The sequence below is a fragment of the Ricinus communis genome, chromosome 1, assembly GCF_019578655.1.
Source record: "Ricinus communis isolate WT05 ecotype wild-type chromosome 1, ASM1957865v1, whole genome shotgun sequence".
NCBI lineage: Eukaryota > Viridiplantae > Streptophyta > Magnoliopsida > Malpighiales > Euphorbiaceae > Ricinus > Ricinus communis.
The window spans coordinates 25,402,284-25,474,372 of NC_063256.1; the positions used below are offsets into that span (position 1 = coordinate 25,402,284).

Consider the following 72,089-nt stretch of genomic DNA (forward strand, 5'->3'; position numbering starts at 1 on the left):
ACGTGTATTTTGGTCTTGGTTACATGATTCTTGATATTTCGGAGTACATGAAATAACAATCCGCTCTTGGTGGCTTTTAAAGAAAAGAAGGTAGCTTAATACGAAGAAGAAAATAAAAGAAGGACATGATCAAGGACACGTTCCATAAAAGGAAGAAAAAAAGACACGCTAAAGCAACTTAGAAGAATAGCAAATGCATAATATAAAGAGGCTCATCTCAGAAAAAAGAAGAATACATCTCTCACAAAAAAACTTTTTAAAAATACTCTATTTTTCTCCTTGTTTAGAATAATTTCTAGTGAAATTTTCTTTGTATCAATAAGTAGTGGATCATAAGTTCTATAAGTATATCTTAAGTAAATAAAATGTGCTAAGTTTTTTATAGGTTCATATTATGTATATATATTTAGGATATTTTAGTGCTTTATTGTTGTATTTTATATGCATAATATGTAGAAATATATGCTTACTACCTCTTTTTAGTTTTATTGTCGAGTTTCAGGTATTAATAGCTAAAGAGGAAAAATGTGAGCTAAATATTCATAAATGGGCTTAAATAGAGTTGTTGCTACCAAGACCTAGAACTGAAGACGCATACACTACTAAGTTTATAGGCCTATAGAATATGTCAAGACCCAAGGAGGAATTAATTAAGTGTTTTATATAATATAGATCATTATTAGTTATTTATTTAAGTTAGAATAGTTAAAAGTTGTAGGGATAACTCTTAGATGTTTTGTGCTTGGAGGAGGACTCTACAAAAAGAATCTTTATAAGTAGTAGATACTAGTTATACAAGAGTGGATATACATTGAGTCCGCATCTGTCTATTATTCCTCTATCTAATTCTCTATAGTTCATCTTCCACAAACACCTTAGTTTTAGTTTTTATTATTTTTTTAAGATTTAATGAGCTTTTCAAAAAGTGGAGAGTGAGGACCAAACATCTTCCTACTTGAAGGATTCTTGATTTCAAAGGAGCTTTTACTTTTTGTCTTGTTTTTTTATATCTTTCTGTTTAATTACAATGACCATTGGATTAAATATGTTAGGATAGTTCCTTAAATATTTACTTTAGTCTTTTTACTATGTATGAACTTTGTTAATTATATATTTGATGAATGATTTTTTTACCTTCATATCTTTATTAGTTTCAATTATTATTGTTAATGGACCATCATATCAATTTAATAATAATATTTGTTACGAAAATCTTTTGGTTGAATGTATTAAAGACACCATCTTTACTTCAATCTATGTAGGTATAAAGAAATCTAGTTGCATCATTAGTTTGAGTGGCTAAAGGAAAAGGCACATCACCATCTCATTCATTAGATCTAAACTTAAAGTAACACAAGGAGATTACTTAGTAAGAGTTTAGGCTAAATACTAGTTTTATCATATAGTTTTCATAGATCATAATCAGTGCATATTTATTTTATAGTTCATCATATTTGTTTAAAATTTCACTTCTCTAGAATTTTGATTTAGAATATTTAGACTTATTTGTAGTGTTTTCTTTATATGATAGTAAGTCTTTATAATAACTGCTGTACAGTTCCTTGTGAAATCGACCTCGTGGTGAATTTACCCTTACTATAGAAACGATTCGTACACTTGCAAGTACATATTGATAGACATCAAGTTTTTGGCGCCGTTACCGGAGAACTATATCAATATTATATTGATTAATAATCAAGTTTTATTTTTGGTATTTTTTATGTTGTTTATTTATGTGTCTTTATTTTATTTCTAAATTTTATTTTTAACTTCTTAAATCTAAATTTTTTCTTTTAATTTGTATGCCTAGCAGGAAAACAATATCAAATGATTCATCAACTCAAAACCCCTACAACTTTAGATTAGTTGTTAAAAAGGCAGAAGATGACCAAGAAGTAGAGAGTGAGTTTGTACCTCCAAGGCTAGAAGAAGAATAAAAATTTGAAGAAAAGTTAGAAGAAGGATTTGAAAAAGAGGTTGAAATAATAGCTAACGAACAAACACGAACAGTAGCTGAAAGGCAAATGGCTATAAAAGATTATGCTCGGCCTATAATTAGTAACACTACTTCATGCATAGTACTAGGTGATGCATCTAGGAATTATGAACTTAAGAACATTTATTTTAATATGCTTCTTTCATTCTATGCTATACTTAGTGAAGATGCATTAACATTTATTAGGAAGTTCTATGCTATAGTTCATACATTTCAATTATTTGGGCTAAATGAGGACCAATTAAGGATGAAATATTTTCCTTACTCATTAAAGGAAAAAGCGAATGCTTTATTAGTGACCTTCCCTCCTAATTCTTTGAGAACTTTGGATGATGTTTACCAATAATTTATGAGTAAATTTTACTCACATTAAAATGCCAAAGAGTTAAGGGCTGAAATTTCTAACTTTTATTAAAAGGATATAGAATCCTTTAATGAAGCATGGGATCGTTTCAAATCACTTTTATTGCAATGCCCACACCATGGATACTCATTTCATGTAACTAAACAATCATTCTATGATGGTTTAACATAATAATATCAATGTATGGTTGATAATGTAGCTAAAGGTGCAATGTTAGAAAAAACTGCCGATGAGATTTATGATATCTTTGAGATGTTAGAAGCCAACTCACAACAAAAGAGTGAGAACAAAAAGAGTAGGAGTGAATGAAGTTGTATCTAATAATGAGATGACTATACAAATAGTTGAATTAACTAAATAAGTTAAAATACTTGCTTCAACTAAGAATGTACCAAGCAATGAGGTTTGTGGTATATGTGGTGTTTATGGTCATGGTGCTAATGTTTGTTTATCATATGAGAATTATCTAGGAAATGATTATGAATATGTTAATTTGATGGAATCTTATCAGCCTAGTCAATCTAGGAATAACCTATATTCCAACAACTATAATGTGGGTTGGAGAAACCATCCAGATTTTTCTTGGACAAATAATGACCAAAACCCATCATAATTATTGAGGAACCAAAATTAGCCCCAATATCAAAACTAAGAGTCTCAATACCTAAGAAATCCAAACTCTCCATTTTAAAATCAAGGACAAACCCCTCAAAGAAAAACAAGTTTGGAGGAAACACTCCAATCTTTTATGACAGCTACCCATGATAGGATGGAGAGGAATAAAAAGAAAACTAATTCCATTGAAACTTTAATGAAGCAATTGGAAACTCAAATTGGGCAAGTTGTTGAAGCTGTATAAGAAAACAAGAAAATGAAATTTCCAAGTCAACTTGAGCAAGCCAAAGCCATCACAATTCTAAAACACTTATTTAATAATAATATTGAAACTTTAATTGAGAAAGATTCTTCTTATGCAGGTACACCAAAAGAAGATGAATTAATTGATATGGGAATAATTGAAAAATGTGAAAAAAAGAAGAAAGAGTAGTGCCCAATCTTGGGCAAAAGAAGAAAGAGAATGAGGCATTTTCAAGACTTGAATTCTATAAGGCAGCTGAGCCTCATAAGCCTCCTATTCCATTCCCTAATAGATTGAAAGAAAGCAAACGGGATAAGCAATTTTCTAAAATTTTAATATGCTTTCTGATGTTAATATTAATATTCTTTTATTGGATATTATTAGAAGTATGTCAGCTTATGCTAAGTTCTTCAAGGAGCTTAATTCCAATAAAAGGAGGTACGTGAATAATGAAAAAGTTATAGTCTCTAAAACAACAAGTGCTATTCTACAACAATAATTACCTCATAAGATGAAAGATCTTAGGAGCTTCACCGTTGATTTTACAATAGGGGATAAAAGAGTTGCTATAGCTTTGCTAGATTTAGGAGCAAGCATCAACTTGATGCCTTACTCAATTTATGTACAACTTGATTTAAGAAAATTAAAATTAACCACAATATCTTTATAACTCGTTGATAGGTCAATCAAGTATCTAAGAGGCATAGTGGATGATTTACTAATTCAAGTAGGAAAACTAATAATCCCTACTGATTTTGTGGTTCTTAACATGGAAAATACATCAGCAAAGGATAAGGAGCAAACAATACTCCTTAGTAGACCTCTCTTTGCAACTAGCATAATAGTTATTGATCTGCACGGGAAGCTGACTATGAAGTCTTAGGAGAGACTATATAATTTAAAGTATTTGATTCTCTAACTCTAGCTCCTAGTTCTCCAATTGATGAATGTTCATATATTGATGGCTTGGATTATTTTATGTATGAAACATACTTATAGGATAGGGATGATAAGTTAGAGGTTGCACTAACATTGAAAAAATTAGAAGAGAACATAAATGAGGAAGCCTTAGACTTTCATGATAAATTAGATAAAGCTATTCTAATGTCATTAGAGGAAAGCATTAAAGAACCTTTAGATTTTTCCATTGAAAATAAACTAGAAGTTACTAATGGACCACCTAAATTTAAACTTAAGGAGTTGTCTACAATACTTAAATATATCTTTTTAGGAGAGGAAAACACATACCCTGTAATTGTAGCATTTGATCTTTTCCCTTCTGAAGAAGAGGCAACTATTAGAGAGTTAAAGAGACTAAAGAAAGCTATTGGGTGGAGAATTTCTGATATTAAGAGTCTTAGTCCAACTATTTGTATGCACAAAATTATCTTAGAGGACAATGCCAAAGCTATTAGAGATACCCAAAGAAGCCTTAATCCTAATAAGAAAGAGATAGTGAAAAATCAAGTTCAAAAGTTATTGGATGAGGGAATATTATGTCCAATGGTTGATAGTAATTGGTAAGCCCTGTACATATAGTGCCTAAAAAGTCAAGTATTACAGTTGTCAAGAATGAAAAAGAAGAGCTAGTTCCCATAAGAATGACTACCGGGCAGAGAATGTGTATTGATTATAGGAAGTTAAATGCTGCAACAAAGAATGATCATTTTCACATTCCTTTTATTGATCAAATTTTAGAGTATTTAGCAGGATATGAATTTTACTATTTTCTTAATGGACTTTCAAGTTATTATTAGGCACCCATTGCACTTGAAGATCAAGAAAAGATAATATTCACATGTCCCTTTGGAACTTTTGTGTTTAGAAGAATGCTATTTGGGCTTTGCAACGCACCTGCAACATTTTAGAGATGTATGCTTTCTATTTTCTCTTATATGTTAAAAGACTGCATTGAGGTGATTATGGATATTTTTCAATTTTTGGCTCATCATTTGATGCATGTCTTAGTAATTTAACTTGTGTGCTTGAAAGATGCATTGAATGTAATTTAACTTTGAATTGGTAAAAGAGCCATTTTACGGTTAAAAGAATCAGGACATATGGTTTCTAGTAAAGGTATTGAAGTTGATAAGGCAAAGATTGATTTAATTGTTAAGTTGCCTCCACCTACTTGAGTGAAGGAAATTAGAAGTTTTCTCGATCATGCAGGATTTTATAAAAGATTTTTCTAAAATTGCTCGTCCTTTAATTGAACTACTGGCTAAAGATATCAACTTTTTTTGTATGATGCATGTCTTGATGCTTTTAATACTTTGAAAGAGAAGTTTACTAGCATACCGATCATTATAGCACCTGATTGGTCTCTTCCCTTTGAAATAATGTGTGATGCATCTGATTATACTATAGAAACAGCTTTAGAATAAAGAGTTGATAAAACTTTGCATATTATTTATTATGCTAGTAAAACTATTAATCATACCCAAATGAATTATTTTAAATATTATTCTGATCAAATGATTAGAAGATGCATTCATGAGAATGAGCATCAAAGTATTCTTGCCTTTCACCATGAGATGCATTGTGGAGGTCATTTTGGTGGTAAAAAGACAGCCTTCAAAGTGCTTCAATTAGGTTTCTTTTGGACTTCGTTATTTAAGGATGCTCATTTATTTTTTGTAAAATATAATAGATGCCAAAGAAGTGGAAATATTTGAAAAAAAATGAAATGCCCCAAACTTTTAATCTCATGGTTAAATTGTTTGATGTGTGGGGCATTGATTTTATGGTACCTTTTCCACCTTCTCACAGCTATGAATATATACTTGTTACTGTAGATTATGTTTCTATATGGGTAGGAGCAATTGCTACCCGAACTAATGATAATAATATAGCATGCAAATTTGTCAAGGACAATTTCTTTAGTAGGTTTGGAACACATAGAGCAATCATTAGTGATGGGGAACCCATTTTTGTAACAAGGCATTTGGTGTTTTACTTAAGAAATATGGAGTAACTCATAAAGTTGAAACTCCCTATCACCCACAAACATTAGAACAGGTGGAAGTAAGCAATAGGCAAATCAAGTCAGTGCTTGAGAAATCAGTTCCCTCATCTACAAAAAATTGAGTTGTACACTTGAATAATACTCTTTGACATATCGCATGGCTTATAAGAAACCCATTGGAATGAGTCCTTATAGACTAGTTTTTGGCAAAGCTTGCTATTTGTCTGTTGAATTAGAGCATAAACCTTATTGGGCTATTAAAGAGCTAAATATGGACTTAACTAAGATAAAAGAAGAGCACATATTGCATTTGAATGAACTTGAAGAAATGCATAGTGAGGCATATGAAAATGTAAACTATACCCAGAAAGAATCAAAAGACAACACGATAAGAATCTGATTCGTATGTCTTTTGCCCTGGAATGAAAGTTTTATTATTTAACTCGCGTTTTAAACTTTTTTTAGAAAAAAGCTTAAATCTAGGTGGAATGGACCTTTCAATGTAATAATAATATTTTTCCGTCGTACGATGGAGTTACGCAACAATAAAATGCAAGAGCAATTCAAAGTGAATGGTCATTGTTTGAAGCCTTATTATGAAGGAATAACCCATGGAAATGATGTGGAGTGTATTGATGCACTACCAACTTGAGCTCAATTCAGAAAATGTCTTATTGTAGACAGTAAACTTAATATTTGTATATTTAAATATTTAGTGTTCTTATTATTTTTATTTTTAATTTTAATTTAAGAATGTCTTTATTTTTATTCTTAGAAATTTTCAAGTGATTCAAGCATTCTAGCTTCTAAATGGATCCTCAAGTGTAAAAAGGGGTTCTCCATGTGGTATCATTAAATTTTATTGCTTAGATATTGTGCTTAGTTGAATTTTGTATATTATATGGGTTTTTCTCTATTTTATTACATATTTAATAATAATTCATTAAACATTTAGACTTAAGATTTAAGTTTTCTTGTAGGATTAGGACAAGCAAAGAATAAAAAACTTAGGAGTTCTAATTAAGAAAGACTTGGTATAACCATATCCTAATCGTACTAGGATGGATGGAACTTTTATATATAGGCATCCATCCCCTCATCAAGAGCTATTTAATTTTTTCTCTTTTTCGCAAAGCTCTTAATCACCATGAATTCTATGGAAGAAAATGTCAAGAAGGAGGTAAGTTCTCCACCACCTTCATCATTACCAAATCACTCCATACCAAAATCCAGGCCACTAAGCTCAACAAATGCCTCTAGAGAATTTGAAAAAATTAGAAGGAGATCACCCACACCATTCCCTTCACCATCAATTCTAACTAGTTTAAGAAGAGCTCTAAGACATGTGGAAAGAACTAGAAGGAACTTGCCTATACGATTCTTTCCACCTACATTTTTCAAAAGTCGGTGCCCAAGATGAAGGCTTAGGACGGAGTATGACTTTAGGCCTGAAGAGCATACTACTTTTTAAGCCTATCATAGAGCTTACCTAAGACCAATAGAGGGCAACTCACCCTATAAAAAATTCTGAAAATTGAAAATTCTGAAAGAAAGCATCAAGAGAGGTATCTCATTGATGAAGCCTCTATAGAGGAAGAAAAAATTCAGAAGAAAATCATGAGAGTGAGTATGGAAGTGAGAGTGAGATAACTATCTATCAAAAAGGAGTAATAGGCATTCAAAGAAGTGTGAATATGTCATAGCCAAGCCAATCATGCCTAAAAGAGGTCGTGCATGTCCAAGGAAGGATGGCACGCCACCAAAAGCAAAAAAGGTAGAAGATGCCCAAAAACATATAACTAGTTTAGAACTTAGTAATTTTTCTTGATTGTTTCTCATTAGTTACGGAATTATCAAATTTTGTTCCGTTATCTTAATTAGGTTTTAGATTTTTTATTTTTATTAGCTAAATTTTTGTTTTAATTAAGTTATTAATAAAATTTAAAAATTTAGTTCAAGTTTGCCAAGTTTTGATTTTTTAATTAATTATATTTAATATTAAAAATGAATAAACACTTAATTATATTTTTTTGACTAATTAATGACCCCTAAGATATATAAAAATCAATTTTGAAACATTTAAAAATACTTTGAAAAATTAATTTTCAGACGAGCCATGTTGCGGCAATGCAAAAAATGCATGGGCTCGTAGCTTTGTCACTGCAGCAATGCACATAGGCTCGCGAGGAGCATAGGCGCTTGGGCACTCGACACGATGCAACTAGCATAGGCGCAGAGCAGCCCGCGAGCTAGCCAGACGCAGGATGACGGATGGGTGAGGTAGCGACACAGTCAGTACTAGTGTGGAATGTTCAGCGGCAAGGGTAGACGCGAGAGCTAGCTTGGCTAGAGAGCATTCCATGGGGGCGGTGAGATCGCACACATGCAGATTTTTTTTATTTTTTTATTTTTTCTTACTTTCTTAATTTTTGATAAAAAGATATTTGTGGCATATTAAAAGACTTTCATTGAATTTTACCAATAATTAATAGAAATTTGAGTTTTAATTATGACAACGTACCTTTTTACAAACCCTAAACCATCCCTCTATTTGTATATTCTTTCTTTTTTCTTTTCTCTCCCACCTTACCTCTCTTCACCATTAGCATACACTCAAACTTTATCTCTCCTTATTTTACTTTCTCTCTCTATAAAAATCTCACTTTTTTTCAATGTCTCTTAAGCTTTATCACTCCAATCTCTATTTTTAGTCTTCCAAAATAAAAACAATAGCCCCAAGATCATGAACAAGAAAAAAATGGAAAAGATGTTGCTTTAAGTTCTCAATTAAGGAATAAAATATATTGGTTATATATGGAGCACCATTCGACATCCGAAGCCACGAAGAAGGTAATAGATTTTTAAGCTTAGCTAGTAGGGAACAAATACCATGTAGGCATTTTGGATATTTCTTGCTTAATGAAATTGGATGTATCTGAAAGAACGATGGATTTGCTAGCTAAACTAGGTTGGACAGATTTTGCATTTAAGGTTCTTCCATCCTATAGTGAATTAAGTTTAGAGCTTTTTACTACATTGCAATATAGTCCATCCAATGATAAAGAAATAAACGTGAGATTATTTGGTCATGATTATACCATCACATGTGCAAACTATAGTACAAGCTTTTGGACTAAAGAAAGGAGAAATTTGTGAGCCACACCATAAGTTTGATATAGATAGATTTTGGAAGAAATTAATGGGAGAAGATTAGCATGATATTAATACTATGCCAAATGCTATCTTTATGATAATTTTTACTTGCTAATTTGAAAGTTTATGAGTGGTGGAATCTTTGGAAGAAAAGAAACTAGCAAAGTAACAAAATAAAAGCTTAATTTTCTATGGTGATTGGATAATAATAAGTCAATTTCATCGGCTTGTTTTATCATACAAAGTTTATTGAAAGTTCTTGCTAGACCAAAGAGTTGTATTGGATTAGAATATATTATGACGGGTTTAGCTATCCATTTATATAGATTTGATACAAAGAGCTCACCATCTAAGACAATTCCCTCTTTAGGAAATTTTGATATATATGCATTGATTAGATCTAATTTGGTACATAGTTGTGGTAGCCCGATTTGCTTTGTAGATCACAAAGGATCTAGTGAAGGAAGTAGTAGTGTAGCAAGAGCGGAGTCAAGTAAGGAGGAGCAAGAGGAGGAGGAATCCGATCATAAAGAAAGAAGATGACAAGAATGGGGTAATCAAGGTTGGCATCAAGTGTTAAATCAATTGCAAATTATGAATAACAACCTTAACCAAAGGCTCGACGCATTCGACACCTGCTTGGCTAATGTGGAGAAGAGCCAATACCGACAAGCATACAAGCTAGATTGCTACTTTGAGTCGGTTGATTTTGATGCTCCATCCCCACTACCATCCCCACCTCATCATTGATTCTAGTTATTTGTATTAAGAATTTTATTTTTTATGATTTTAGGACTTAGTTACCTAGTTACCTTAGGAATTCTTATTTTATTTTTAGCTACCTTGGGATTTCTATGCTTTCTGGCCATTTAGGATTTTATTTATGTGTTTATCTTGTAATCATGACTTATGACTATAATTTAATTTAAGCACCTCAGTATTTATTTTAAATAATATGTTTCTTTTAATCAATGATGATTCTTTAAGTTTTATTTGAGGTGGGATTCAAGGTGGTGATTACTTGAATAGTTATGGTAAACAAGTTGCACTTCAAAATATCAAGAAAGTATTCTATCTTTCTCTCTTTATTTGATTTTTTATATATACCTATGACATTGAGAGTAATGACAAAAATAAGTGTAAGGGAGGAGAATTAGAATCATTTTTTATTTTATTTAATATGCCATGTATTTAGTAACTTTTGATTAATTTTTGCAAAATCTTAAGTTTTCTACTTAGCTTTTTATTATCATTCCATATAAAGAATTAATGAGGAAATGCTATAATATTGATTCTTAAGCTTTTGAGTTGATTTTTAACATGTATATATGTAAACTCATGAGTTAATTGCACTTAAATCAAGTGTTCATTCTTTTCATATGGACATGAGGAGTAGTTTGACAAGTTTGAGTTGAGTATAATTAGAAATATATCATTTAGATTATTATTTTCTTATTATTAAATTGGCTTACCTAAGTTTGTGAGATATGATATGGGCAAGTTAAAGCTCTAAGTTTAATAATTCTACTCTGCTTATTTTAGTTATTTAGTAACTGGGGATCTTATGACTAATGTCAATTTTTGCATAAAAAGGCAATTAAAGTTATGAGTATGCAAAGCATCTTGATGTATGTTTTGTTGAGTAACCAGGTGCATTAATTACCCATGTTTGTATTTGCATAAAAAGACATAACATCTCAAGAAAGAAAGTATTTCCCCAAGTATCAAGATTGAATCTAAGGGTTATAAAGAAAGAAAAAATATAAGAGCTTGAAAAGCAAGTGATATAAAAATGTCTATTGATATCTTGTTTGTGAATAAAGGTTTGCCTTTTTGAATAAGGTTATGGTGATTTAGATTATTGCACTGTAGTTGTATCCTTTGATGATGAGTTAGGTTATTTGTTGTGAAACATGTGTGAATAATGGATGCTTGAACGTCTTGATTAACAATGATTGAATTCACTCTTTTTAAAGAAAAATTTTATGATTCAAGTCTTCTTGGATTAGGCATAATCTCTGCATTAGTGAGATTCTTTTGAATAATATCTTGAAGCTGAGTATGAATGTTCTTCATTGTTTTTGCAAAGGTTAATTATTAAGTTGATATTTACTTGAGGATAGGTAAAGATTTAAGTGTGCTAAGTTTTTAATAGGTTCATATTACGCATATATATTTAGGATATTTTAGTACTTTAATGGTATGTTATATACATAGTATGTAGAAATGTGTGTTTATTACTTCAATTTAGTTTTATTATCCAATTTCAGGTATTAATAGCCAAAAAGGGCTTAAATAGAGTTGTGACTGCCAAGATCCAAAATTAAAGACGTATGGACTACTAATTTTATAGGCCTAGCTGAATATGTCAAAGCCCAAGGGGAAATTAATTAAGTATTTTATATTATTATGGACCATTATCAGTTATTTATTTAAGTTAGGATAGTTCAGAGTTGTAGGGATAACTCTTAGAAGTCTTGTACTTGAAGGAGGACTCTACAAAAGAAATCTCTACAAGTAGTGGAGATTATTTATACAAAAGGGGATATACATTGAGTCTGCATTTTTTCATTATTCCTCTCTCTAATTCTTTACAGTTTTTATCTTCCACAAACACTTTAGTTTTAGCTTTTATTATTCTTTTAAGATCTAAGAAGCTTTTCAAAAAGTGGAGAGTGATGACCAATCATCTTCCTACTTGAAGGATTCTTAATTTAAAGGTAGCTTTTACTTTTTGTTTTATTTTTCATATCTTTCTATTTAATTACAATGACCATTGGATTAAATATATCAGGATAGTTCCTTAATATTTAGTTTAGTCTTTTTTACTATGTATGAACCTTATTTTATTTCTTTATTTAATAAATAATTTCTTTACTTTCATATCTTTATTAGTTTTAATTATTGTTGTTAGTTGAGTATCATATCATTTTAATAATAATATTTATTATGAAAATCTTTTAGTTGAATGTACTAGAGACACCATCTTTACTTCAATCTACGTAGGTATAAGGAGCTTTAGTTGCATCATTAGTTTGAGTGGCTAAAGAAAAAGGTACATCACCATCTCATTCATTACTAAGCTTAAAGTAAAACAAGGGGATTATTTAGTAAAAGACTAGGCTAAATACTAGTTTTGTCATATAGTTTTCATACATCATTACTCATTGTATATTTATTTTATAGTTCATCATATTTATTTTTTATTTCACTTCTCTAGAATATTGATTTAGAGTGTTTAAACTTATTTCTAGTGTTTTTTCTGTGATAATTGGTCTTCATAATAACTACTTTATAGTTTCTTGTGAGGTTGACCTCGTGGTGAATTTACTCTTACTGTAGGAACGATTCGTACATTCATAAGTATATATTGATAGACATCAGTTTTCATATCTTCCTTATTTATATCTTTTCTAATTTAGCTTCTTAAATTAATTTGATAATTTTTATTTGTTTACTTCTAGTTTTATATCTCTTTCTAATTAAGCATTTAAGTTTATCATTATGTTGCTTGTTATAAATTAATATTAGAAATTTAAAATTTAATTAAACTGTATCTATCGACTTGATTTTATAATCAAAATAATAATAACAGTCGTGCAGCGCATGGATAAACTACTATTTTGTATATAATTATATTTTATTAATTTATCAAGACCTTTATCATTGCACATTATATGATAACAATTATAATAAAATAAAATATTATATAACAAAATATAAAAATTAGATAACAAAATGTCTTATATAATTTTGATCTAGATTCTATAACTTTCATCAATTTATATATTTTTTCATTATATTATCAAAGTTTTTAGTGTTACACATTATATGGTATTAGATAATTAGTAAATAATTCTTCTTACAATTAAAATAAACATTTACATACTATAACTTTTATGTAAATATGAACTTTTAAACTTAATTAAATTATTAAATATTTTTGTTAATTGGTTAAAATTCTCATTATCAAACACTATATGCAATAAATTATTATTTGATATAATAAAAACTATATAATTAGTATAAAAGTTACATACTAAAACTTTTTATGTATATTTGATCTAGGTTTTATTAAATTCTCATTAAATAAACACAAGAAGGATTTGGAAAAATTATTTCAACTATGATGTCTTAGAATTTATGCTAAATAATTGTTTATCTACACGTTGGACGATTACTATAATTATTTTGATTATGAATAAAAACGTAAATAGAATTTATAAATATAATTTAATAAATTATTTAATATTATATAATTATTTATAAATAATATATTTAAATTATCTTTTTAAAATATTTTCAATATTTTAAGATTTTATTGGTTCCAAACAGAAAGATTTTATTAGTGTAATAATATAAAACTAATTGATTTTCACTATCATATAAATTAATATTATAAATATAATATTAATTGCTATGTTTTAGGATTAAAGATTATTGTATAATTGGAAAATTATTTTATTAATTAATAAAAATATAATTTAATATGAAATCTTTTAGAATTAGAATTATTTTCTAACTAAAAATTAATTTATTAGTTAATATAATATTAAAAATATAATTAAAATACTATTTTCTAATATTAAAGTTATTGTTTGATTAAAAATATAACTTATTAGTCAATAAATTAATAAAATATTTATGCATCAAAATACAGTTACACATATCAAAAATATTTTATATCTCAAAAGTCTTATATATATATGTGTGTTTTCATGGTTTTTATTTTGTGTAAAATAAATCAAAATAAAAATAAATATAAAGTATTTGAATAGTCGTACACTTTCTTTTTAACAGAGATAGATTTCATTACCTAAGGAAAATCAAGTACAACCTTGGCTTTGTTATGAGCGAAGAAATTAAAGGAACGATCATAGAAAGAAAACCTAAGCTGACTGAAGCAAATAAGTACGAAAAAAAATCCTCCATTATTGCTATAACCGGGGAAAACACCGCGGAGGATCTGGAAGCCATTTGGATTGTTGCTAGAGAGTCTCCTTTAAATCCCACTTTATCCCAGTTTAGACTAGCAGCCCGAGCCATATTGTCCCTTAAAGCAAGACACTCAAGTATAAGAGCATCAAAGATATCGAGGTAAATCTTAGCACTAGATCCTAGAATTTCATCCAAGCATTTCTAGCCACAAAGTCTATACTTCCTCACTTGTTACCATGTCAACAAGCCGCATCAAAATTAATTTTGATCTAATTTGAGGAGGGGAGTGAGCTAAGGGTTGCCTGACTTGGATACGGTACATGGGAAAGTCTGAACTCGACCGTTGCCTCCCTAAATTCCTTCAAGTCCAACGTAGCTTTGTCTAGGACTTCCTTTTAGATAGCCATTTCTACTAAAAAATGACTGAGTTCCAAGCTTTCCAAATGTTCCAAAGAGTGTAGCCAGGAAACTTAGAATAGCTCTCAATTGAGATCATGCAAATCTTGCATAATTTTTCCCAAGCCACATGTAGATCAGTCAAATAAAAAACTGACTAGATCAGACCTAGTGGGGATAGCTCCAAACATGTTGCGTAAAAAAAGCACACAGGAAGAAAAGATGCATTCCTGTTTCTAAACCACCACGACGGATACAAGTGCCATTTGCACCAAGTCTGTTTTGTATTAGGGAACCAATCAAGAGTGCAATAGTAACTATTTTCCAAAGAAAAACTTTAACCTTGTTGGGGATCTTCATTTTCCACAACTGTTTCCATTTATGGCTAGCAAGGCCAGATCGTGATCTATCCTTGTTCTCCTGCTCAATTGATTTAAGCCAAACAAAATAACCCGACCCCATTGTGTATTGCCTAGAGGAATGATAATGCCAGGTCATGGAGTCCTGTGAGCTCCTGATACTTAGAGGGATCTTGATGATTTTTGCAACTATTAGGAGATAAATGTTGATAAAGTATGGCGACTTTCCATAGATGTAAGTCGGGATCTACAAACTCAGATATACAAGTGTTAAGAGGAAGACTATTGGAGCTCTGTTCGATTTTAAAACTAGGATAGATGGCATCCAAGGATCTAACAATGCATTAACCATGTTGCTAGTTCCAATGTTCCAGCGCATACCTGTTTTAAGGAGTTGTTTACCAACGCATAAACTCCTCCAGCCCCATGATGATGAGGATCCTGGAGAACGCTTAAGAAAATTAGCGTTGGCAAAGTACTTTCCATCCAAAACTCTAGCTAGTAGAGAATCTGGATTGTTAAAAATCCGTCATGCTTGCTTTGCTAAAAGGGCGAGGTTGAATCCATGAATATCTTTAAAACCCGAGCCCCAAAAGATTTGCTTTTGCAAATTTGACTGCCAAGCCTTTCAATGTATTCGTTTCTCATATTGAAACTGACCCCACTAGAAATTGGCCACAATCCTGTTAATTTTCTAGCAAATCCCTTTTGGGATAAGGAAACAATTCAAAGTATATACTGGTATAACATAGGCAATCACTTTTATCAAGATTTCTTTTCCTGCTCAAGACAAATTTTTTTCTTTCCATCCCATTACTTTGGAGCGGATTTTCAAAATGAGTTCAGCAAAAGTCTTCTTGATGGCTCGCTGACACAACTAGCAATCTACAGTAAGTACACCTATTGAATGTAATCTAGCTATGACAAGTATCAATGTCATATCCCACGGGAACTGAGAAACTACTGTTACTACGCTATTTCTATTATCTAACTTATCAAAAGGTGGTGAAGGTTATTAACTAAAAATGATTAAGAATGCAATTGAAAGCTAAATTTTAACAAAGAGAATGAAAGCTGAAAAAGGATAATAAGATGAGTTAATACAATTGAAGATCACTTTAGCTAGCCGGCTTACAAATAATAAATTATGAATTCATTTATTAAGAATTTTTGCGATCTCTGGATAATTTCTTAAATGAATTGGCCTCTCTCTCGAGTTAACCAATTTCTAATCCTAAAAATCTAAAGTTGTAATCTCTTCCTAACAATCGATTTTAGAATAACATTAATCTCTAAATTATCGCTAATAAGAATATCTAGTTCTTATTCCAGTAAGCTATTACACTTATCTCTAGGATGCAAATCACCTAATCACACAAGCAGTTGTCCAAACTCAATTGAATTTCTCAATTACAAAGGAGTTCTCAAATTGATTCAACAATGAAGAAGAAACAATAAAATTTATTATACTTGAATAAACTACAATCGTAAATTAATAACCAATCATTTAAGCACAGAACAACCCTAGCATGGCTAAAGATCGCCTCCAAATGGGTTTAATAGAATTACACATGTTCATGATTAAACTAAAACAAGAATTGAATATAAAATAGACAAGAATCGAAAAGAACATGAACACCCTTTCTCAAATGGTGAGATGCTATCCCCTCTTGAATAACTTTGTATCCAAACTCTATAGCTCAATATCTCTTTCTTCTTTTCTTTGAATCTTCGATCCAATCCTCAAGAGCAGCTATCTTGATGATGTTGAAGTGGAATTCATCTCCATTTTTCTCTTCTTGATCGTCTAGAAGGTTGCTCTTAAGGTCTGTCTTGAATACCCTAAAGTTCTCTTCCTATCCTTTTCTCTGCATCCCGCTCTCTTTCTTTTTCTTTTCTTTTAACTTAGGTTTTGGGATCCAACACGGCTTGGATTTGTGCCGTGCTGATCAGCACGGTCTGGATCCATGCCGTGTTGATCTAAATGTGTACATTTTGGCCTTCTTCAGCACATCTTAGATTTGGCCCGTGCTGCTCAGCATGGGCATGCTCCTAGGTTGTGTCACTATCGGAAAACGTATTGCAAATCGCTTCTACTCGCCGTAGGTGAGGCATTTCAAGATGCCCTCTGACCCTGATCATGCTCCTCAGCACAGGCGTGTTGGTAGGGCGTGTTGAATAGTCTAACGCGCCCGATTTGACTATTTTTTCCTGATTTTGGTCCAATTTATCTCTAAATTTGATGATGTACCTAGAAAAGCACCTGAGACACAAAGGAAACTAAAACAAGGTGATTCTAATACAAAAACACATTATTTGCTCTAAAAATAACTTAAAATCAAGCATGCAAACATGTGTAATATCAAGAATATCAAATCACCCTATGCTTAAGCTTTTCCTTGTCCTGAAGTAATCAACAATTTAGATCATAAACTTGAAATCAACCCTCCTTAAACTTCATGCATTTGATTACAATTAAGCAATATTCAGTCTATCCCAATTGAAACTCAACCAAAAACTAAACTAGTAATCTAAACAAGAGTAATTATCATGTCAATGTATGAAGAAATTAAATAGTACATTCAACATCAAATATTTAAGAAACCATATGCATCACAAGGGATCACTCTATGCACTCAGTGTTTAAAAGGTAGTATTTAATCCCTCAGTGCAATTATATTCAACCTACTTCCTATAAGCTTGCTCATAAATCCGATCTCCGCTATTGCAAATAATCAAATATCACAATCAAAAGGTCTTCAGAAGGATTGTAATGGGGCTTAGGTTTAGGTATGGAGATTTGGGAGTGAGGTGTGAATAATTTTTGGACTTTTGCAATGCCTTACCTACAATTTCAGCTCATAAAGGACTAAAAGCCAAACAAAGATAATTAAATTCATTATAGTTCCTAATTCTCTAAAACAAGATGCTCAAAGAGTGAGAAATCAATGAACACTCAATAAAGGACTGTTTGTTTGTGTTCTTTTTTAAGAAGAAACAATATATTAGAATTACTTTGGATTGAAGGGAGCATCTAAACCAAGTTTTTAAAGGACTTAGTGAATTTAAAGTACAAATAAGACCAGCATTTTACCCAACAACTCAATAAACACATTACAAAAATTCGAGAAATAGGGTAGGAACTGACAAATGAAAGGCTTAATAAATAAAGCGTGATTATAAAGCAGAATGGTAAAAATGAAGAAAGTGGATAGGCTCAACTTGGCTAACTAATGGGAAATATTCACAGGTTGGCTTTTGGGTACAATGGTGAATCCTAAGTGCCCTTATCATTTCATAACATTTGATTGTGCATGTGACCTCAATAAGCATTACCGAGTAAGTTCTAGAAATAAAAAAATAATACAATGCACACTTAAAGAAAAAAAGGAGCATTTATGATGTATGCTCAATTAGGTTCAAAAACTCACAATTTAAGTGTGTACATTTGTATAAGGTGTCTAAATACCATCAATCAAATCATTATTTAATCAATTCCTACACAAAACATAACAACTAATCAAATTCAAATTAACTGACTTAAAGAATGTCAAGTAACACTGGTTTAATCGAGCCACTATGATAAACTAAAAATTGTTCAATAATATTCCAAAGTAACAAACAACAAGGAAGAAAAATCTCATGCTCAAAATCATAACTATCAATCTTTCGAAGATAAACAAAAAGCTAATAAACATCCTAAGTATAATATATACATCATCAATAATACATTATATAACAATTGGAAAATATAAGAAAAAGAAAAGCCCAAACAACGGCTTACCCGCCCCACACTTGAAGGACACACTGTCCTCAATGTGTAAAGGAGTTGGAAAGCAACATAATAAGTATAAAAAAGAAAAGAGATAAATATGAAGAGATACTGCTCTACTCATCCTGTTGGGCTGATGGTGGTGGATGAGGTGGTGGTGCCTCGACTGCTGGTGGTGAAAAATACAAAAATAATAGAAAAATAAAAATGAAAACTAAAACTAAGAAAATGTTCCAAAACCAACGCTCAAAATGTCAAAAACATAAAATAAAAGTTGGGGTACCTCCCAAAAGTGCTTTTTTTTTTTCTGAGTTACTTAGTTGAACTTGTTGACCACTCCCTTCATGTGTGGGTTTAACTTGGGCGGCGGTTGAACTGCCAGGTTATGGATGTCATCCATAAGAATCTTAGATGAGCAATAAGTGTGGCTAATCCCTAGAATATCAACATTCTTTCAAGCAAACACCTTTTGGTACTTTCTTAGAGAGGGCAATGTCATCTCTCTCACCTCGGAAGTCAAGTCTGTTATTGAAATGTCAGGCAAACTATTGTCTTTATCTAGATATGCATAGTCAATATGATTTGGGAGCTCTTTCAACTTAAGAACTGGTGGTTCTTCAATTGATGGCCTCAACTTCTACACACCAACCCTGTCAATTATAACAAACTTATTATCCTCTTCGCTTGGCTCATTTACTAACAAAAATTCAAGCTGCTCCAACACTTTCTCATTTGACAGCTCATGCTCATCTTCCATTGGTAAAGTAACTTGTAGAGGGACTTCAACCAATATTTCCTACAATTATGTCTCAACAACATCATTAAGTACATTAATAACATACACAACATTATCATGATCTAAAGGCTGTTTCATAGAATTATTCAAGTCAAAGGTGATAGTCTCATTCCCTACCCTAAGTTAAAGCTTTCCATCGAAACATCTTAATTACCCTAGATGTTACAAGGAAAGGTCTACCTAGAATCAAAGGTACACTACTCTCACCATCCATGTCTAAGATCACAAAGTCAACAGGAAATATGAACTTATCCACCTTAACAAGCACATTCCCTACAATACCCCTAGGATACTTGATTGACATATCCGCTAGTTGTATACTCATCCTAGTAGGTTTTATCTCTCCCACCCTCAACTTAGCAACAAGTTATACGATATTACATCAATGCTAGCTCCTAAATCAGCTAAAGCATCACTAATAGTTAAGTCACCTATAACAAAGGGATAGTAAAATTCCCTAGGTCATATTTCTTTGGTAACTGGTTTTGAAAAGTCACCGAACATTCCTAGTTCAGCGTCACGAATGCCAAGTCCTCAAAATTCCTTTTGTTGCTAAGGATCTTCTTTAAGAACTTCACATACCTAGGCATCTGCGAAATAGCTACAATAGAAGTTAAGTTTATATTTAGTTATTTAAATACATCAAGAAATTTATCAAACTGTTACTCAACTTGCCCCTGTTTCAACCTAATAAGGTACGGAATTTTGGGTTGGAATTCCCTCAGTGGAATCTTCTTTGCCTCTTCCTTCTCTAGTTCCTTCGCCTTGTTATCTTTAACCTTTTTGCTTGAATCTAACTGCGCATCAACATCATTATTAGAAATAGGAGAAGAACTAGGAATATACTTACTTGACCGCAAAATGATTACATTCACATGCTCTCTCAGGTTGGACTTTGTATTACTTGGCAAAGTCCCCGGCTACCTCTCAGCCAACATCTTAGAAATCTAGCCTATTTGATTCTTTAAGTTTTGAATGGAGGCTTATTGATTTCTAAGAGCTGCGTTCGTCTGCTGAAATTTAGTCTCTGAAATAGACACAAACTTCATCATTAGCTCCTATAAGTTAGGTTTTTTTCTCTTGAGTATGAGGAGACTGAGGTGGGAGAACAGATTGTTGCGGTTGCTGATATAATCACTGAAACCCTTGTGGCCCCTGGTTGTTATTGTTCCTCCATCCGAAGTTCAAATGATTTCTCCATCCCGGATTATAAGTGTTGCTATACGGGTTGTTCTGCTGCCGAGACTGACTCCCCATATAATCCACCTATTCATGGTTAGATGAAGAAGAAGCAAACATATCTCCCGACATATAGTTACTACTGAAATACGGGCCACTACAAAACTCACAACTTGCTTGAGCTGGTGGACAGGTATCTAGAGTTGATCAATTTTCTTGGATAATAACTTCACTTAAACCGCCAAGGCTGCAATGGTATCCAACTAGTGTACACTCCCTTGACGTCCCGTCCTGCTCCTAATAGTGTGCCACTAGTAATTGTTTGTGGCCATCTCCTCTATCAAGCTTTGGGCTTGCTCTAGTGTCTTGCTGCTCAAAGAACCACCTGCAGCTGCATCTACCATCTGCTTAGTAGCCAAATTCAAACCATTATAAAAATTGTGTACCTATAACCAGATCAGTAGTCTATAGTGTGGTCAGCATCACAGTAGATCCTTATACCTTTTCCAGGTGTCATACATCGACTCATCGTCAAACTGCATAAAAGAAGATATATCATTTCTAATTTTAGCAGTTTTAGAGGGAGAAAAGTACTTAAACAAAAATTTCTCCGTTAAAGAATCCCAAATAGTGATAGTGTTTGGAGGTAGTGACTGTAGCCACAGCTTTTCTCTATCCCTCAAAGAAAATGGGAACAAGCGGAGACAAATTGCATCGTCTGTTGTCCCACTAATCTTGAAGGTATCACAAATCTCTAAGAAACTCGCTATATGCGTGTTAGGATCCTCATCTGACAAGCCTCCAAACTGAATCGTTTGCTGCACTATCTGAATCACATTAGTCTTTATTTTAAAATTATTAGTGGCGACAACTGGTTTCGTAATGCATGTTCACGTCCCCTCCAGGTAGGGTTTCGCAACGTCATACATTGTCCGGTTATTTTCATTTTTGTCGTTGGCGTTTGCTGTCTCTACTGTAATGTCTTTTGTTTTGCTCTCGTGTATGGCTTTCCCAACCTGAATCTCTTCCTTCTCTACGTTCAACTACTTCCTCAACTGCCTAAGGAATCGCTCTGGTTCTAGTACAGGGTCTACTAGATCAGGATTGGAACTCCTGGCCATACACTACTTGAAACAACAAATAACCAACAACACAAATGAATAAAAGAATAAAAATCAAACAAAAACAAACAAAGAATAAAGAATAAATGGCTAAATTAATAAGAACACACAACTCACAATATTTCTCAAAATAGGTCCCCAACAACGGCGCCAAGAACTTGATGGCTCACTAACACGACTAGCAATCTACAGGAAAATACACCTATCGAATGTAATCTAGCTATGGCAAGTATCAATGTCGTATCCCACGAGAACTGAGAAACTACTACTACTATGCTATTTCTATTATTTAACCGATCAAAAGGTGGTGAAGGTTATTAACTAAAAATGATTCAGAATGCAATTGAAAGCTAAATTTTAACAAAGAGAATGAAAGTTGAACAAGGATAATAAGATGAGTTAACACAATTGGAGATCACTTTAGCTAGCCGGCTTACAAATAATAAATTATGAATGCATTTATTAAGAATTGCAATCTGTGGATAATTTCTTAAATGAATTGGCCTCTCTCTCGAGTTAACCAATTCCTAATCCTAAAGATCTAAAGTTGGAATCTGTTCCTAATAATCGATTTTAAAATAGCATTAATATCTAAATTACCGTTAATAAGAATGTCTAGTTCTTATTCCAGTAAGCTTTTACACTTATCTCTAGGATGCAAATCACCTAATCACACAAGCAGTTGTCTAAACTCAATTGAATTTCTCAATTACAAAAGAGTTCTCAAATTGATTCAACAATGAAGAAGAAACAATAAAGTTTATTATACTTGAATGAAAACTATAATCTTAAATTAATAATCCAATCATTTAAGCACAAAACAAGCCTAGCATGGCTAAAGATCGCCTCTAAATGGGTTTGATAGAATTAGTTACACATGTTCATGATTAAACTAAAACAGGAATTGAATACAAAGTAGACAAGAATCGAAAAGAATATGAACACCCTTTCTCAAATGGTGAGATGTTATCCCCTCTTGAATAACTCTGTATCCAAACTCTACAGCTCAAGATCTCTTTCTTCTTTTCTTTGAATCTTTAATCCAATCCTCAAGAGCAGCTATCTTGATGATGTTGAAGTGGAATTCATCTTCATTTTCCTCTTCTTGATCATTTGGAAGTTTGCTCTCAAGGTCTATCTTAAATATCTCAAAGTTCTCTTTATATCCTTTTCTCTGCGTCCCGCTCTCTTTCTTTTTCTTTTCTTTTAACTTAGATTTCAGGATGCAACATGGCCTGGATTTGGGCCCTGCTAACCAGCACGGCCTGGATCCATGTCGTATTGATCTAAAAGTGTACATTTTGGCCTTCTTCAACACGTCTTAGATTTGGGTCGTACTGCTCAGCACGGGTATGCTCCTAGGCCGTGTCACTCTTAGAAAATATGTTGCAAATCGCTTCTTCTCGCCATAGGTGAGGCATTTCAGCATGCCCTCTGACCCTGACCGTTCTCCTCAGCATGGGCGTGTTGGCAGGGCGTGTTGAATAATCTAACGCACCCGATTTGACCATTTCTTTTCGATTTTGGTCCGATTTCTCTCTAACTTTGATGATGTATCTAGAAAGATACCTGAAACACAAAGAAAATTAAAACAGGGTGATTCTAATATAAAAATACATAATTTGCTCTAAAAATAACTCAAAATTAAGCATGTAAACATGTGTAATATTAAGGATTCTCTTTTTTATTTGTCTACAAGAGCTAGAAGCTCGAGATACTTGTCCAAATGGCCTATCTTGGATATTTGAAAAATACCAGCAATATGGACTTGATCCGCTACTAGAGTGTGGGACTAAAGAATATGGCTGATTTTTGACGATTGCCCTGCTGTCCACTAGCTTGGCCATAAGTATGTAAGATGGAGAGTAACTTGTGAGTTATTGAAATAGAGGCCTCACTAAAAAAACATAGAATTATCTGCAAATAGAAGACGATTAACAAATGGACTGGCACGTGTTATCTTAATTCCCTCCAATTGACCTAAATCTGTGCTTGATAGTATAAATGAGAGAGGCCTTCGCACAAAGAAGGAATAAAAGTGGGGAGAGAGGATCCCCCTGGCGAATATCTCTAGAGGGAGAAATAAATCCCTCAAAAGCTTCATTTATGTTAATGGAATAAGTTACATATGTAATGCATTCTATGATCCAGTGGATCTAAAGTTGCGATAAACCAAATACTTGGAGAATATGATGTATGAGCTTCCATTACAGCTTGTCATAAGCCTTCACAATGTCCAATTTTAGTGTCATTCCTCTTGTTTTGCATTTTCTTTTAGACCTTAGGAAATAAGTGAATTCATAGTAAACCAAGATATTGTTTGATATAGATCGGCCTTTAATGAAGTAACTTTGATTAGCATCAATTAGTTTAGGCATGATTATTTGAAGGCGAGATAACAACATGATTTTATAGTAGACTATGCATAAACTTATGCATCTCCAACGAGAGAGCTGAGTTGTATTAGCATGCTTCGGAATTAATGTAATGGAAGAGTGGTTGATACTGCGTACCAATGATCTCTCTGCATGAATTTGGATACATATAGAAAAATATCATCTTTTAATATATCCCAAATATTGGTGAAAAACTTACCTATGTATCTTTAGGGCTGTAAACGAACTAAGCCTCTTGTGAGATACTCGGAGCTCGACCCGGTAAAAGTTCGTCGAGCTCGTTAATAGAGATTCGTGAGTATTAACAAATCAAGCTCAAACTTGTCAATACTGAGCTCGTTAGCTCACGAACTAGCTCATTTGTAGATTTATAAGCCTATTCATGAGCTAACTCATTAATGAATTTTGTGTTTAAGCTCGTAAAAAATGTACAATATTTTTTATTTTAATATTTTATTTTACATATATGTAAATATTTATCAATTCATATAAATTAATGTGTAAAAATATTTTTATTTTTATTATATAGTATAATTAACTTCTATTAAATATTTAATATTTAAAATTAATTCATTCAACATGATAAAATAAATTATATTATTAAATAAATTAATAAAATTAAAAAATCTAAAATTAAAAAATTTAAGCTAAAGTTAATAAATAAATTTTAATGAATTTGAGTTTGATTCGAATTTATAATTATTAAATTTAAACTTAGTTCGAGTTCGTGCAGAATTGTAACGAACTAAATTTAAATATATTAAAATCTGGCTCGGTTCGTTTAGAGGCTTTTGCATTTCAATAGTCGTCCGCTGGAAACCAAACATCATTGACAGATATGAACAGTGGCCTTTAGCTCCATTATTAATTATTTAAAGAGTGGGTCCTCTCCCAGAATTATCCACTCCGCTATTAGATTTTATGAATCTGCACCCCGTCTGGACCATCTCAATAAGCCCCCCACTCCTTATCTCTTCAAATTCCTAATACCAAAAAAGAAAAAGAAAAAACCTCGCCAAAACCTCTTCATTTTCTTTCATTTTCTTTGCATCCAAACGTTCCATAAAAGGAAAAAAGAAGAGTCCAGATGACGACTCTTTTAGGGTCCTTGCAGACAACCTTCCATAATCTTCCGCGTGTCTCGTTATCACCAAAGGCTGCTACTTCTTCTTCTTGTTCGTCAATTTGTATTCTTGGTTCCAAAAAGCTACGCTTGCCATCATTTTCGCTGTCTAGTAAAACCAGTTTCCTGAACCCATTAAAATTGGGTAGTAATGTCAAGTATTTTGAAAATAAACGGGGAAGAAGAAGCGCTGTTCGAATGTCTTGGGAGGGTCCACTCTCCTCGGTTAAACTCATTACTCAAGGCAAAAACTTGGAGGTTCTTTTTCTTATCCTTCGAACCGTTTATCTTTATTATTATTATATCTTTGGTCATATGATTAAATAAAGGGGCTTGTTTTTCTTGATTTTGATGACAATTTGGGTTCTTGCATTTCACCAATTTGTTCATGTAGAAAATGGAGCTTAGTTCAGTTCATTAATTTATTTTGTTAGTTTGCATCAATTTTTGGTTTGATTGAGAGAAGGTTAAAGAGGAAATTGTGTGGATGCAGTTGACGGATACAGTGAAAAAGCATGTAGAAGACAAGGTAGGAAAGGCAGTGCAGAAGCATAGCCATCTTGTGAGAGAAGTTGATGTCAGGCTATCTGTTAGAGGTGGAGAATTTGGGAAAGGACCCAAGATTCGAAGATGCGAGGTATGCTTTCCTGTATTCAATTCAATTATATATTTTCCTTTTGGGGCTGCCTTCAACATTCTTATGGTTTTTGATCATTGGGTCTTCTCCTTTTCAGGTCACCTTGTTTACAAAGAAGCATGGAGTGATTCGTGCAGAGGAAGATGCTGAGACAATATATGCCAGTATTGATTTGGTGTCATCAATCATACAAAGAAAGTTAAGGAAGATAAAGGAGAAGGTGTCTGACCATGGCCGCCATATGAAGGGATTCAATAGGCTGAAGGTGAGAGAGCCAGTGGCAGAACCTGTGAAGGATGACACGGACGAGGTAGATGGCGTTCTGGGAGATGAGGATGAGGACTATATTGATGAGGTCATCTCTTAAAATCTAACTTTTGCTTTGTCAAAATAATGTTGATTTCGTGTTCCCATATGCATCTTCACTTGGTATCTGCTAATGTGATTGGCTTCATATAATTAACTCCTGATGCTGTTGACAAAATTCAAGTTATATCTACAAACGAGCTTTGCTCTTTCACCGTATTGGTGATTGTGTTTTGTTCATAGTTGTGCATTCTCTCACCCCAAACATCTATTTACTGCATAATAATGAAATTGTTGTACCAAAATTATTTTCAAATGGAGTTTGTTGCTCATAGTTCAGCATAATGAAACATTCATGTGTTTCTGGGTGTTTAGATTTGAGTTAAAGAATGTGACTTTATACATGGTCATGGTTAGGTCTTCCCATATATATGTAGACATTATATTTTTATATATTCTGTATGATGGGCTCACTTTGTAAACCGATTTTCAGGTTGTTCGCACAAAATATTTTGACATGCCACCTTTGACAGTCTCTGAGGCTATTGAGCAACTAAAGAATGTTGATCATGATTTCTATGGTTTCAGGAATGAAGAGACTGGTATGAACTTAAGCTGCTCATTTAAATTTTTCTCGCACCTAAGCATTTGCAATCACTTACACGAGGGTTAAATTGTTCTGTGTTTGGTTCCAGGTGAGATAAACATTATTTATAAAAGAAAAGCAGGAGGATATGGCATTATCATACCTAAAGAAAATGGTAAAGCTGAGAAATTGGAGCCTGTGGTGATCGAACCAGCTAGAGAGCCATCCATAGCAGAGTAGACAGGCCTAGCAAAAGAATAATTTTTTGCAAATTATCTTAGACATTCTATGTTTATGGCAATGGTGTATATAAGGCCAATGCAAGCGGAGACGGCGCTGTATAGGGTTTGAGGTTGAGTGTACACAAACTAATATGATATGTAATGCCATGGGTAATACCATTAGATGCTGCTCCTGATATACCCAACTTGTAGGGACCAGGATTTGGTTAATCCATGCAAATTTAATGCAAGCTAATTACATTTGTTTCTTGTTTTGGGTCTTTGCTAAGTTTTAACTGATTTCTCTTGTCACTGGCTGCTGGCTGCTGCTTTATATTTTAGATTTATCACAGACTACTGAGACTAGCCATCCAAAACAATATACATTCTTTAAGTTCCTAAGCATAAAAGAGTTGCAGGCTAGGTGTTGATATTTAATGGACTCTTATCTCACTGAAGTATCCTACTGGATCGGTAGTTTTCATTATCTTACAAGTATGTCATTGTCATGTCTGCAAGTCATTTTGTTATGCTGCTTCTATTTACTCTAGAAATGACTTGAGGTACATCTCTGCTAAATCGATGATGTTCGCATCATGAACAATTGTTTCTTGGAAAAACTTGCGATCAAGAAGCAGCCTAGAATTTATTTTAATCAGAACCCATAACCCATCTACGATTCTGTTTATTTCTCATTGTATTTAGTGAAGTTGTGCCTTATCTTTTCATTCAGGTTCTTTTGTCTCATGTGAAGATTTTTCATCTCATTCACATAAGCTTGTAAATATGTTTTTTTTTTTCTTCTTTAAAGAAAAAAATCGTCAGGACTACTTAATTTGGTTTCGGAAGCTTGTATGATTTGATCCGGGTTCATGTATCCATTTGAGAACCTGAAGAGGCTTTTTTTTCTTCGTGAAACACCAGTAATCTAAGAACATTCCCATAAATACTATACCAAAGTATTTTATCAGGTTACTTGAACTTGATAAGCTGCCTAAGGAGTTGGGGAGAATGGAAACATTGGAGGTGCTTGCAAATAGATTTGCCATAGCAATAACTACAATCCATCAATATAGACATTCAGAAAACTCTTTTCTCCTGAACTCGTGGATGTAAACAATTGTGAGATAAATTATACAAGGTATTAGAAGGAAGAACCTATCAAAATTTGGCGATTAAATTAGCCAAAAATTGTTGCTGCGTGTCCGCAACTCAACTTGGGACTTTAAAATAGCTTGTCCTTCGGCAAAGTTCATTCGGGTTCCAACGGTACTCATATCAGGCTGTATATTCTCAGATCTTAGAAAAACATTTTCTGTATCTCGCAGATGGTTGAGGAAAGGTAGAGCAGTCTTTCAACGATAAAATGGAGCAACTAATGGAGGATTTAGGGCCATGTTAAATTTACAATTCGTTCAGTGTCTCGATCAAGAATAGGACATTTCCTTCTTCTGAGCTGGAATCTATAAGCAGACGCACTCAAGAGCTTATTAAGGGTCATGCCTTCCACATGTAACTTTCCTTTTTGTTTCATACCGTGTCTCGATCAAGAATAGGACATTTCCTTCTTCTGAGCTGGAATCTATAAGCAGACGCACTCAAGAGCTTATTAAGGGTCATGCCTTCCACATGTAACTTTCCTTTTTGTTTCATACCTATGCTTATTCCTGTCATCAAGTTTATAACCAAGAAATGCAGGAAAAGCTAGATGCAGGAAAAGCTAATAGCTCTCCAACTTCTCTACCCATTCCCTCGATCAAGTATGTCATGACCCGATTTGTGGCCCGTGACCGGCACTAGAGAATGGGTAGGCGTAAGGCCATCGAATCCCGTAGTGAGCCCGACATTCACTGACTTAAATAAATCTCATCTCAATTAATATTATTGATGCCATAATTTATCTTAACAGTTAAATTTTACATAATTAATTCGGTCTGCCAGAAAAATTAGGCGAGACCCGAAACTACAGAAATTACAATTGATACATCTACTATTACTACTGCGGAGAATCTAAGATTCTTACAACTTAACATATCAAATTAAATGCACCACCCGATGATGAAGGAATCGGGTTTACTAGATAAGAGTCGCAGGAAGACTAACAGTCACAGATCTGAAAAACAGTGAAATTGAGACTGTCAGTCTCGAGAGTGAATTAAAATCATATATCCAAAAATATTTGCATATACTTCGATCATACATTTATTTAATTTGAAATAAACATAAGTCATGTAAAAACATACGTCTCATGCCATGCTTAAATTAAATAAAATAATTTTCACACGCTACAGGACGGAGTACTCTAGTAGAACCCTAATCCCAACACAAACATCTCGATCAATCTTCATACTAACATCTCGACTAATCTTAACTTTAACATCCCGACTAATCTTATTCTAATAGGACTGGCGCCCAGAGAGCGAAGCTCGATCAATGACCTTACCTCCAGTCTGGTCATTTGTCTTAGCCTTTCGGCTCTCTTAATCCAACAGGTCTTGCGCCCAGAGAGCAAGCTCGATCAGGGACCTTACCTCCTGCAAACACACTCTACTAAGCCCAGAGAGCAATGCTCGATCAGGGAAAGTCGTAATCTTTACTTTTCAAATTTACCTATTTACCCTTTTCCATCACTCTCGAACCTATATCGGTACGCTCATCAACCTAATGTGTTTTACTGCCATCCCATCCCATGTCATCATACAATAATAAAATCAGTGATTAAAGAAGTGATATATAAATAAATAGTAATCAAAAGCATGATACAAATAAATAATAATTAAATGAATAATTTGAACTTGCAATAAAATAACCACGATAGCAAATCAAACATGTATGCATGACACACGTAAGCAGATATATGACTTTAACTCACAACTTTGGCGACCTCCTAACTCTGCTCTGGTGCCTCGATTGGAGCGAGCCGAACAGACGGATTATCTAATCACGGAAAATAATTTATCAAAACGCTGAAACAATTAACCATTAACCCTAGGTCTAGATTCCTAGGACTGACTGTCTAAAATCTCGACTCGGGTAAATTCTATCGAAAATTCAGCAGAACCTCCCCTAAAACACGGATGTTTACCCCCCGTAAAACGGGTCCAGGACTTGGCAGAAAAACACTACAAATATCCAACAATTCATACAACGGGAGTCGGGTCCCCAAGACTTCAATATTTTCCCGACTCCGCCACACAACATAAACATCACGACTACGGTAGGCAGTCCGACAAACCATTATTTTTGACTTACAAATATCATCTAATACTCAACATAAATCAATAAGCATGAATTAAATCAAAGAATTCTTAAATCAACGGCTAGAGAAAAATTACCGAGACGCTTGATCACTCAGTCGACTCGCTTCTAGCTGCCGGAGTCCGATCAACGATCTGAACTCACCATCGGATTCGAAACGACGCGCTGATAATGATTCCCGCTTCCGATTTTACGATCCGACCTCCGATCATGCGAAGAGATTTGCAGACGATCTCGGCTGTCGATTTGCAAACAAAGTCCAATCGCCACGAAACTGGTGCAATTGCAAAGCTTGAGCTGAGGAGAGTCGAGATATGTCCTCCGATCATCCATCCTCCGTCGGAGCTTGCCGGAAAAGCCGAAAAATTTGGTTGCCACCTACTTCACTGGAACTCGCTTCTCCGGCCACCAAAATCGACGCCGCCATCGCCAAAAGGAAGCTCTCTCCGAGGGGAGCCGATCGCCATCGAGATCGGTAGAAAAGGCCGGAAGCTGGAATGGCCTTGCCGCTGCCCTTTCGCGATTCCCACGCTGACGTCGCCATTCTCCGCCACGCCGCGCCACCGCCGCTTGACGGCCACCACCAACAGATGACGCCGCCTTCCTCCTTTTTCTTCTTCGGGCATCTCCCTCTCTCTCTCTCTCTCTCTCTCCCCCTATTTTCTTTTCTCTTTACTTTCTTTCAATATCGATATTTAGCCTCTGAAGTTTTCTTTCTTACTTTTTGGTCCCTCAACTTTTTTTTTTATCTTTTGGTCCCTTAACTTTTTTAAATTACTGCAATTTCGCCCTGCAGAATTTCCAATTAACTCCTAAACTTTTCTTTAGCCTTTCAATTAAGCCCCTAACTATTTAATTTGGGCCAAATTATAATTATTAAAAACATAAATTACATATATACCCTTGCTTTTAAATGTGAAATTACCAAAAATCCCTTGCCGACATATTTAATTACAAAAATACCAAACATACAAATTTTCATTAAAACCCCATAATAATAAAATTATACTTTTAATACTTATTTCAAAATAAATTTTCAATTAAATCCTAACAAAATTAATTTAATTACCCAATTTACTAAATATTTTCCAACTTAAAATTAAATACCACTAGCTAATTAAAATACCAATTTCCCCAAGAAATTTCTTTTAAAAAAACATTCGTTATAAATTCTTCCATAATTCTCCAATATATAATTTTTATTTATATATAAGTACATTTGGGGAAAATTTGGAATGACAAAAATTATAATTTATTTTTCAAATAATTTACTTAATTAGCTCCTTAAAAATTAAACTTATTTATTAATTATTATTAATATTACTATTATTAAATGCAAATTCTGGGTATTACAAAGTACTCCATCTTCTCCTGCAGGGAATCATAGCTGTATTGAAGAATCTGAGGATGCTTCTTGCTAATGGAAGAATGTCTGCAGAAGAAAATCCATAACTAAAGAATAGCCCAATCACTTTTTGCAAATTGTCGCAGCTTGTTCTTGTGATAGCCGAAGTGCAACAGCCAATCCCTTGTTCCTATACTCATATCCAATCTTCGCTAAGAGTACAATCTTATGCACAAGGTTGCATTCAAAGGACAGCCCTGGAAACAAAAGGGCTTCATCAGGAACTTGAATATCTCATCAGCATTCAACCCACATTCCTTGAGAAATTCTATTCGAGGACACGATTTCCTTTCTTTGCTAGCACTAATCACATTTGGGAACACAAGAAAAATCTTGAATATTTTAGGATCACTTAACCCAGTGAATGACAACAAGTCTACATGGCCTCTCCACACTATAACTCAATATAGCAGGAAGTTTACGCAGCAAGGTCCCAGTGGTTTCTTCATCTCCTCCACTAATCTCTTTGAGAAACTCTACTCTTGGAATCAACTGATTATCCAAGTTAAAACTCAGAATCATTGGTCGTCTAACAATATCAATCCCACCAAAGCGACTCAAGAAACTAATAGTTCAATCAATTTCTAGAACTGACTTGAGGCACATGCCTTGGGTAAATTAATATTATTGAGTCATTTCTTTGGGAACTCCATGACTAAGAAGCATGTGAACTTTTGATCAACACCCGTTAAGAATCTTGGTTTGACGCAAAAAAGAGTGAGTCTGAGATGCGCTGGCTCGATGCTTCCTTGTACATTATTAAAAACAAAATGCAGAAGCAGATGGATTTGTTCAGTTGTTAATGCATAAGCATTTGTGTTGAAAGACAGACACTTTACCAAGAAAACACAGACAAAAAAACTGGAAGAAGAGGCCTCAGGTCTGTACAGCAAAAGGCTGTACAAACATGTTATCACAGGCCCTAAAAGAGGGAAGAAGAGCAACCTTTCTTCCCTAAGGAAAAAAGGCCACTTCAATCCTTCCCAAATAGGAATTAGACATTGTATAGGATATAGGCAACCGTTAGAATAGATCAATAGGGAACCGTTGATTATGTAAATATATATAGACAATCTTTGTTATTCTGTAATCTCAGAATTCTGAAATATACAACATTTTCTTCATAGATTACTTAAATTTAACATGGTATCAGAGCAGGCTTCAAACCTGTGAAACTCAAATAAAAACCAACCCTTGAAAAATTTTCAAAATCCCATCATTGTCTTAAAGTGACAATAAGTTAACCAGCATAATTCTGAAAGGCAACCAAAATTATTTCGATGGTCGAAATCCATATATATTGATCTCAGTGGCATAAGGAAACTTGATCTCATCACAGGAACCAAACTCAAACCCAAATCAGAAAGGCCAGAGGCCCTAACAGAAGAAGAAATAGAGAAGATGAAAGAGTGGCAAACGACAGACCACATGGTCATGTCAATGCTCACCAACACAATGGAGTCCTAAATTTCCAGGCTCTGTATGCTGCTGGAATTATATAGGCCATTTGGAAAAAAAATGAAAGGCCTATACGGGCACCAACAAAATTTTACACATATTTACAATCTCAAGAAGAGTTAGCACAAATCACACAAGGCACAAAAAACAGCTCAAAAATATGCAACAGAAGTTCAAACCCAATGGAAAGAATTGCAAAATTACCTTCCTCCAACAGCTGACCTAGAAGAAACACAGAAGATGGCAGAACAGGATTTGGTGTACACTTACTTGGGAGGATTAGACTCAAGCTACAAAAGCTTGAGATTACAAATCCTCCTGTTGACAGAGCTCCCAAAGATTGATGCTATAATAGCCAATATTTAATGAGAAGAAACTCGAAGAAGCTTAATGAATGCTTCTCTCTCTTGACACTACAAAAAATCAAGCGTGCTCCACTCGACGCCTCACCACCCACGAAACAGCCCGACTGAGGGGAGGACTTAGCTACGTCGAGCGATGTGGCCATTATAAAAATAGGGTCACCATCATGACAATTACTGGCATTTGCACCCTCAGCTGAAGCCGACTCGGGGATGGGAGAAGGGGAACAGCGCTGGAGGGACGAAGAGAGGAGAAAGAAAAATTGGTTTCGGCGGGGCTGTTGGAAAAGAAGGAAGAGAAGAAAACCCTAATGAAAAGGGAGAAAATGGGTCGATATATGCTAGGTCCGAGAGTTACGTAACAACCCGACCCGGATAGATGACCCGACCTGACAACCCGATCCGACCCAGACCCGAAGGTCACATAGCGACCCGACTCGGATCCACCTCAGTTGACCCGACCCGATTTGAATCCGACCTAGCAGCAACCACCATGCACCTCACCCAATTGTTGTCCCAAATTTAAGCCTTGATTCAGCAACAATCAAATGGGTCAAGTTCGATATCAAATTCTTCACTAAAAATTGCTAATACATGTCAAAATATAAATAAATGGATTATTGATTCCGGAGCCACCAATCATATGACATGAAATCCAATGAACCAGTAAAATTTTGCTCCCATTGCAGATTTTCAACATGTGACAGTCACTAATGGAAACAAAGCCAACATTCATGACCAAAGCACTGCCAAATTATTTAACAAAAATATACAAAATGTCTTGCTTTTACCTGATTTTAAATCAAATCTACTGTTTATTGGTAAGATAACTCGTGATTTAAATTACAATGTTATATTCTCACTATCTTCAATGCAATTTCAGGACTGAATTACAAGGAAGACGATTGGTGAAGGACGATTAGAAAACGTGTTGTATTAGCTTAAGGACCCAACCAGCCAATGTCTCTTAAATGAATCCAGTCAATCAAGGCATGTTGATGCATTGGTGGTTTGGGCATCCCTCAGCTTAATTGTTTAAAAGCAATGATAATGGACCATTCTTAGGATGTTAGGACCCAGGGTTTTCATGACATTCAAGTTTAGTTTATTCTTTCGTAATTAATGACTTAATTCACACATTAGTACTTGATTGTCCCTCTTTATCTTCTGTTCTTGAAAGCAAATTTCACTGTATTAAATATGTCAATTTGGCCGGGTTAAACCGTGTTACTTGAGTTCCTTGCGAATTTACAACCTTTGAATGTGAACTTTGATAATGTTAATCTCGTAATCAATTTATGTGATGATTCAATTGATAAGTCTAGAAACCAATTGCAAATTTTAGCCACTTCAAACGTGAGTTTTTGAACTAAAAACTTGAGCATCCATAGCACATTATGCTCATGAGTTTTCTTGTTTGAGTGTACGCTGTACTTACTTTCATTTCTAGAACTTGCTCTATAATGCTTGTTGCGGTTACATGAATTTTTGAATACCATTAGATGATTTGGGCAACTTAGAATTTCACCACATTTGGCCAAAAGCCTACCCTCTGTTTCATTAGTCAGCCAGTTTGAGCCGTAACCTTTTCTTCATAATTTACACCTAATCAACACTGTTCTTTACATCTGTCTTTCCTTTCACCCTGTATACTGAGTAATTATACATTATGTTTCTTCATTTATGGGATCATAGCTAACATTGTTTTTTTTAATTCACTTAATCTTTTCAGTCATTCTTTGATGCTCCCTTCAATCCAAATTGGATATTTATTCTTATTGTTGATGTCAATAACCACAGCAGCCCTATATAAGCTGCTGTAATATATATACATAGTATATATGTATATAAAAAGAAATATATAGAGAAAAAGAAAGAAAAAAAATTATTACTTACTTCTTAGCTTTTAGCTCTTCTGAATTTAACTCTTGTTAGCATCCTTTACTTCAAATAAGGCTTAGTGAATACTTTTATTGTTTAGCACTCAATTCCTGAAGCATTCAGTTCAATTAAGTGCATAATTTTTCAGTATACTTTACACTTCTATCCAAATATTCATATCTTTACCTTAGCCTTATTATAACCTTTGAAAAGACCCTTTGATTTTGGTATTCAATTATTTGCGGTAGCGAAGATGAGATCTATGAGCAAGCTTATGCTAAACAGGTTTTATGCAGCTGCATTGAGGGAATTTTCTTATTTACCTGTAAACACTATAAGTGATTTGAGAGATTCCTGTGAGGCAATGGTTCTTAGTCTTTAATGCTGATTTGTTATGTAAGTTGTGTTTCGAGATGATATTATTATAGTTCTTTCTTAAAGGTGTATAACTTGTTAGTTACTTGAGTTTCATTCTTTATATGTTGAATAAGGTTGAGTTGTGAACTTTAGCATGGATTCTGAGGAGTGACTGTTGCTTGTGCAAGTATTGAGTTATTGATTGCTTGAGGACAAGCAAAAGCTTAAGTGTGGGGTGATTTGATAGGCATTATATTATACATATTTACATGCCCAATTGTTTACATTCTTGTGCATAATTATCTCGTTTTATGCTAGAATCACCTATCTTTTGGTTCCTTTCACGTTTCAGGTCATTATCGAAGAACATTATCAATAATCAAGGAAAATACGCATAATTATGGACCATAATTCATCAAATTGAGCAAGGACTAGCATTCCGAGGTTGAGCACGGCCTGGACTCTGGCCGTGCTGAATTTTCAAGTAGCTGCAATCCAAGAGTGCAATTTTGGCACGATTACCGTAGCCACCACGGCCCGTGGTGGCTTAGCACCGGCTAGGGCACGGCTTGGAAGAGGTCAATAGATGCTGAACGCATAGATCCAACACGGCCTGGACTCTGCCCGTGCTGATAAGCACAGGCTTGACCACGACCGTGCTGAAGGGACTATATAGGCAAAAACGATTTACTAAATTAGGGTTCAATTTTCTGACTTGATTTCCATTATACAAGCTTAAACCATTTATTTCTAGACCTTAATTCTTGACCTTGGAAGATCATTTCATCAATTGAAGAAAGGATTACACTTGTTTTAACATCGAATTAAAGATTAAGACAATATTTGGGAGCATTCAAGAGGCAAATTAGGGTTTGCTATTTTGAATTGAAAATTTAGGGTTTCTCATCCAACTTGAAGAAAAAGGGTATACATGCCTTTAATTTACTTTTATGAATCTATTCTATATTTTGTGATGCTTATTAGTATGAGTAGCTAAATTGTCAAACCCAATTGGGGTTCCTATGGTGTTGGATTGATTTTAATGTTATGAGATTTTGATTGTCAATTCTTGATTCTTCTTGCTTTCATTATTAATGAGAAGTTACTTTTTTCATGAGACGTTGTGAATTGTAGTATTTAGATTGCTTTATGTAATTGAGAAATTCGTTTAGTAATTGGAAACTTGAATAGCAAGAACTGGTTAATAATCACTTAGAGATAAGGGTAATTGACTAGCCGGATTAAGAATTAACAAAGCTTAATAGAGGCGGGTTAAACCTTAATGCTAATCGAATAATTGATCATTAGGAAGAGATTCCAACTTTAGGTTATTAGGTTTAGGAATTCGGTTATCTCGAGAGGGAGACCGAATTTAGTTAAGATTTTGTCCACGGGTAATTGCAATTGATAATCAATTTAATTTTTATCTTCACTAAAATCCAATTAACTTAGGTCCCCTAGGGTTTGCTTTTTTCCTTTGAGAGTTTTCCTAAAACCTTTCAGATTATTTGACATTTAATTAAGTGTTTATTCATATTTAATCATAGCATAACATTTCACTGATTTGTTTAGGTTAGATAATATAAGACGCTACAGTAGGTCTAGGATCACCCTTTCCCGAGAATACGACTTTGATACTTACCGTTTGTGCTAGTCTGCATCGATAGGTTCACTGCCTTAAATTGTAGCTACATAAAAAGCTTATCAAGCCGCTTCCCATACTAGGGTGGAAATAGGAAAGGATTACTATGGGTTTCGTATCGGGTTTACCTAAGACATCTGCTGGTTATGACTCCATCTGGGTAATTGTGGACCGATTGACTAAGTCAGCGCATTTTCTTTCAGTGAAGACTACCTATTCTATGGCTAAGTATGCATGAGTGTATCTGAAGAGGATTGTCAGTCTTCACGGCGTCCCAATTTCCATAGTGTCTGACAGAGGACCGCTGTTCACTTCAAGATTTTGGAAAAAGCTACAAGAAGAGCTTGGTACTAGGTTGGACTTCAGTACGGCCTTCCACCCCTAGACGGACGGACAGTTAGAGAGGAATATTCAAACTTTAGAGAACATGCTTCGGATGTCTGTGATAGATTTTGGTGGTCAATGGGATTGGTATCTACCATTGATTGAATTTGCGTATAATAACAGCTATCATGCAAGCATCGAGATGGTACCTTATGATGCTTTGTACGGCCGGAAGTGCAGATCTCTTGTGTGTTGGGAAGAAGTAGGCGAATGGAAGTTAGCAGGACCACAGTTGGTTCAGATCACTTCAGAAAATATTATGGTTATCCGCGAGCGATTGAAGACAGCTTTCAGTAGGCAGAAAAGTTATGCGGATCCGAAGCGGAAGCATGCGGTATTCAGTGTCGGGGAATATGTGCTCTTGAAGGTGTCTTCTATGCGTGGTGTATGCGGTTTGGCAAGAAGGGCAAATTGGCCCCTCGTTATGTAGGACCCTTTGAGATGTTGACAGAATTGGAGAGGTGGCATACAAGTTGGACTTGCCACCAAATTTCTCGCACGTGCATCCGGTATTCCACATATCGATGTTAAGGAAGTACATTTCGAACCCTTCGCATGTATTGGAACCTCAATATGTAGAAGTAAGCGAAGATCTGACTTACGAAGAGCAGCCAATCATGATCGTGGATACTAAAGTTCGCCAACTGCACTCAAAGATTATTCCGATGGTTAAGGTGTTGTGACAGAATCATTCGTCTGAAGAGTGTACCTAGGAGACCGAGCAGGAAATGAGGAGTCTCTACTCTCATTTATTTCAATCCTAAGGTGTGCCGTGTTTTAAAAAATTCGAGGTCGAATTTCTTTTCTAAATGAGGTAGAATGTAAAATCCAGAATTTTTATTTTTAAATAATAATAATAATAATGATAATTATATATATATAAAAAATAGAAAGAAAATTATTATTTTTTCTTCATCTTTTTCTTTCCCCTCCCCTTTCCCTCTCTTTTCTCCCTTTCCTTTCCCCCTCTCCCTCCTCTTTTCCTTCCTCCCTCTTCCTCTCTCCGTCCTCTCTTTCTTCCTTTCTCCTTTCTTCCACCGGTTGACTCACCTCCCTCGCCCGCCTACGTGCTGCTGTCGCCACCGCTAGCTCCATTTCTTTTTCGCTGCCGACTTCGACCGAAGAGTAGGGGTTGTCATCGTTGTTCGACCCTTTGCCGGCATCTTTTTGGCAAACCGACATCGGAAACAAACTCCTCACCCTAAAAACTCCGGAAATGACTCTCCTTTACCGGAAAATCCTCGCCGGCAGCCTTGGGAAGTGTCGCCGAAGCAACACCATTCTGGCCCCGATTCGCCGCCTCCCGGCCACTTTCCAGCCAAAATTCTTGTACTTCCGGACTCCCTACAACTCGGGCTTCACGTAGGCGCTTCCGGATTTGAATTCTGACACTGTTGGCAGGATCAGCTTTCGGACCTCGGTGTTTTCCGGACGCGAGAAATATTTCAATTTTGACTTAGTATAATTTTATTTAGACTCTGAAAACTATGTTGTAATATTAGAAAATTATTGTGACTATTAATTGCTTGTGATGGCTAGTTTAAAAATAAATTGAATTTAATTAATTGTGTTGTGGTGTTGCGGAGTCGAGAAAATATTAATACAGTTCTTATAGCCCGGCTCCTGTTATTTAATTCCAGCATATTTGATGTGCCTTTGGCAGGTTCTAGACCTGTTTTACGGGGGATAAATGTCTGTAATTTAGGGGAAGTTCTATCGAATTTTCGATAGATTTCTCGAGTCTAATTTAATTTCAAGCAGTCTACTCTAGGAGTCTAGATCTAGGAAAAATTTAAGAATGTATATATCAATTGAATATTTTTCGTGACTAGATAATCCAGCCTTCCCGCCTGCTCCACCGGAGGCGTAGGAGCGGACTGCGGAACGCGTTAGAATTGTGAGTTAAAGTCACATAATCTCTGCACTATTGCCTAGTCTAAATTTAATATGCTACTTTAGAAATTATGTTTAATATGATTATTAGTATCGCAATATAAATAATTTCATTTAATTATTAATTACTGAGAACTATTTTAATATTATTATTAGTAATATTATATCGTTATTTTGATAGTTAACGTTATATTAAATACACTCATTATTATTATTTCCCCACACAAATTGCATGTTTGCTTTTCCGAAATTTCTAAATCTTTATTTCGATATGTGTTGAATGATTTTGTTAGACTATGATTATTATTATATGTGTTGATTGTGATTTTGGGATGAGGCTTTAGAACATACCACCTGATGGGTTATATTAGGACCTCGCGCGCACCGGTAATGATTAAAGACAGGTAACAAGGTTATTATGGATTTTTTCCCTGGTCGAGTATAAATCTCTGGGTTGTGGAAGTTGACTGCCGAAGAAAGGTCCCTAGTCAAGCAACGCTCTCTGGACGCCGGCTTAGTTGGGAATCAAGTGTTTAGGCTGGATATGAGGACTCTGGTCGAGCTTCGCTCTCTAGGTGCCAGACCTGTTGGAATTAAGAGAGCCTAAGGGCTGCTAGTAATTTTGGGTTAGGGTTCTAGTGAGCCACTCGTCCCACAAATGTTAAAATGTATTTTAATTTTAAAGATTATGGTATGATTATAAAATAACTCGTATTTGATATACATGGTATGTTATACTTACTGTAATAATTATTATTCTCTAAGAAGACTGCAATAGTCACCAGATTATTTGATTTTAACTCACTCCCGAGACTGATACTCTCAGTTTTATTTTTCACGTGACAGTTAGAGTTCCTCGTCGTCCTGTATTTTGATAGTCTGACTTCTTCTCCTTCAAACTTTTTGTAAATAACATGTACGTCAATTTGATAGAAAAAATAAAATTTGAGGGGTAAAATGGTAATTATTATAAATTCAGGGACTAAATCATTAAAATTTTCAGAACTTTTGCTCCTTAGAGCCAATCAATTCTGTGCACAACCAAATTGGCTTTGTGTAGAGCCGATCGACTTAGCATAGAGCCAAATCAGCTCTATATAGAGCTAATTGCTGATTGTCTATTTTTTGAATTTTCACACTGTTTTATGTGTATTTTCGACCTAAAATGTCAAAAATTGGTGAAAATAAGTTTCTAAAAGGTACTTATGATAATTATTGAAATTTCTTAAATATTTGTTGATGATATTTGTTTAGAATTAAAAATAAATTCATTTTTATTTGATATTAATCTAATAAAGGGGAGGAATAATCACAACCTATTTTTTTTTAATAATTTAATAATTATCAGCATTCTCTAGGATTTTCTAACCCTACTCCTATAAATAGAACAGTATGGCCTAGGTCTAGGGTTGGTTACATGTATTCAAGCAATAGAGTTGAAAAACTAGAGCAAACAAATTACATTAATATACAGAGAGGAAACCCATAGCAAGCCATTAAAAAAGAACTCCTAAAATTAAAACGACGAAAACTTTTTCTAAGACTAGATTCTACTACTGGATTCTCATTCCCTCTTTGATTCAATAGCTTCCTTATCTCCTAAGACTCACAGAATGATAACTAACAATGACAACTGAGGGTTCCCCTATATCAAAATCATTACCATCTCTTTTCTTATTGCTTCAATTTTTTATTTTTTATTTATGGGAACATATTAGGAATATCTCTTTAATAATTATTCTACATAATTCCCATGGTTAGATTAGGATTTCTTCCTGTTGAGCATTATGATTTTATTGAATTTTGAATCTGATGATAACACCTAGAGTTTTAAATCTGATTTAATTAGGATTTTGAATTTGGTTGGTTAATAATATATATAGTTAGGTTATATTTCTATTTTCTTATTAATTATACATGTTCTAACTTTTTTTTCCTTCTGTGCATGTAAGAATTGGTTCTAGGCGCGAAAATCGAGAAAAGAAACGCAGAAAGCCACTCCAAGCCTCCTGAACCGATCGGCTGAATGGAGAGCCGATTTGGCTGTGCATTGAGCTGATCGGCTTTGTACATAATTAGGCTAATTTTCAATTTTCTTGATGTATTTTGGAAGTTTCTTGCACTGTAACATAGTTTTAAGGTTTTCTTTATATTTTTTTAATTGTAGGTGGATTGTAATAGTTAGATTTATTTCATATTATTTATTTTTATTTTTATCTATGATGGATACCAAGTATATGATGTATGATTGACTAATTAAAAATGGTCAAATAGACTAGGTCTTGAAATTGGACTTGGCATAAAAAACTGTAGTCCATTAGCTTAATTAAGATGGTAATTAGGCTTTAACTTAAAATCCATATAGACTTAATAGGCTTTGCCATGTTTAGTTAAGTTAAAGTTGGACCATATTAGATTTAGGATTATTGAATTAGGCCTCTTTATAAAAAAATAGCCAATTAGGCTTAAAGACTGAAAATTAAAAGCATACTCTGTAATTGAGCTGGACTAGGTAAGGGCCTTGTATATAATTAATTAGTAAGTTAGGCTAATAATTTTGATGTACGAATTAGACTTTAATAAAATGGGCTAGATCTAGGTGGACCTCAAATGTTGTAGTGCTTGATGTGTAGAAAATATTAATATTGCATTTATAGAAATAGCCCGTTAACCAATAAAATTGGAGACAAATATACACAAATAAGGAATTTGGCTTTCAGATCCATCTCTAGATTTGTAATGTAAGCTTCCTTATGGAATCGAGAAATGCCACTCATTAGTAAAAGTGTTCGGTTACTCGGGTGGCGACTTCCATCTCCGCACTAGTCTCTATGACTAGTTAGTGTGTTCTCGATTAGGTTGAAAAGCCTTACAGTGTCGTAGTCACTAAAGACACTTGAGTGTAATGCCCAGAACCGCCGCCCATAATGGCGACTCCATTAGGGATAAAAGAAGCTGATTCCAGTATATGTTTGTCTTTAATTTTATTATTTAACGAATGGTTCTTGCATTATTACACTTTCACACATTGTGCATATTGGTCTCTATAGCCCCGATGGCGCCGGTTAGTGGTTCTTTAGTTCCATTCAAACCCTAGAATTGTGACATTAGCTAACTATCACTCATAAGTAATAAGTGAATTTCCTTCATTGCATGGATCCTTGAGTGGGGACATGAGCCAAGGAAAAACACTTTTTGCTTATGGGAGCCTTTTATCCTTACCAAGACTCAGCTCATGGTAATGACAGTAGCAATCTCTCTTAGGAACCCTATCGCTTGCTATTTGAGATGTTTCTTTTTGTAAGTATTTTAGCCCACATATCAAAAAGCCTTGGCCTAAAAATATGTGGAACCTAACCCCGGACCCAAATTATGCAGGCTTCATACTTATACTAGAAACATTGCCTTGTTTATTTTAAATCTACTTTCAGAGTTTATGATATACACATCGGGCTTATTATCCCTTGTTGGTAGGAAGTCCAGGCCCAAAATTGTGGGGAAGAAAGACTCACCATGAACCGTGTGCGGAAGTATTAAGGATGGAAGGATGCTTTGTATATTAATGTATATGCTAACCCCTTTTATTTCCTATCTTTGTGCATAACACGTGCATCATACATCTCATGCATTACACGCATCATACTAACTCTTTTATTTTAGCCATATAGACACTCCTTTTGGTTGAAGGAGATAAGATAGTGGAAGGCTGGAGAGGATACCATTCTCACCGAGCATCCAGACCGTGTTAAAGCTCCTTAAAATGCCAAGACAACAAGCTTCCATAAGTGACACCAAAGCTACATTTGAAATGGCCAATGAAAGAGCTAATGAGCAAGATGTTGAGGTCCTCATGAATGCCATTATCAATGATCTAAGAGGTGTGATTTGGGAGAAATTCCAACAGCTTTTTGGCTAGGATGGCTGCAAACCAAGCTCCACCTGTTGCTCCAATTACACTAGCTAATCCCCCTACTATTATTGACCCAGTTGCAATCGTAATTGAGATTGCTGCTATAACTGTTGTCGCTATTGCTGCTGCCAATGCTAATGCCAAGGACCCTGTTAGGAGAGGAGTGCCCCGTAATTTCTGGGATTTTGATGAATATGTGTTGGACCAAGCCAAGAGGGAAACAACCCTTGTCACTAATGAAGTTGTAAGTGGCTTAAGTGCTAAGCTTGACAAGATGTAAGGCATGTTGGAAAATCAAAAGGTTGGAACCGACCTATGATTTTGAGGAGTTATTGTTGATTGGCGAGGACAAGCTGCTTGCAAAGTTCAGGATGTCTGAGATGAACAAGTTCAACGAGATTGGTGATCCGAAGGTTCACCTAAAGTAAAATGTATTATCATGACTACATAACTAAGTAGGACCTAAATTGTCAAGTTATTTATACTGTCACTAGAACGACATGCTATGAACTAATATCATGGTCTAGAAAAATTTATCAAAGCTGAATAGCGTGATTTGTGTAATTCATTTGTTAAATAATGTGACTATAACTCTTAGTTAGAAGTCTTAATTAGAGATCTTGAATCTAATAAACATAAGTCGAATGAGTCCTTCTCTAATTTCTTCACTAGATGGAGAAACAAGGTTGGATTGATGATGAACAAGCCTTCTAAAAAGTACTAAATTCGTATGGTGGTCCGAAATATTCTTCCTGGTTGGGTTGAAGGGTTTAGATGATGAGCGCGAAGATTTTTATGGACCTGTATGATGATAGGCTTTAGCTCGAGGAGATTAAGAATGATAAAAAGGAAGACTGTGCGAACCGATGGAAGGTAGTAGAACTCTAGATATGAATGTTGTCCAACAATCGAGAAAGTTATCCAATTTTAGGTAGCCTTTTTTATAGATTTTTGAGAGGTTAGTGCAGAATGACATGCTTTAACCAACCATCCTAAAAAACCCACCAAACCCAAATGCATATGGTTACAAACCCAACACCTACTGCAATTCCATCAAGTACCTAGCCACCACACAGACAACTGCATCCGGCTGAAACATGAAATTAAAACCTCATTGATGCCAAAAAATTGACTGACCTAAACCAGCCCAGTACTAGAAAAGACCCCCTAACAAACTACAACAACACACTGCCACCAAATTAAGTGTCCATGATCTCTCTTGACTTTAGTGAAGAGGAGATCATGAATTCTTTTGAGAACATATCCCAAGCCGAGCCAGAACCAGAAAGCAAACCAGCTAGCCCACAAAGAACCTTCACCGAGTTGGGGCACTACTATCTGTGGTGTTTCATCACCTAAAATGGAGTAAGAAACTTAAACCTAGTCACCTAAAAATAGTCTTAAACCTCATAATGGTTAGTACTGTGAGTATCACCAGGCTTTCAGTCATGTGACAAACCAATGCAACAGTTTTAAGCATGAGAACTAGGACTTGATTGATTGTGGCGAATGGCAAGTTGAGCAACTTCCTCGGTATGAACGTGAAGATTTATTGGGACAACCTTTGGAAAAATTTGATTTTAAGTTATGCTATTCAAAGCCTCCTTCGGCTGACATCTGAATTAAGAACATTGTGCTAAGTGGCTCGAGGGTCAGAAGTAGCCTGTGAGCCTTGTCTTCTAGAGGTTTGGAAGGAAGGAGAAAAGAAGTCAGTCATGGTTATAGATGTCTAGTACAGCTCTAGGGATAGATGTAAGGTCCAAGACGGCAAGGCAAAGGATATCTAGTTAGATAATGACTCTGACAAAGAAACCGAGTCAATGGGTAAAGACACGAGGGTTCAAGAATTGAAGCAAGTCGAGAAAACTTCTGAAGGGGATAATGGATTACTAGAAAAACTAAAGAAAGAAAAGAAGACAACTGGCATTTAGGAGCTGCTGATGCACTCAGCGGATCACAGAAAGGTTCTAATCTAGGTCTTGTCCAGTATAAGTATTAGCACAACAGCTACCCCCGAGAAAATGATCAAAACCGTAATTGATAAAATCACCGGGATAATCACTTTCTCGGATGGAGACCTACTACTCGAGGGAAGAGACCACAATAATGCACTTTATATAGCAGTAGAAGTCAAGGGGAAGAGGACCTCATGTGTGATGGTAGATGATCGACCAGCCATCAATGTGTTTCATATGCCCTAAGACGAGTGCCTTCCACTGTACATTAGAAGGTAAAATTCCCTCATAAAGGCGATATAATGACTATTAATGCCGAAGGTGGTAAGGTTTTCTTGGCCATTTAAGAAGCTGTGAATGAGCTAGAATCCCCTACTGGATTCTAAGTCATTGCTCTCTACAAAGGACTACATGGATCCTAAAGTAGCCAATATATTCAAGAAAATAGATTTCATGCTTGGAATGGGGCTAGGAAAGAATAAGTTGGACATTGCAGAACCACCAAACTTCAAAGGTCAGAAAACTCGGCACGGGCTGGGTTACCATGAGGATAAAGATGAGGGCAAACCGAAGGATAAGACTCTAAAAGACATATTTGTCCAAGTACAAGACTTACTTTGGAGAGCCTGAACCTGTTACAATAGTTGAGATTGAGGTGCCGGGATTTGAAATATTCAGGAATTTGATCGTCGACAAGTTAGTCGAGTTAAGCATCAAGGAAGTCCATGAGAAGATCACCACCAAGGTTGAGGAGCTGAGGCTAGAAGATTTCGCCGCTCCACCTGAGAAGCTAAATCAACAAGAGCTAATTGCCTTGCTAGAGGAGAAAAGATCATTGATATTAATGTCAACTCTAGTTCCTGAAGAACTTATATTATAAATTTTAGTTCCTGAAGAACTTGTATTATAAATTTTAGTTTCAATAGAACTAGTATTAATTTTAGTTCATGAAGAACTAATTAAATAAATAACTAATGTATATATTCCTGAAGAATTTCGACCCTTGTTCATGAAGAACTAAGTATCCTAAAATCAAGTATCACGATTTATTAAAAAATTAATAATTTATGTCCCTAAAGAACTAAATATATTAGTCTCTAAAAGAATTATTTATCATGGATATTAGATGTCAAAATCTATCTGGATATCATGGGTCTTGAAAACAAAATCAAAGATGGAAATCAAGAATATCAATAAATTGTGCCAAGGCGATGATCTTTTTATCATTATCATCTTTTTAGAAGGACTGAAAATTAAATATTTGACAGTTAAAGATCCATTAGTTCTTTGAAAAATTTGAAAGAAAGATATGACTATCATAAATCAGTTATCCTTCCAAAGGCTCGTTATGAGTGGATGCATTTACGATTACAAGCATTTAATTATAAATAAATTTAATCTTGCAATTTCCAGAATTAGTTCTAAATTGAAATTAAATGGAAAAAATATTATTGACCATAATATGTTAGAGGAGACATTAACTACTTTTCATTTTTCGAATATACTCCTGCAGTAGCAATATCGAAAAAAAAAAGAATTTCAAGAAATATTATGAATTAATTTTATGTCTTCTTGTTGCTGAACAAAATAATAAGCTTTTATTAAAAAAAATCATGAAACTCGTCCAATTGATTTTGCTCCATTCCTTAAAGTGAATGAGACAACATATAATAATATTAGATATAAATGAGAAAGAGGATGAAAAAATAATTATGGTTGAGAATGTGGCCGAGGCTATGGCCGAATTATAATAGCAACAATTATAATGTTAAAAATAATAATGCATCTTTCCACAAGAAATGAAAAATCATGAAGAGAATAATGGAGTAGAAATTTTTTTATGAAATCAAGACTATCGATATGGCATGAAAGGACATTGGTCTCGTATCTATTATACAGTAAAGCATCTTACTCTTGAAGAAGAAAAGTAAGAATATAGAAAGCAAATTTGACAAATTTGTTTACAAAAGCACTCCCTACAACAACATTTGAAAAGTTAGTGAACAAAATTAGCATGCGACTAAGAGATCTTTGTTAGAAGTCATATTTTCATGAGGAGAGATTTTGATGCATTGTACTCTTTTTCCCTTAGCTTAGGTTTTGCCCCATTGAAATTTTCTAGCAAGGTTTTTAATGAGGCAATATTATAGCGCAAGCATCTACATGAATAATGTATTCTTTTTCCTTTACTAAGATTTTTTTGTAGAAAAATATGAACCTGATAGAACAAAAACACAGCTAATAATTTGAGAAAATAAAGATAAAGAAAGACAAAATACACAATAGAACACACAGATATACGTGAAAAACCCCTAAACAAATTAGGGTAAAAACCACGGGCAAGGATAGAAGAATTTTACTATAAGAAAAAATAATAGGAGTTACAAACTCTCTATTTATAAAGGAGAAAACATTAAAATTCTCTCTTTATAATAGGAGAAAAATAATTGCTTAACTCTCTAATATTTTTCTCTTATTTTTTTGGGATACTTTAATAACAAGGTGAGGCCTCTATTATATAGGCTTGGAAAGTACCTCCACATTGTTAACTTAGCAATGTGGGAGAAAATGCTCCTCAAATATCAACAATCTCCCACTTGAAGATTTGATTGAGGATCAATCAGATCTTCACACCGTTCTTTCTTCCTTGCCTTTCCATGCTGCTTATATTTTTATCAGGCCACTAGAGGATTGACACCAAATAAATTTGTCGGTGTTAGCGCCTTCGTCAAAAAATCGCTAGGTTGTCTTTAGTATGAATTTCTGCATATCCACGTTGCCCTCTTCCACTTTTTCACGAGCAGTGATCTTGGACTCGTATGTGCTTTGACTTTGAATGAAAAGCTGGATTCCTTGCGAGATGCATGAGGAATATGCTCTTGTTCGTGCCCGAGTTCCTCCATCATCATTTTCAACCATCGCTTCCTTACTAGCTTGTGTAGTACGCTACATATTCCTTACATTGTTGATGTCGCCACATTGCGGTTTGATACCAACTCACACTCAGCGATAGTGTGAACACATACCCTGTAGTAGATTTGCTTTTATCAAGATCACTGCATAATCCGAGTCAACATATCCTCCCGATAATAAAGTCCGATCCTCCATAACATAATGCAACATCCGAGGTTCCCTTAACATATCTTAGAATCCTCTTTCTGACGATTCCAATGCTCTACCGGGATTCGCCATGTACCGACTTACTACTCCCACTGCATGTGCAATGTCCGGTCGTGTACAAATCATCGCGAACATTAAACTCCCTCTTGATGCATACGGTACCGAGACATTTCCATCCTTCCTTCTTCACCGCTAGGACTCATACTGGAGGATAATTTGAAACTAACAGGAAGTGGGGTAGAAATTGACTTACAATCTTGTATATTGAAGCGTCGCAAGACCTTCTTCAAATAATTTTCCGAGAAAGCCAAATCTTCCTATTGTTTCGCTCGGTGAATTTGCATCCCTAGAATCTTGTTTCACGGTCCCAAGTCCTTCATTTCAAATTCCCTAGCCAACTATGCCTTTAGTTCTTCAATATGATCTTTGTTGGGGCTGCTACCAACATGTCGTCTACATACAACGGTAAGATAATAAAATCACTTTTACCAAACCTCTTGGAAATATGCACAAGTGCATTAAGTCTGTTGTATCCAAGGCTCATGATGAAGGAATCAAATCTCTTATACCAACACCTCGTACGCTTTAAACCGTATAGAGATTTGTTCAACCTACAAACCAAGTTCCGCTTTCCTTTTCTTCAAAACCTTCCGGAGCATATAAATTTCTTCCTTAAGATCTCCATGGAGAAAAGTTTTCACATCTACCGCTCTAGATGTAAGTCAAATGTAGCACACATCGCCAAGACTACTCGAACAGTTGTTAATCGAACCACAGGGGAAAATATTTCGTTGAAGTCAATCCCTCCTTCCGAGCATATCCTTTCACCACCATTCTTGCACGAAACCGCTCCACTTGATCATCACTATTTCTTTTGATCTTAAAGACCCATTTGTTGCCAATGGCCTTTCTTCCCTTGTGGTAGTGGCACAAGCTCCCAAGTCTTGTTCTTATGTAGAGCTTCCATCTCTTCTTGCATTCGCCATCCAACGAGATGCATCCAATCGCTCATTGCTTCTTGGAGAGTTGATGGCTCTCCTTCCTCAGTTAGAAGACAGTATGCGACATTGCTGCCTATATCATAATCTTTATGCCAGGTTGGTGTAAATTTTATACGTTTTCCCTTTCCAAGTTCTGACTCTTCAACTTGGTACCGGCTCTTCAAACTCAATTTGGTTCTTCCTCTTCGTGCTCTGGTGCTACTTGAGAAGAATCTTCTTCTGTAGACTTTCTTTCCACCTGTATAGTTGTAGTCTCTGAATTTTCTTTTGAAGTGCTATCATCTTCTCCCTTCAATTTATCTTCTAGGAAGATTACATCCCTGCTGATTATAACCTTGTGGGCAGTGGGATCCCACAGGCGATACCCCTTCACACCATCAGCATATCCCAAGAACAAACACTTCCTGGATTTTGGATCCAGCTTTGTAGTTTCTTGGATATTATACATCACATACACAGGACTTCCAAATATATGGAGGTTTGAATAATCAATCGGCTTCCCACCCACATCTCCATCGGTGTCTTTTGATCAATTCTTTGTAGATGGAGACCGGTTAATCACATAACGGTGTTAGCGCACCGTGAAATGCCTTATTTAGGCTGCGACTCCCAACAATGCTCTAGTTCTTTCTAACGAGTTCACATTCATCCGCTCTGCCACTCCATTTTGTTGAGGAGTGTATGTAGTAAACTGTCTCTTGATGCCTTCTTGCTTGCAAAAGCTATTAAATTCATGACTGTGTATTCTCCTCCATTATCCGTCCTTAAACACTTGATCTTATTACTGAATCAAGTTCAACCCGCGCTTTGTAAGTTTTAAAAATTACAAATACATCTCCCTTGCTCTTGATTGGATACACCCAACATCTCCTTGAGTAATCATCGATGAAGGACACAAAGTACTTAGCTCCTCCTAGTGATGAAACCGGTGCTTGCCATACATCGAGTGAACTAATTCTAGAACATCCTTGCTTCTAGAATTGGATGTATTGAAACTGTAGTCGATCTTTGCTTGCTTGTTATGCAATGCTCACAAAGGGTAATGACACCTTTGTGAGACCGGGGAAGTAGATTTTTCTCGGCCAAGAATCTTCATGCCTTGTTCGGACATATGTCCAAGCCCGATGCCACACCATTGCGGATCTCTCGCTTGAACTACTTGAAGCAATGAGATGCTTCGCTTCATGCATGATCTCTCCCAAAACATATACAAATTAGCGTGAATTTTTTCTCCTTTCATAATTACAAGCGCTCTCGGCTAATCTTCATGATTCCTTTCCGAACTTTGATAATGCAATTAAGATCATCCAGTATCCCGGAGATAACAAATTCTTCTTCGGACCTTCCACATGTCGCACTCCTTGAATAGTGCGAATGCATCATGCATCTTCAACTGATAGTTCCAATGCCTATAATCTTTAAGGCATTATCTTCACAACTATACACGGATCCTCCTAAGATAGGTTCATAATGATGGAACCACTCTCTTGAGAGGTCATGTGATAAGTTGCTCTGAGTCAAGAAGCCATACATCGGCCAAATCTCTTCCCTTTCGGTTGATATTGCCGCTTCACGTATAATACATTTCCATCATCCGAAGTGCATGCCACATTCCCTTGAGGATTGGAATTCTTTAAACTCCAACAATCCTTCTTGGTGACCTTTCTTACCTGATTGTAGCATTTATAATTCTTCTTACTCTTTGATTTTGATCTACCATGATTGTGACTCCCACTTGGACCACGTTCATTGATCTCCCTCTCATCACCATCAAGGCTTCCACTTGTTGTGAACTTGCCTGCTTGTCTTCCTTGTTTCTTCAGCGATTTTCTTCTTCAAGAATAGCGCCGCTATATCATCAAAGACTAGAATTTCGATATGACATTATTTGTCAAACTGATGATGAGTTGATCATCTGAATCGGGTAGACTTTGGAGTAGAAGTTCGCACGTTCTTGTGACTCTATTTTATAGCCCCACGATGTGAGTTGAGAAAATAGAGTATTTAAGACATTAAGATGCTCTGTCACTGAAGTAGATTCTGACATTCTTAAGGTGTAAAGTTTCCTCTTAAGGAAAATTTTGTTATGTAATGACTTGGCCTCGGTCTAGTGAGGTGGTCCCAAATCTCCTTTGCCGTTTTCTTTTCTTCTATGCTGGACAAGATCCCATCTGCAAGTGCTAGATAAAGGTTTGCAATAGCATTCCCATCCATCTCGTTCCACTTATTATCATCTGTGAGTGTTGTGATAGCAAGACAATTGTCTTTTCTCAATACGGCCTTTATCTTTAATTTCCACAGTGAGAAATTACTCCCGTTGAACTTTTCAATCTCAAATTTTGCCGCCATTGCTTCTATCACAAACGGTGCGTTTTAGCTTGTAAAATGAACCGCAGTAATGAACACAACTCACTAGGTAAGTTCCCGGGGAAAGGCGGAGGGTCTGGCGGACCTCTTAAATACCAATCTCCTTAGAGCGAACCTTCCCTAGATTGTAAGTATTCTTACTACTCCACACAAGCTCTTTTGCACCAAAGAAAACCTCAAACTCCCTGTGAAAGATCGGTACGAGTCGCAATCACAGAATTTTAAGGAATTTCTTACCAACCGGAGCTCGATACCAATTGTAGAAAAATATGAACTGATAGAACAAAACACAGCTAATAATTTGAGAAAATAAAGATAAAGAAAGACAAAATACACAATAGAACACACAGATATACGTGGAAAACCCCTAAACAAATTAGGGTAAAAACCACGGGCAAGGATAGAAGAATTTTACTATAAGAAAAAATAATAGGAGTTATAAACTCTCTATTTATAAAGGAGAAAACATTAAAATTCTCTCTTTATAATAGAAGAAAAATAATTGCTTAACTCTCTAATATTTTTCTCTTATTTTTTTGGGATACTGTAATAACAAGGTGAGGCCTCTATTATATAGGCTTGGAAAGTACCTCCACATTGTTAACTTAGCAATGTGGGAGAAAATGCTCCTCAAATATCAACATTTTTCCCATATAATTTTTCTTAGTAAGGTTTTAACGAGGCATATTTATTGTAATAGACATCCAAGGAGGAGTGTTATGATAGTATTAAAGTGTTTTGGTTATATTGGATATCTATTATTATATTAATCGATATATTTCTTTATGTAAATAGAACTCTATATCTATAATCCTTTAAACCTATAAATAGGTGTAACAATCAATGAATAAAAATAGATAATAAATATACACATACAGAAGAATTACTCTCTCTTCTCTCTTCATTTTTTTTGTTCTTGTTCTTTATTTTACAACACTCTTTATTCTTGTTCTTTATTTCATAACACTATTATATTTTTACTTCCATTATTTATTGTTATAATTTTATGCTTAGTGTTTCCATTTATACGTTGTTGGACATTTGCCTTTTATTTTTATCATTATCTCATTTCATCTTATCTGCTTCCATTTCTTTCTTTTATTGTCCTATATTACCGTTTGTTGATACTCTTAATTTGTAATTTTATATTATTCATATAGAATTTGTTTTATTTTTTAATTTTATATTTTTAATATTTTTACAGGTTCTTATATTACTTTTTAATATTTATATAAGTAGTGTTTGGTTTGTATCCAGGTGCATTAGGGTTTGAAGGGTTTTTGAAAGTAATTGGTTAGAGTAATGCCATTTTGCACCAGCCTTTTGAAGATTTTCGAAAGAGGCTGCTTAAAATTGGAGAACCTTCTCAGTTGCTAGACAGTATTCATATCAAGAGTTTTGCTCTCTCTAGCGTAATTTAGCCTCCCACCAGTTCACACATTCTTCCTTTTGTCATTCTCGATTTCTTTAACCTGAAGCCCATCATTATACAAATCCATGAATGTCTTCGGGTTCATCATCTAAAGCCTCTCAACCCAAGCAGGAAGAACATTTTGGACCACCATAAGAACTCAAGCCTTCTCAGAAGGCTTGTTTTTCATCATCCAAGCCTTATCCCTCCACCTGGTTGAGAAATCAAAGAAGGATTTGTTCAGTTTTTGCTTAGTGGACTCAAGATCCCTTATCAATACTTCTAGATGAGTGTTGTATTCATATTGCTTAATAAAGGATTATATAAATCTTGCCATTCAGCCTTGGCAGACTTTTCTAACCCATGATTACAGCAGGTCCTTCTAAGGACAATAAAAATAGCTATACAACATGGGTTTTATTTAGTTGAGTAGTTCTTATAATAGCAGCATACTACTTCAGATGAACTTTCGGATCACTAGTCCCGTTGAACTTGTACATCTCGAGCATTTTAAATTTCACAGGCAGTTTGTCCTCACCCTTTAAAACTAACTCATCGAGATCATAGGTTGGGTCCAATCCTTTGATTTCCAACATCCCTTGCATCTTGTCAAGCCTTACACTCAAGTCACTCATAGCCTCATTAGTGGCAACTACAGTCTCCCTCTTAGCCCGGTCTAACACAAACTCATCAAAGTCCTAAAAATTCAAGGGCACTCCTCTCCTAGCAAGGTCTTCAAAATTAGCAGCAATGGCAGTTGCAGCAGTAATAGTTTCAGCAGCGATAGTAATTGGGTCAACAACAACAGGAGGATTAGCTATCACAAGGACAGTTGGTACAACTAGAATAATAGGTGGAGCTTGATTTGCAGCCATCTCAACCAAAAGTTGTTGGAGCTCCTCCTAAATCACACCCCTTGGATCGTTAATGACAACGTTCTTGAGGATCTTGATATCTTGCTCATTAGCTCTTTCATTGGCAACCTCAGGTATAGCTTTAGTTTCAACTACATAATATGATGCACGTGTAATGCATAAGAACAAGGGTTAGCAATCACAAAGAGATTTACAAGATACTATACAAGCATCCCCCAACCTTATTTCTCCCGCATACGGTTCGAGGTGAATCTTTCTTTCCTAGAATATTAGGCTTGAGCTTACTATCAACAGGGAATAGTAGTCCTAACGCACATGCCAAAACTCTAAAAGTAGGTTAAAGCAAACAAGTTGATATTTTTAATATAAGTGCAAGGTCTGTATATTTTTGGGCTTAAGACCTAGCATCACATCTCTTGGTCCAAGGCTCTCTAAGATGTGGGCTTAAGCACTTATAGGAAAAAATATCTCACATAGAAATCAATTGGGTTTCTAGAAGAAATTACTACTGTCATTACCATAAGTTGAGTCTTGTGTAAGGATAAAAGGCTCCCACAAGTAAAAAATATCCTTCCTTTACTCGTCTCCCCATTCAAGGATCCATGCGATGAAGAAAATTTACTTATTACTTGTGAATGATGGTTAACTAGTGTCATAATTCCAAGGTTCAAGTGTTGCCAAAGAACTACTAACTGACGCCATTGGGGCTATAGGGAAGAGTGCACAATATAATGATGCAAGAATAACTTGTTAAATAATAAAATTAAAAATAGGATACTTTGGAATCAACTTCTCTTATCCCTAATGGAGTCGCCACTATGAACGGTGGTTTCGGGCATGCACCCAAGTGTTTTTAACGATGATGGTATTGTAAGGCTTTTCAACCTAATAGGAAATATGCAAACTAGTCATAAAGACTAGCGTGGATATGGAGAGTCGCCACGCGAGTAATTCTCTAAAATATTTTTACTAATTTAGTGGCATTTTTTGATTCCATACAGAAGCTTCGTCATATCTAGAGATGGATCCGAAAGCCAACTTCCTTATTTATGTATCCTTATTTTTTATTTTATTATATACAGATAACCACTACAACATGTGAAGTCCAACTAAATCTAACCCGTTTTAGTTAGGTCCAATCCCCATTTATATTGTTAGCATATTTTACTATTTAGTTATGTATGAAGCCCATCTAGTATGACTCAGTTATAAATTATGCTTTGATTACCAAGATTTTTAACTTAAATGGATTACTCTTTTACATGCGAAGACCTAATTAAGTGATATTATTCTAAGTGAGTCCATTAATTCATTTAAAACATGGCAAAGACCCGCAGTCTAATTGGAAGACTTAATTCTAGGTGTCCAATTTTAATTAGCAATTAGGTAATGAAATATTTTCCATACATCCAAAATAAAGTAGAAAATAGAGCACAAAAAAGAAAAGCAGATAAATCTAAATATTACAACCCTTCATACAACTAATTAACTCAAAAAAGGCTAATTTAGGTCAAAAGTGCAAAAATAGCTAAAAGGGGTCGAAAATCCAAAAATTAGGACATCTTTAGGGATTTGTTGGTTGGGTGATGTCACTGAGCTAACCGACTCAATACACAGCTGATCAACTCTAGGCTCCTGCTCAGGCCAATTTTATTAGGTTTTGACTTTTCCCTCACCCAAACCCCGATTTACATGCATAAAAATACATAAAATATAATTAGTATATGTTAAAAGCTGGAAAATAAGACATAAAGTAATTAAATTTAAAGCAAGAACATATAAAACTATCAAAAAATAAACTTACAGAAGACAAAAATATTCATGGTAATTTTTTAAAACTAATCATGTGAACTTAAAACCAAATCTAATTATGCAAACATATGGATTATCCTAAAGGAATGGCAAATCTACCATGTGGCCTATGCATATAATTCAACGGATCCAAAACCCAAAGTAGAACATATTCTCATTATTCAAACCCCAAAGAAGAACATATTCTCATATTCAAAACCCAGCAAACACACATATTACAGAAGCATGTAAGATTACCAAAACTCTAAATCTAAACATACAAAATGCTAAAATAATCATGAATCAAGCCTAACATGTTTCTAATAACATAAAATTAAAAGAGAAAAGTAGAGGATACAAATGATGTAAGAAAGATTGGTAAGGCATAATATAAAGTTGAATGGGACTTTATAGATGCTGTTATGAAACGAATGGGTTTTCCGAATCATTTTTATCATTTGATTATGGCTTGTGTTTTTTCTGCTTCCTTTTCTTTTCTAGTGAATGGGTTTCCTAATGGTTTTTTAAGACCAAAGAGAGGTCTCGGACAAGGAGATCTGATCTCACCCTATCTCTTTTTGTTATGTGCAAAAGGCTTGAATTATATTCTTAGGAGAGCGGTGGCAGCTGAGAATTTACATGGGATATTAATTTTCAAACGGGGTTTTCAGATATCGCATCTCTTCTTTGCAGATGATAGCATTTCTTATTTTCTCCAAGCCAATTTTCTCCAAGCCAATTAATCTAAGTGTTCTATAGTGTGAAACCTTCTTCGTACTCATGAGACAACATCCGGCCAACAAGTGAGTTTAGATAAAAGTGAGGTAACTTTCAGTAGTAATGTGGCCAAGGATAGAGATGTTTTCAGGAAAATTCTTGGTGTGAGGGTAGCTGGTCGAAATGGCAACTATCTTGGTTACCAACTTGTGTGGGGCGGTCTAAGAGAGATTTTTAAGTTTGTTGAAAAGAGGGTTTGGAAGAAATTGAAGGGTCGAAAGGAAGAAATTTTGTCTCATGCTGGAAAATTAATTCTTATTAATAAATTATGTTATGAGTTATTTTCTTATTTCTTCCTCTTTGTGCAACAATATACAAGCCATGATTACTAAATTTCTACGGGCCTCGGGTGGGAGGGAAAAGGGTGTGTGCATTGGGTAAATTGCAAAAAGTTATGTTTGTCCAAGAGTGAGGGCGGGCTGGGTATTGGTTATCTTATTGCTTTTAACCATGCGTTTCTTGCTAAGCAAGGTTGGAGGTTGATTTCTAATTCATCCTCAGTGTTGAAGGCTAGATACTTCCTTAATAAGGATTTACTTCAAATTTCTAAACCTAGGATTTGCCCTTATTTTTGGGATGGGGTTATGGAATCCAAATGGCTAGTTGAGAATGGTGTCCGATGGAGAGTGGGTAACAGGCAAACATTAGAATTTGGCATGATTTTTTGGATGCCTGATTTGATTTTGGGGAAACGAAATTTCCATTGGATTTATCTAATTATGATCTGGAATTTGTTAACTCTCTTATAGATATAGGTTTGGGTACTTGGCGAGCAGATTTTATCATGCCCAATTTTCCAGAAGCAGAAGCCAAGGCCATACTGAACATTAGATCGAGTATTAGAACTGAGGATACCAGATACTAGTGGCACACTACCAATGGCTATTCTTGGTCGTTTCAGCTTACTTTGTTGCTCGTGAGAAACTGTTAGGATTTTGTAACACCCGGAATTTTTATATATTTAATAAATGAGTTATTTTCTATACCCAATTAGTTTGAAATTTTAAGAAATTATTCAAGTAAATTATTTGAGAAATGATTATATTTTGGCTATTCAAATTTTCCCAAATGCATATTTATATAAGTAAAATTATATATTGGAAAATTATGGTAGAAATTGTAAGGGATGTTTTTATAAAAGAATTTTGGAAAAATTTGTATTATAATTGATTAGTAGTATTAAATTTTGAGTTGAAAATTGATTATTTAATTTAATTGTGTATTTTCAATAATTCGGATTTGGCCCAAATTAAATAGTTAGGGGCTTAATTGAAAGGCTAAAAAGAAGTTTGGGGGTCAAATTGGAATTTTAATGGATGAAATTGTAAGTAATTAAGAAAGTTGAGGGACCAAATTGTAATAAGGAAAAGTTCAGGGGTCAAATGTCGATATTGAAAGGAATGGAAATCGGGGAGAGAGAAAAGAAAGAAGGAAGAAGAAGAAAGGGAGGAGAGAGAGGCGGCGTTGGCGTCGGAAGGCGCGCGTCAGCAGCGAGCCGATGGTGGCGGTGGGCGGTGGCGGCGTCGGCGGCGGCGGAATCGCGCGGCGTGTGGCGGTGGCTTCCGGCGTCGTTCGGCGTTTCGGTAGCCTTTACGGCGATCTCGGTGGCGATCGGCTCCTCTTGGAGAGAGCTTCCTTTTAGCTGATAGCGGCGTCGGTTTTAGTGGCCGGGAATCGGAGATTCTCGGTGGAGAGAAAATGGTGGCGTGACGTTTTGGGCTTTTCCGTGAGCTCCGGCGGAGGATGGATGATCGGAGGATGTATCCCGACTCTCCTCAAGCTTCGCGATGGCAGTTTACGTGGCGATTGGGCTTCGTTTGCGAATCGACGGTTGAGATCGTCCGCAAATCTCTCCGGATGATCGGGTGTCGGATCGAAAAATCGGGCGGGGATCGGACTAGGAGGCGAGTCGACCGAGCGATCGAGCGTCTCGGTAATTATCTTTGGCCCGTTAATTTTAGAAATTCTTGGTTTAATTGTGTCTATTGGGTTATATTGAGTATTTGATGTTATTTGTGAGTCAAAAATAATTGTCTGTTAGTTTGCCTGCCTCGTATTTTGTGCTGTGTGGCGGAGTCGGGAAATAGTGAAGTTTGGGGACCCGACTCCTATTGTTTGAATTGTTGGATATTTGGAGTGTTTTTCTGGCAGGTCCTGGACCCGTTTTTATGGGGGGTAATGTTCGTGTTGTAAGGGAGGTTCTGCCGGATTTTCGGTAGAATTCTCCTGAGTCGAGATTCTTAGACAGTCAGTCGTAGGAATCTAGACCTAGGATCTATTGTAATTGTTTCATCGTTTTGATAAATTGTTTTCCGTGATTAGATCATTAGTTCGGCTCGCTCAAACGAGGCAGGAGCGAGCTAGGAGGTCGCCAATCCTGTGAGTTAAAGTCATTTAATCTTTGCGCTGTTGCTAGTCTGATTTTAATATGCTATTTAGAATTTGTGCTTAATATGATTATTAGTATCGCAAAATAAATGATTTCACTTGATTATTAATATTTGAAATAATATAAATATAATTATTATTATGTTATAATAAGATAAACGTTATTATTTTTCCCTCACAAATTGCACGTTGTTTTACCTTAAATCTTTAATCTTCATTTCGATATGTGTTGGTTGAGTTCATCGGATAATGATATTTATTATATATGATGATTGCGAATTGGGAAATGTGGCTTGTAGAACATGCCTTTGGTGGGTTACATCGGGACGTCTGCGGTAATGATTATGGACATAAGGTTATTATGGATTTGTTTGCCCGATCGAGCATTGCTCTGCAGGGTGAGTTCGATTGATTAGGAGTTAAGGTCACGGTCGGCGATGCTCTCTGGCCGGCTTATTTGGAATTCAAGTGTTGTTTGGAGGTAAGGACCACGATCGAGCTTGCTCTCTGAAGCGCCCGATCTTATTGGATTAAGAGAGCCAAAATGGTACATTAGATTTTGGGGTTTAGGGTTCTCTAGAGCCACTCGTCCGTAAAAGTAAAAATATATTTTTATTATTCATTTATTTATTTATTATGGTATGATTATAATATGGATTGTATTTACGTGCATGGTTGATATTTTGATTCGAATGATTAATATTTTTATGTGAAGGAAATAGTAGGGTATAATTATAGTATTGTTTGATATCGATTTGAATAATCTATGTTTTCCGAGGAAGAAGCAATAGTATCTAGATTATTTGATTTTAACTCACTCTCGGGGTAGCGGTCTCCATTTATATTTTTGGTTATCCATGACTCTTATTCGGTAACTTGACTCCTTCATCATCGGGTGATGTATTTGATTTGGTATGTAAATTGGTAAATCTTAGATTCTCATGAGTAGTAATAGTAGATGTATCGGTTGTAAATTTTCGAGTTTGGTCTCGCCTAGTTTTATGGCGGGGCCAAGTATTTATGTAAAATGTAGCTATTAAGATAATTTGTGGTTTTAATAATATTAATTTGGGATGAGATTTGTTTAAATCCCGGTGAGTGTCGAACTACTACGGGTTTCGGTGTATGCGGTCACGGGCCCACGGGTGGGGTCGTGACAGATTTAATAATCCCACAAGCTCTATATTGGTTGTAATCCAGTATTGAAGTAGCGTTGGAATCTCAACATACCTCCGAGAGTCAAGACATTCATGTGGCGAGCGGTTGGGGATTTACTTCATAGTGCTGCGAACTTGGAGAGAAAGGGAATGATGCTTGATATCAGTTGATTCAGGTGTAGCGATGCTTTAGAATCATCGATTCATGCTCTTAAGGATTGTCCTTGTAGCAGTCATTTCTGGTTGGTCTCTCAAATTGGACTCCGATAAAGCTTGGATCTCTGAAGTGATGAAACTGAAGGATGAGGAGCTGCTGGAAAAGTTCCCTATTCTGTTGTGGGCTAACTGGAATATGCGAAATCGATGTCTTTTTGAGCGCTTGCATGACGATCTAGTGGGTAGCAGTAATAGAGCTTTGCGATTTCTATTTGATTACCAATCAGCCTAATCAAATCCCCGGAATTCTAATTCAATGAGGCCTCAAGGAAATGTGAAGTGGTCAGCTCCTCCCTTTGGTTGTTTGTAGTTGAATACTGATGCATCAATTTTATGAAGAGCGGGGAGTAGTGGGTTTTAGGGCTGTCATTTGAGATTCTCAGGGTGAAGCGATTCTAGCTATCCAAAAAGAAGATTCAGATGTGTATGTCTGTGCTCCAAGTTGAGGTGATGGCTGCTCTTGTAGGACTATCTTTATGTCTCCAACATCAAATGAAGGCGGTTGTCTTGAAGAGTGTTTCATTACTGCTGATAACTTCAAGAGTCACTAGGTCTCCTGCATTTTCATCAAGTATGGATGATATTCGTTTCCTTAGTATTAATTATGATGAAAAGAACATATTATAAGTCCCGATTTGGCACTTCCATTGAAACTGTTATGCAAAAGAGGGAAGATAAGTTGACACTTGTCCAATGTTTGTTTTAAGAGGGCCTTCAATATCACATGAGACTTGAAAATAGATTTGGACTTCTCCATGGCAGCATAATATGGTGATTTATTTACATGCATATCTGCTGTCTTTGTCATTCTGCTACTCCAAAAATCACATCTGCAGAATTACAACTCATGAATTTCCACAAGTTATCAAATGAAAATGAAAATATCAAAAAGCACATCCATGAAGACGTAGAACATGCTTTATTGAGCTCAATCCAATTAAAAGATTTTCCCCTTTTCCCTAAGAAAAAAAGAAGAGATGCATGGTTACAAAGTGATACAGAGATCAGTTGATCAATCGTTGATTCAGAATCAAGTCAATGGGATTGAGGCACCTTCAATTTATCCTCAATAGTCAATTCCTTTTACCTTCTCCATGGGCAACTAGAGAACCCAATTAAGCAATTTACTGATACAAAAAATTGATAAAGCTGTTGAAGAAGGAATTGCATACTCTAGGACAAAAGCTAAGCCTCACATTATTATTGCCTTTGAGTGTCCTTGAGACAGTTTTTGGGAAGATTTCTCCCACATTTCTTGCTTGTAGGTACAGCTTTGATAAGAATAACAGATGAGCCATTCTTCTTTGATTTCCTGGATGATCTGGAAAAATGAATCCTGCAATGAGTTCAGTAAGAACAAAAGTAATCTCTATTGCAAATGCAGGCAGCAAGGAATACGGATAAATGGTCTCAAGAAGACCATAATATAGCTCACATGCTGCAAGTATACTTGCCTCTTTCCGGAAACTTGGAAATGATTATCAAATGTATCTTTACAAACTTCTCTTTTCTTATTCTGTAGTTCATGATCCTGCATAAGAAAAAAGATAAGCAACATTTTAATGACTTTTTGGCACATTTTGATTGAGGTTGTAATATTTAAAATTTTAAATTAAGCCATCCTCCAAATGGGACATGCAACTGAAAGATCAGTTTAACTGAAGATCATACTATGAACAGCTTTTAGATGGGTATTTTGGAATGAAACTTTTACAAACCAATTCCAATCAGCAGAACAAGATACTCCAAGGTGCATTTACTAAGTTAAATTCTGGAGCAGTTGAAAAAGATAGGAAGTGCACAACTATAGTAATGAGACATGCATAAATACACAAACTTTGTCAGTAGACTAAAAGCACAAAGCTGCATGATAATGGAATGTCAGAGATCACTTATCCCAGCCAAAAGTAATCAAGGACCAAATGTTTTAATCTATTAAAATTATAAATCTATTATATCCTATGCTTATGGCCGTCAAGAATCAACAGAGCAATACAAACAAAAGTAAAAAAGATCTCCATGTCTATTAAAAATAATGAAATTCAATGAATGCAATCAACTCAAACTACATGGTTGATGTAATAGGCAAAAAGAAACGTTACTATGTGATTGCTGCGTGTTAATGCATGGAATAGCCACTTAACAAGATTCTGAGTTCATTTACCACACCCATTATCAGCTAAGAATATCACAATCAACCAAAATATAGTGTGCTCCATTAGATCACAAACGATAACGCATCACGCACTTAGAAAATGCCACATAATAATCTTACTCATCAAATTATGATAATCAGCTGCCTGAAAATGAAGTAAACCCATTATCTACTTATCATGATAATCTTATTTGTTCATCACATTCAGACAATACAACTGCCAGAAAATGAAGTAAACCCATTAAATTCCAGATCTCAAGTCTTTCAAATTTGGTGGTATCATCCAGGGCAATAAGATGCCAAATATTGAAGAGCAAAACATTTGCCAAAATAGTAATTGGTACAGAAACAGACACTGCAAATTTCTCAAGCATAGAAGCTACTAGCTTTGTTCAATAACCAGCTTCGAACCTAATATCTATAAGGCACAAACTGAATAGGTGATCATTAGTTTATTAATGAAAGAATAAGTAGAAGATTGCCACACCCCTAGCTCATGATAAGTACAGAAGATAGCACAAACTTATCAAGCTTCAGTATTTCTTAAGCTGTACGAATGGAATCCCATTTAGTTTCAAGCTAACAAAGATTATATCAACCATTTCAACTAAATAATCTCTACTTCATTTACTCTTCCCTCCTCTATAAAGACCTTCCACTTCAACATCTGCAAGCTACTCTTTGACATAGGTTATAAATCTACAAATTGTCTGATTGCTATTTTTAGATTCAAAATTCAACGGAAACAGCATATCTTAAGCTCAAAATGACTCTGCAGGGCTAAGAATTTGCTTAATGCCTATATTCTATGTGAAAAAAGCAGCAACAATAATATAATCAGTTGTTCATATAAAAGTACATGCCAAAATAGTACACTCCAATCTAAAGAGAGCCACATAAACTTACGTCATTAGATGGCAGTGCAAAGTCCCCTCCATTGGATTCCTTGGATGAGGCAAACTGAGAGTCAGAAGACATCTTTGCTTTTTTCTTACAACCAACATTTCCATTTCCAATCGCAGATTCCAACTGATTGCCTTTCCTCTTCTTGGAAGAAAAACTCCATGACTTCCCTTTCTTATCCCTAACTTTCCATATATTTTTCCTTCTAAACACCAACTTATCAAACTTCCACATTTCAAAACTCGTATCTATAACCGTCACTTCACTCTTCGAGTACCCTTTCAACTCTTTATCACTGCTGCATTTCTCTTTCTCCTCGTCCACGTTGTTGTCGTCATCATTCGAAAAACAATCAGCATTCATCCCAACAACGTTCGAATTATTATCAGAACGAAACGATGCCGGTGTTGCTACCTGTACACATTCCTCTTTTCTAACAGATTCAATGTCAAAAAACTTAGGGTTTGTTTGTTTCCTGGAGCTCTTTGTCCCAGAAAGTCTTGAATTCTTATCTTGGGAATCACCCATGTTGAAGAGGTCGCATAAAACATTGGTGACTAGACCAAACCATTCTTTTTCTCCGTTCTCGCTTGAAGTGTCAGGAAATTGCGTCTGATCGGAGGTCACTCGTTTGTTATGAGACAGTGTGGACTCGGAAATGGAAGGATTGAGAAGTGAAGAATTGGAAAGGAAGTTGTCAAGGTCGAGATTTTCTGTAGCCGGGAAGCCTTTGGTGGAGCGGAGGCGGTCCAGCCAGTTTGAACCGGACTTGGTGCCGGCGGAGACTGAACAGAGCATTGGTGGAAGGGGTGAAGTGGAGCCAAATGATTGGGTTGGTAAAGTAAAATTGCCGAAATGTAATAACTTCTGAAGGAAAATAAGTTTCAAAAGGACAAGGGACAACAGTGTCTGAACTTTTCAAAAAATAACAATCGGATGTTTGAACCTCGAAATGTCACGAGTGTCTTAATTGGTAAGTCGAGCACAACTAGCTTGCTGGGACTCAAAAAATTTTACTTAGTTGATAGGAAGTGAAAATAACTTATTTTGCACATAACAAGTATGTGCCCTTTAATGTTTAAAATATATATATATGGATCATCTTTAAAAACTCAGAAGGTTGTTGTGCAAACTATTTATGTATTTGAAATTGTTTTTGGGCTGAGTCTTTTTTGCTTTTGTTTATTTCTTCATGAATAATCTCAGTACAGGTTCTGATTGGCTTTGAAGAGGAGGAAATAATCTCATTTTTAGGGCTTTGATTAGCTTTTGCATTTGCTATTGGCTTTTCTTCTATTTTTGAAGGAATTCTCTGGTTAGAAAGTCTGGTATTGAATTTGAATCTCCTCTTATATATTCAATTTCAAAATAAAAAACAGAAAGAATAGCTTGTTATCTCGTAAAAATCTGTTTTGAAGCTATATTTTGAACATCATTTTACAATACTTCTTTTGCAGATTTACAATCAATCCTTAAAATAAACTTTTAATTTAAAAGATCACTTTGAAACTTTGAAATGCATAGGACTATTGAAAGAATTTCTTTTTTGATAATTGAATAATTTCTTTGAGTATCATTCCAGTGTGCAGAAGTAAACTGGACAATGTATGCTCATCATATCATGCAGGGGGATTCTTCTTTAACCTATCATGGAGAGGTTTTGCTAAACAGTTTAAATTTGGATAAAAATCCATGACATAATTTAAACTGCCAAGGAATCTTTTGCAATTGAGTTTTTCTAAAATTTTATCTGAAAATTTTGAAGTAAAAACTAGAGATCTTTCAATTAGGGTAATAGTTCCCCGGGAGATGTAGTACCTAAGAAATCTAATTTTCGTTTGGAATAATGATACTTTGGATTTGGAAATAACCAAACCATTTTTCTTAATAACATAAAAAAATGTCTCTAAGTGTTTGAAATGTTGTTCCAGAGAATTTGAAAAGATTAGTACATCATCAATGTACACAATGCAAAACTTTGAATAAAGATTAAAAATGTCATTCATAATTTTTTAAAATTCAGAAGGAGCATTTTTTAAACCAAATGGCATTACATTCCATTCGCACTGGCCAAATGGAACTGTAAATGCAGTTTTGTATCAATCTTTAGGATGAATCTAGATTTATCAAAATCCTGATTTCATATCAAACTTTAAAAAAATGAAAGCAAAATAAAGCTTTTGAAGAAGATCTTTGGATTTGGAAACAACCAAACCATTTTTCTTAACAACATAAAAAAATGTCTCTAAGTGTTTGAAATGTTGTTCCAGAGAATTTGAAAAGATTAGTACATTATCAATGTACACAATGCAAAACTTTGAATAAAGATTAAAAATGTCATTCATAATTTTTAAAATTCAGAAGGAGCATTTTTTAAACCAAATGGCATTACATTCCATTCGCACTGGCCAAATGGAATTGTAAATGCAGTTTTGTATCAATCTTTAGGATGAATCTAGATTTGTCAAAATCCTGATTTCATATCAAACTTTAAAAAAATGAAAGCAGAATGAAGCTTTTGAAGAAGATCTTTGGACTTGGAAACAACCAAACCATTTTTCTTAACAACATAAAAAAATGTCTCTAAGTGTATGAAATGTTGTTCCAAAGAATTTGAAAAGATTAGTACATCATCAATATACACAATGCAAAACTTTGAATAAAGATTAAAAATGTCATTCATAATTTTTTGAAATTCAGAAGGAGTATTTTTTAAACCAAATAGCATTACATTCCATTCGCACTGGCCAAATGGAACTGTAAATGCAGTTTTGTATCGGTTTTTAGGATGAATCTAGATTTGCCAAAATCCTGATTTCATATCAAACTTTAAAAAAATGAAAGCAGAATAAAGCTTTTGAAGAAGATTTTTTTTTTTGTTTGGAATAGGATATCTAATCCACTTAAGAGCTTTATTTAAAGGTTTGTAGTTAATTACCAATCTAGGTGTACCTCTTTCTATTTCACTATTTTTGTTGACATAGAAAGCTGTAAACGACCAGGGGGATCTTGATTTGGTAATTAAGCCTTTCTTTTCTAAGTCCTTGATTTCTATTTTACAGTGTCTTTCTAAGGTCTCATTCATTTGGATGGGCCTGGTTTTGGTAAGAATTTGTTTTTCACTAAATTCTTTTTCATATGGTAAATCTACCGTATGCTGTTTTCTTTTCCAGAAAGCATTTGGAAGATCTGAATAAACTTATCTTTCGATTTTTTCTTGTAAATCATAAATTCTTTTTTAGACAAAATCATTTTGCAATTGGCTTTAGATTCTTTTTAAACTCATATCTTATTTTAGATGGAAAAGCTAGTTTGTTTTCCTTTAATTAAAGCATTTATCTCAAAATTATAAATTGAGTGAGCTTTTATAAGATTGAGATTTCTTTTCTTAGGTTTTTCTGAAAAAGGAAAAACAACTTTTGAACCCTTAGCTTTGAAAATAATTCCACCAGTAGTTACTTTGAAGGGGGTAATCAAATTAATAAAAGGAGTCCCCAAAATAACTGTTTGTTGCAAATCTTTGTAAGAATAAAAATATTTTTTAAAGTAATATCTTTGTTTAAAATTGCAGCTTCAGTTTTTCCTGCAATTCTAATCTTTGAATTGTTAGCAGAGGTGAGTCTTTCTTTTTTCTCTTGATGATATCTTTTAGGAACCAACTCATAATTTATACAGTTGAGGTATTTCTTCTTCTATTTGGAGCTCCTGAAGTCTTTTAAAAAACTTATAATACTTTGAAGTGTGTTCCTTTTTTGTCACATTTGTAACAAGTAATTTTGCTAAAATCTTTTTTGGGACTTTGTTTTGCATAATTTGAAGAGGATGGTCGTTTGTAAAAACTCTCTGTTTTTTGGCACCTTCCTGCTTTTGTGAAAACATATTTTCTTATAAGGTTTAGAAAAATCTTCTCTGCATTTTCCTTTGTAGCCGGGGAAAGGTTCTATGGGATTATACTCAATCTGGTTACAAAAACTACCTAGTTCTTGTCTGTTTTCTTCATTTCCTATTTGAGCTGTCTTTGAAGCTTAAGATCATGGCAAATTTTTAGTCCTTTCTGAGTAAGGCTAACTAATTCGCCATAGATATAGAGATCATAAGGATTTGGCCATTATGGGCTTCTCTGATAGTATTCCTAACTCTTTTACCTAGTATTTTAGGTAAACCATCTAAGAATTTTTCTTTCCAAAAAGGTTGGTTTGAGTCTTCTTTAAGCATTACTCTGGTGAGAAAAGTGTCTTTATAGGCTTGGAAATTGCTAAGTTTTTTGCAAGTCAGATTGCTGAGAAGTTCAGCATTCTTATCTTTGAGATGATATGGGTCTCTTATGAAATGGAGGGAAATCATAAGAATTAGGGTTGACACAACATCCTCAATAGGATTTCCTAGTTCATCTAAGATGAGGGTTCCTTCTATCGTGGTTTGGATAGCACCTAGGATTTGCAGTTGTTGCGTTTGAGTGAGATGGTAATCCCACCATCCTTTAAGCTGGTCTGAAAATCCAGCTATAAGGAGTTCAACTATAACTCTATCAGAGGTACCGCTTTGGGTTTTGTAGGCATTTGCTGCCATGGTCATCTGTTGTAAGAAACTAAGAATGATGTACTCAGACATTCCATCTATATTCCATTCATAGACGGAGGAGGCATTAAACCTAGATTGGGTAAGGACATTATTTTTGTTTTCTATACTTAAATCAGGGGTAGTAGTCCTAGGAGTATGCCAACTTAATCTAGGGACTTGCCATCCCAATCTACTGATTTGGGAGGGTTTTTCAGTTACACTTTCTAATTCTAAATCATCATATTCACTGCTTTGGGCTTGTTCTGTAGCACTGATATTTCTACTGCTTTGAGGAGTATCTAGTATTAGGTTTTTTGAAGACTTGAAAGTGGCTAACTTGCTAAGCTGCTCTCTGACTGCTCTAGCAAACTCAGTTTGCTTGTGAAATTGGTCTTGACTAGGCTTTGAAATCTTATAGGGTTGAAGACGGGATTTTTGAGTTTTTTTGTTTGACTCACCTCTCTTGGATGACCACTATTGGAGATTATAGAGGTTAAGACTCTAGTAGGTCTTTAAATTTGGCTTTCTATCCTAATCAACTCTTTTCCTATTGTGTTAAGATAGATATTTGAAAAATTGTTCTGTTGAATAATATTTTTGATATTTTTCTTAGAATCCTCTCCTACTAATTTGTAAGGAGAAGGTTGTATACATATAAGGAATTTTAAACTCGTTTTAAACTACATCATATCTTTGTTGAACAAACTTATTCATTTATGCACAGTAGTAAGACCCGTTTTTGATATAAGGGTAGTAAAACTGGTGGCTTGGTTCATGTTTGTTTAGAAAGTTATTTTGATTTATTTTAAAATTAATTTAGAACCACTTTTTTGTAGATCGTCTTCTTTTTCAAACTCTTCTACCTCTGAGTCTTCAAGATTTAAAGGTTTAGTAAATAGTGAAGAAATCACTATTAAAGATTTTACAAAGCATATTGATGATTGGAAAATACCCAAGATTTAAAAGAAGCAAATCTATGAGTTTTCAAAGTTTCCTATCTTCAAAACAGATTTTACTATCAAAACTGAAGAAAGAGATATCCAAATTTCAAAGCCTTCTGAAGAAATCTATCTTCTAAATCCAAAAGCCCTCCAGAAACATAAAGAAAAAGATTATAAATATATCCACATAGGCCTTGTCCAGGTAGAAATAAAATCTCTTATCAGAAAAGATTTAGATACTTCCATCTTAGCAGTCCTTAGAGATGTTAGGTTTACAAATTTTTATGATTCTTTATTAGGTACTGTCGAGTCAAGTCTTAACAAAGGACCTATTAGTTTCAATTATTTTCCAAATATTACAATTTCTTTAAATGACAAAAATATTTTAAAGAGTATTGTTCTCTAGATAAAAATGCATAATTACAAAATGTTTGAAGAATTTATCCCGATAGCTTTGATTTTCACAATACATTACAAAGCCATGATTTCTGCCTTTGGTTGGAAAAACAAACCTCACTCACCAAAAGGAGAAACCTTATTCCTCCAAACAAACCTTTCTAAAGCCAATACAATAATTCCAAAAACTATTCAATGGAAAGATATCATTCTTCCAGAAGAATGGATCCTTGAAGGAGTAACCCAACTTGAATCTCCAAAGCAGACAGAACCAAACACTAATCTCAGAAATATAACCCAGTTTCCAGATGGGAAAGTAAAGCTCACGTTCAACAGGAAATCAACTTCTTCTAGATTTTTCGATGATAGTTCTTCAATTTCAACCATAGATATTGGAAGGGTTTCAAATATACCTTATGTTATCTATGCCCCTTACAAAGAATCAACTTCATCACAAACATTACCAAGATTTTCAACATCAGATTTACCAAGCTCAACCACTACATTACAAAATGTTGATTACCAAAGCAATGTCCCTAAACCTGTTTATAATGAACCGAAGAAAGATGATGATATAGAGTCCATCTCTACCCTCTCTTCACCATCACCATCGGTAATAACCCAAAATCTAGAAGCAGAAATCAACATGATTTCAAAAGATTTTCAAATTAATAAAAAGCTCTTACATGAAGATTTCTATTCAAAGAAAAACCATTCCCAAAAACTTTGATTTTTTAAAAAAAATTTATAAGAAAAAGATGGTATCTAGGAAAGATACAATGAATCTTCCATGTAAAACAAGATCCAAATCACATTTTTTGATCGGTTTCAGATTTATTGCAAAAAAAATAGTATTTCATATCCTTTCAAAGATAAACTCATTAATCCAATTACCATTAGGAACAAAGCCCTAGAATGGAAGGTCAGAGAAAACCAAACCATCCAGTCTGAACATCCTCATCTTAGGAAGTTAACCATTCCTTATGGAGAAAACAAAATTGAAGCCGCACCTTATAAATTAGTAGGAGAGAATTTTGAGAAAAATGTCAAAAAATATTATTCAATAGAATAATTTTTCAAATACCTAAATACAATAGGAAAATAAACTGGTTAGGATAGAAAGCCAAATTCGGAGACCTACAGTATTAACCTATGCAATCTCCAATCTTGGTCATAATATATATATATATATATATATATATATATATATATATATATATATATATAGAAAAATATCAAAAATATTGTTCAATAGAACAATTTTTCAAATACCTAAACACAATAGGAAAATAACTGATTAGGATAGAAAGCCAAATTCAGAGACCTACAGTATTAACCTATGCAATCTCCAATACTGGTCATAATATATATATATATATAGAAAAATATCAAAAATATTGTTCAATAGAACAATTTTTCAAATACCTAAACACAATAGGAAAATAACTGATTAGGATAGAAAGCCAAATTCAGAGACCTACAGTATTAACCTATGCAATCTCCAATACTGGTCATAATATATATATATATGTGTGTATGTGTGTGTGTGTTTATATATATATACACATACACACACACACACACACACACACACATACATATATATATATATATATATATATATATATATGAAAGTCACTTTGAATTTCATCTCTCTTTACGTTCAAATTCTTAAGATTGTTGAAAATGAATGAGGCTGTTGATATATGCTTTTGTGATAAGAGATGTGTAATGAGAACCTCTTGGACAAATTGAAATCCAGATAGAAGATTCATGACAATGCAAAGATGGAGGATGTAATTCTTTCAGGTGGATTAATCTTCTAATTTGTGATCGAGCAAGAGAAATAAATACCTGATTTATTAAGGAGAATCACATCTATGGAAGCTGAAAGGCAAAGGAGCTACAGAAAGGAGATGGTTGTGGGCTTGAGCGACTTTTTCAATTTTGGTGTTTATATTCAAATGATTATTTGTTTAGTCTAATAGTAATGTAAGTTAGATTTTGTTAGTCTTCTAGTAAGGTAATAACTGTAATAGATTGATGTAATGGATTTTGTTTATGAATGTAATGGAATTATGACCTATTTTATAGTTAATGTTTGTATATTTTCTGTTGTTGGCAATGTGTTTGATGAAATTACTAAAAGAATAATTTTGGCAATAATAGTTAGATAAGAGGTTATGGGATTAAACTGAGAAGGAAGATGAAGAATGAAAATAATTAACTTGTAAGAATAAAAGTTTTGTATTTCATTCAAACTAGTTAGATAAGAACTTGTCCAGTATCACTATTAACTTACATCAAGAGTGCAAATCTAGCAAAATGAAAACTTATCTGAAATGCAAGTTACAATATT

The 72,089-nt window shown here is 34.7% G+C and overlaps 2 protein-coding genes, 1 non-coding gene and 1 pseudogene across 5 annotated transcripts; 1 reads left to right on the top strand and 3 right to left on the bottom strand.

Moving 5' to 3' along the window:
- Positions 1–2,378: 2,378 nt before the first annotated feature.
- On the bottom strand, positions 2,379–2,488 carry LOC112535645. Its single transcript, XR_003079728.2, has one exon. It is a non-coding gene; the product is annotated as a small nucleolar RNA R71 (small nucleolar RNA).
- A 22,739-nt stretch (positions 2,489–25,227) lies between these two features.
- Positions 25,228–27,437, top strand: LOC8269537 (ribosome-binding factor PSRP1, chloroplastic). The gene is made up of 5 exons (XM_002524381.4): positions 25,228–25,675; positions 25,911–26,054; positions 26,152–26,409; positions 26,854–26,962; positions 27,056–27,437. Exons 1-5 carry the CDS (start codon positions 25,382–25,384, stop codon positions 27,184–27,186), a joined length of 936 nt encoding a protein of 311 aa, XP_002524427.1. The 5' UTR covers positions 25,228–25,381; the 3' UTR covers positions 27,187–27,437.
- Positions 27,438–28,149: 712 nt separating this feature from the next.
- LOC107261666 lies at positions 28,150–33,266 on the bottom strand (annotated as a pseudogene).
- A 27,383-nt stretch (positions 33,267–60,649) lies between these two features.
- LOC8269534 lies at positions 60,650–64,893 on the bottom strand. Of its 3 annotated transcripts, XM_048374727.1 has the most exons (4): positions 63,837–64,893; positions 62,230–62,306; positions 61,972–62,111; positions 60,650–61,605 (listed from the first exon to the last, which is right to left on the bottom strand). In XM_048374727.1, exons 1-3 carry the CDS (start codon positions 64,629–64,631, stop codon positions 61,976–61,978), a joined length of 1,008 nt encoding a protein of 335 aa, XP_048230684.1. In that variant the 5' UTR covers positions 64,632–64,893; the 3' UTR covers positions 60,650–61,605; positions 61,972–61,975. The 3 variants fall into 3 exon arrangements, with proteins under 3 accessions (XP_048230684.1, XP_015578006.2, XP_015578007.2); XM_015722520.3 differs by lacking the exon at positions 60,650–61,605 and having other exon boundaries at positions 61,672–62,111; positions 63,837–64,890; XM_015722521.3 differs by lacking the exon at positions 60,650–61,605 and having other exon boundaries at positions 61,672–62,096; positions 63,837–64,889.
- Between the last annotated feature and the right edge of the window lie 7,196 nt (positions 64,894–72,089).

Excerpts from the sequence above, each read along its gene's own strand:
- LOC8269537 (XM_002524381.4), top strand. The coding sequence starts at position 25,382 with ATGACGACTCTTTTAGGGTCCTTGCAGACAACCTTCCATAATCTTCCG. Across the intron at positions 25,676-25,910 it reads CTCAAGGCAAAAACTTGGAG|TTGACGGATACAGTGAAAAA; the intron begins GTTCTTTTTCTT and ends GTGTGGATGCAG. Across the intron at positions 26,055-26,151 it reads CCAAGATTCGAAGATGCGAG|GTCACCTTGTTTACAAAGAA; the intron begins GTATGCTTTCCT and ends TCTCCTTTTCAG.
- LOC8269534 (XM_048374727.1), bottom strand. The coding sequence starts at position 64,631 with ATGCTCTGTTCAGTCTCCGCCGGCACCAAGTCCGGTTCAAACTGGCTG. Across the intron at positions 62,307-63,836 it reads TTGCACTGCCATCTAATGAC|GATCATGAACTACAGAATAA; the intron begins GTAAGTTTATGT and ends TTTCTTATGCAG. Across the intron at positions 62,112-62,229 it reads TTCCAAGTTTCCGGAAAGAG|GATTCATTTTTCCAGATCAT; the intron begins GCAAGTATACTT and ends AACTCATTGCAG.